General features: G+C 44.6%; 3 protein-coding genes and 1 pseudogene across 4 annotated transcripts in view; 2 read left to right on the top strand and 2 right to left on the bottom strand.

The window, feature by feature from the left end:
• Positions 1-9,438, top strand: part of sez6l (seizure related 6 homolog (mouse)-like) — a gene marked incomplete at its 5' end in the record, with an annotated part of 35,460 nt that extends 26,022 nt beyond the window's left edge. Inside the window, 5 exons of the mRNA XM_083638136.1 lie at positions 819-1,013; positions 1,695-1,730; positions 2,427-2,541; positions 5,119-5,224; positions 9,315-9,438. Of these exons, the coding sequence (XP_083494262.1) occupies positions 819-1,013; positions 1,695-1,730; positions 2,427-2,541; positions 5,119-5,224; positions 9,315-9,344 (482 nt within the window). The 3' untranslated portion in view covers positions 9,345-9,438. The remainder of the gene's footprint in view (positions 1-818; positions 1,014-1,694; positions 1,731-2,426; positions 2,542-5,118; positions 5,225-9,314) is intronic.
• A 17,748-nt stretch (positions 9,439-27,186) lies between these two features.
• On the bottom strand, positions 27,187-34,207 carry LOC310778218 (polyubiquitin-C). The gene is made up of 10 exons (XM_083638585.1): positions 34,102-34,207; positions 32,869-33,151; positions 32,223-32,483; positions 31,320-31,514; positions 30,727-30,987; positions 30,176-30,403; positions 28,925-29,119; positions 28,332-28,592; positions 27,831-28,025; positions 27,187-27,488 (listed from the first exon to the last, which is right to left on the bottom strand). The coding sequence occupies exons 2-10, from the start codon at positions 33,142-33,144 to the stop codon at positions 27,303-27,305; spliced, it is 2,058 nt and encodes a 685-aa protein (XP_083494711.1). The 5' UTR covers positions 33,145-33,151; positions 34,102-34,207; the 3' UTR covers positions 27,187-27,302.
• Positions 34,208-36,822: 2,615 nt separating this feature from the next.
• On the top strand, positions 36,823-38,478 carry LOC310777776 (E3 ubiquitin/ISG15 ligase TRIM25-like; annotated as a pseudogene). Its single transcript has one exon. The product of its transcript is annotated as an E3 ubiquitin/ISG15 ligase TRIM25-like (transcript).
• A 79-nt stretch (positions 38,479-38,557) lies between these two features.
• LOC310778667 (uncharacterized protein) lies at positions 38,558-67,544 on the bottom strand. Its single transcript, XM_083639151.1, has 5 exons — positions 67,151-67,544; positions 64,087-64,250; positions 49,042-49,178; positions 48,549-48,650; positions 38,558-38,751 (listed from the first exon to the last, which is right to left on the bottom strand). Exons 3-5 carry the CDS (start codon positions 49,117-49,119, stop codon positions 38,680-38,682), a joined length of 252 nt encoding a protein of 83 aa, XP_083495277.1. The 5' UTR covers positions 49,120-49,178; positions 64,087-64,250; positions 67,151-67,544; the 3' UTR covers positions 38,558-38,679.
• Positions 67,545-72,089: the final 4,545 nt, after the last annotated feature.

Below are 72,089 nucleotides of genomic sequence, written 5' to 3'. Positions count from 1 at the left end.
AAAACGCTTCATGCATATCGATGCATACGGATGCGATGCGATTTCCGTTTCCCCAACGACTTATTCTCTGTTTTTCTCTGCCTTTCTGTTAACCTGGAGAGCACTGTCGCCACCTAAGGGTTCTGTAAAATAGGTTATAGACCTCCAATAGCTATAATAGTTGTACAGGAGATGCGGAAGGCTTTGATCGACGTCCCACCGTCAAAAAACGCATTGGACGTCGAAAGACGTCCGTGGCACTCTACGTCACTATTTAATTGGACGTCGAAAGACGTCCATGGCACTCAATGAGTTAAGTACAATTATGTCAGGTCTATGTGAGGTAACGGGTCTAATTATGAGGGTTGTTGTGTCCCACCTTGTATTATAGAGTCAACAGTCACGTGACTTTTCGTGACGTCATTGCCCCGGAAGTAAGTTCCCCATTCATTTTCTCCATAGACATTTTGAAAAATCTTTATATAACGAGTTTTAAGGCTGGAACCAAGCCAACCCGTGACCTACTGAATCATGTGACCTACTGAATCATGTGACCTACTGAATCAGGAGAGAGTGACCATAAAACATTCGGTTTGAGCAGGAACAAAAAACAACAGGGGGGGCGGGGGTGTTCCTGTCACGGCTCAGACAGCCCGCTGGAGACAGGGGGAGGAGCTTCGGTGTTCGGGAAATGAAATCTAGAAGACTAGTGCTTTTGTCCAGAGGGGCCGCTAAAATCAACACAAAATGAAAATTCCTTGTAGCAGCTTTAAATAAAGGAAACAATCGATCAAACAACCAAATACTTCCATCCTTTCCTTTTTCTCCCCTGCTTCTAGCCGAGGAGTCCGTTTCCTGCGAGAACCCCGGTCTCCCGGACAACGGCTACCAGATCCTGTCCAAGCGGCTTTACCTGCCCGCCGAGTCGCTCACCTTCGTCTGTTACCAAGGTTACGAGCTCATTGGAGAGGTTGCCATTAAATGCATCCTGGGGAAGCCGTCGTTTTGGAGCGGGCCACTCCCGCTCTGCAGGGGTGAGACTTTTGCAACATTAAGGTGCTTAAAGGGAACGTGTGCAATGGAACGCTCCCCGTTTCTGCACAGCTTGGGATTAACGCATGTAGACATGTAGTCTTATTCAAGGTATATTTTGCTCCATGCTTCTTGATACAGATCCAACTTGCACAGTGCATGCAATTCCAGGCAGCCATGTTCGGGTATAGAGAGGCAAAGTGGAATGTCACTTCCTGCTTCAGCACTGTACCAGAGATTTTCATCCGCCATTTATTTTCCCATAGACATATCGTAAAATGCTTATAAAATAGTTTTACTTCGTCGAACCAAAAGGTTCAGCTAACGCTATAATAGGGAGAGACCATAGAACATTTCACTCGGACTAAAACTTAAAAAAACAAGATCGAAACAATATTTTCTTTAAACCCGCATTTTTTTTACGTTTTGGTCCCAGTGAAATGTTATGCGATCTCTCCTGTTTCTAAATATATCTGTACTGTTGGGTTTGAACCAGTAAAACTATTTTTATACGCATTTTACGAAATGTGTATGGGAAAATAAATGGCAGATGAAAATCTCTGGTACAGTGCTGAAGCAGGAAGTAGGCGGTCACTTTGCCTCTCTATTACAAGTAGAAACCCCCACAGGAAGTGTGATGTAAATGTTCATAATGCACTGACTGACAGAATGATGTCTTGCAGCCAACCATGACTGCTTTGGCAACCATGCTTTGGAAGGTGAGTCTGTGGCCACACCACCATGTGTCTTCTAGTCTCACCAAACCCCAACAAACCACCATACATGCACCTCTCTGTCTATCTGCTCTGCCTGAATCAGCACACATCTCTGCCTGTTAGCCCGTTCCCACTGTCTCTATTTGTCCATTCATGTGTGATTTGACTCCAAGGTTCCCACACGTTAAACATCACATTCAATGCCCATCCAAGGCCCAATTCCGTAAAATCCAAGGACCCAACATGGCATAGTTTGAGACACACAGATGAAGGTTAATTACTGAGAATGTTCATGATGAGAACTAGCAGCTTTTCAGAAGCTCACAGACAATTAAAGAGAGAGAAAGGCTTGAATGTGTGAACACTTCTCAAGTGTGCTGTGTTACATGTTAAGTAAAAAGAAAACCAAAAGAACTTAAATTTCTATTCTTGCACAAAATATATAAATTCAAGCATTTTTAATGACGCATGTCTATTATCAAAAACGTTCAAGGCCTTGATTCCCCCCTTCAAATTCACAAACTTCATTACGTATTTCAAGGCCCCGTGGGAACCCTGAGATTCATCGTTTTCATGTAGCGTCCTTCAAACTTAGCTAAGGCACCCACTGTGTCCTTTACCGGCTTTTTCTGTGTTCCCTTGATAATATTCTGACTTTACTGTAATTAACCTTGATTCCATTTATGCACCGTCCGTCAGTTGCAGAGGCCACTGCAGGCTCCAGGCTGGATGGAGGGAACATCGCTCTGGCCATCTTCATCCTGGTCCTTTTGCTGTCTGTGCTGCTGGGAGGGGCTTATGTCTACGTCACACGGTAAGACTAGTGTCCTCTAGAGAGAGAGTGGTGTCAGTGGAGGACCAAAATGCGTGACTCATTAGCCAATGAACAGCCAGGAATGGGTCTCGCGCTACTTTTGAATGCTAAAATAAAGCTGATAATGTACAATTTGATTCAAGGGGGGAAAAACCCTTTCAGAGTACAACACAAACTGTCTATTTTGCTGCAACTCGACAGTGCTGCTTAATCCAGGACCTTACTTCCTGGAACTCTTGAGAGTAAAAAACTGGTCCATTGGAGTGAATGGAGATTTCGGGATTCTTCTATCTACACGGCTCTGGGTAAGACTACGTTATGCTGGGAGGGGCTTATGTCTACGCCACACGGTAAGACCGCATGTTGCTGGGAGGGGCTTATGTCTACGTCACACAGTAAGCCCAGAACCGTGTATATAGAAGAGTCGCGACATCTCCATTCACTCCAATGGACCAATTTTTTACTCTCAAGAGTTCCAGGAAGTAAGGTCCTGGATTAAGCAGCACTGTCGAGTTGCAGCAAAATGAACAGTTTGTGTTGTACTTTGAAAGTTTTTTTTTTCTTGAATCAAATTGCTTTATTTTAGCATTCAAAACTAGCGCGACCCTTTCCTGATAGATAACATTATTAGATTCCCTCAAATATGTCATCAAGCGAGTGTTATTTCTTTGTGACAAGCAACTGTTTTTTCAGCGTCAGAGTTAAGTTTGATGAGGAAATGCGCCACAGACCCTTGCACCCATAATCATTTTACAGCGGGGCATTCAAAAATAAGGTGGATATGAACAGCACTAAGACCTATATCACCAGGAGACATCGTCATCTTCATCTACCCATCATGGTTCACCTTAAAAGAGTTTTATTTACCGGTAAATAAAAGTTATATATAGTTATATATATATATTAAATATTCTGAAAGAATGAATACACCTATTAGGATATGACCCATATGACTTCAATAAACAATTACATCAATTCTAATAGAGTACCACAGGAATGAGTCTGGAAGACCTGGGTGTTCTTCCGGTTTCTACGTCTAAAATTAAATGGGATTTTGTTTGAAATAAGGTCTGTAGTTAACAAAAGTTTATGAAACAGTAAATTTTGTGTTCAGCAAGATAATTTTCCCAAATGAGGGCCACTTTTATGATATGCAAGGCGTAAATATGTTTTTTATGCGATTTTCAGAAAATGTCCTCATTTGTCAAGATTATCTTGAACACGAAGTTTGCTATTTCATGAACTTTTGTTGATTTCATGCATTTAACACATTGAGTGCCAGCCATTTTTTCAATCCTGTAGGTAAGTTGTGCCAGTTTTTTTTTTGAGGATTCTGGCTCATTTTACAACAGCCGAGGATTCTTTTCTGTTAAGACTTCGTGAACACCAATCATCTAAAAATAACTAATAGAATGTGTGCTTTCTCTGTCTAAAAGAGTTAGTTTGCAGAGTTAGTAGTTATGTAGATATTAGCCGTTGAGTACAGCATGGTTTTAGCGTATGAGACAGCAAGCTGAGATAATCGCAGTTTTGTGAAATTCAATCAAACAGCAGAACAGTCACCTGCCTGTGATTGTGGGTGCCATTGGGCGAGTCTGTATACTGTATTGTGTGTGTGTGTGTGTGTGTGTGTGTGTGTGTGTGTGTGTGTGTGTGTGTGTGTGTGTGTGTGTGTGTGTTCGCGCGTTGCTCCGCGGCTCTGGGGGGAGGGGATCTCTGTCCGTTCTTTGCCCCCGCGGCGTGTCTGTCTCCCGCTCTGTGTGTGCTCTCTCTCTCTCTCTCTCTCTCTCTCTCTCTCTCTCTCTCTCTCTCTCTCTCTCTCTCTCTCTCTCGGGACTGGGGGGAGGGGGAGAGAGAGGGAGAGAGTGTGTGTGTGTCTCCGGGCTCCTCCCTCCGTCTGTGCTGCGGGGGAAGGATTCTCCGCGGCCGTCTGGACTGTAAAACTGTTTCTTGAGGTTTGAGTAAGCTTTTGCGATTCTGGTCTTATTTATGCGCGGGGGTGCTCGAGTGTGTGTGTGTGCGCGCGCGCGCGCGCGTGTGTGTGTGTGTGTGTGTGTGTGTGTGTGTGTGTGTGTGTGGGATCGAGGGAGTTTTCGCCGAGCTGCTTCCTTGAAAATTACACTGTGGCTTTCTCCAGCGCGCTGGCTGGCTGCTCTGGCTGTGGCTGGCTGTGGCTTTCTCTGTCTTGGGAGAGAACTGTCGCCACTTAGTGGTCGGTAAAATAGATTATACACATTCTCTTCCTCCAATAGTGATATAGAAGACGTAAAAGGGGTGGATTGATGTCCCACCGTCAAAAAAAAAAAATGTTTATGTAAGACGAGATAGCTCGTCTATGGCACTTAACCGTTGGATTATGTAAGACGAGATATCTCGGCTATGGCACTCAACGTGTTAACTGAAATTCCCGTACAAAAATCACATTGACTTTTACACGTAGGAACCAGGAAGTGCTAAGACTTCTGGGTAAGCCCACAAAAATACATCATCCCTGCGGCACTCTAGTCCCTCTGCGAATTGAGTCACTGTGTGTTCTCTAATGGGGTTTTTTCTGCACCCCCTTATTCTGCCCATTAGGTGCCGCTATCACTCCAACTTGAGGCTGCCTCTCATCTACCCCCACCCTTACCGACAGATCACTGTGGAGACTGAATTTGACAACCCACTGTATGAGACAGGAGGGGTGAGTGGCTGATAACACTGCACTGAAACAACACAGGAGGGGTGAGTCTGATAACACTGCACTGAAACAACACAGGAGGGGTGAGTGTCTGATAACACTGCACTGAAACAACACAGGAGGGTGAGTGGCTGATAACACTGCACTGAAACAACACAGGAGGGTGAGTGTCTGATAACACTGCACTGAAACAACACAGGAGGGGTGAGTGTCTGATAACACTGCACTGAAACAACACAGGAGGGTGAGTGTCTGATAACACTGCACTGAAACAACACAGGAGGGTGAGTGTCTGATAACACTGCACTGAAACAACACAGGAGGGGTGAGTGTCTGATAACACTGCACTGAAACAACACAGGAGGGTGAGTGTCTGATAACACTGCACTGAAACAACACAGGAGGGTGAGTGTCTGATAACACTGCACTGAAACAACACAGGAGGGTGAGTGTCTGATAACACTGCACTGAAACAACACAGGAGGGGTGAGTCTGATAACACTGCACTGAAACAACACAGGAGGGGTGAGTCTCTGATAACACTGCACTGAAACAACACATGAGGGTGAGTGTCTGATAACACTGAAACAACACAGGAGGGTGAGTGTCTGATAACACTGCACTGAAACAACACAGGAGGGGTGAGTGTCTGATAACACTGCACTGAAACAACACATGAGGGTGAGTGTCTGATAACACTGAAACAACACAGGAGGGGTGAGTGTCTGATAACACTGCACTGAAACAACACAGGAGGGGTGAGTGTCTGATAACACTGCACTGAAACAACACAGGAGGGGTGAGTGTCTGATAACACTGCACTGAAACAACACAGGAGGGGTGAGTGTCTGATAACACTGCACTGAAACAACACAGGAGGGGTGAGTGTCTGATAACACTGCACTGAAACAACACAGGAGGGGTGAGTGTCTGATAACACTGCACTGAAACAACACAGGAGGGGTGAGTCTGATAACACTGCACTGAAACAACACAGGAGGGGTGAGTCTCTGATAACACTGCACTGAAACAACACATGAGGGTGAGTGTCTGATAACACTGAAACAACACAGGAGGGTGAGTGTCTGATAACACTGCACTGAAACAACACAGGAGGGGTGAGTGTCTGATAACACTGCACTGAAACAACACATGAGGGTGAGTGTCTGATAACACTGAAACAACACAGGAGGGGTGAGTGTCTGATAACACTGCACTGAAACAACACAGGAGGGGTGAGTGTCTGATAACACTGCACTGAAACAACACAGGAGGGGTGAGTGTCTGATAACACTGCACTGAAACAACACAGGAGGGGTGAGTGTCTGATAACACTGCACTGAAACAACACAGGAGGGGTGAGTCTGATAACACTGCACTGAAACAACACAGGAGGGTGAGTGTCTGATAACACTGCACTGAAACAACACAGGAGGGGTGAGTGTCTGATAACACTGCACTGAAACAACACAGGAGGGGTGAGTGTCTGATAACACTGCACTGAAACAACACAGGAGGGTGAGTCTGATAACACTGCACTGAAACAACACAGGAGGGGTGAGTGTCTGATAACACTGCACTGAAACAACACAGGAGGGGTGAGTGTCTGATAACACTGCACTGAAACAACACAGGAGGGTGAGTCTGATAACACTGCACTGAAACAACACAGGAGGGTGAGTCTGATAACACTGCACTGAAACAACACAGGAGGGTGAGTCTGATAACACTGCACTGAAACAACACAGGAGGGTGAGTGTCTGATAACACTGCACTGAAACAACACAGGAGGGTGAGTCTGATAACACTGCACTGAAACAACACAGGAGGGTGAGTGTCTGATAACACTGCACTGAAACAACACAGGAGGGGTGAGTCTGATAACACTGAAACAACACAGGAGGGTGAGTGTCTGATAACACTGAAACAACACAGGAGGGGTGAGTCTGATAACACTGCACTGAAACAACACAGGAGGGTGAGTGTCTGATAACACTGCACTGAAACAACACAGGAGGGGTGAGTGTCTGATAACACTGCACTGAAACAACACATGAGGGTGAGTGTCTGATAACACTGCACTGAAACAACACAGGAGGGTGAGTGTCTGATAACACTGCACTGAAACAACACAGGAGGGGTGAGTCTGATAACACTGCACTGAAACAACACAGGAGGGATGAGTGTCTGATAACACTGCACTGAAACAACACAGGAGGGTGAGTGTCTGATAACACTGCACTGAAACAACACAGGAGGGTGAGTGTCTGATAACACTGCACTGAAACAACACAGGAGGGTGAGTGTCTGATAACACTGCACTGAAACAACACAGGAGGGGTGAGTGTCTGATAACACTGAAACAACACATGAGGGTGAGTGTCTGATAACACTGAAACAACACAGGAGGGTGAGTGTCTGATAAGACTGAAACAACACATGAGGGTGAGTGTCTGATAACACTGCACTGAAACAACTGATGGCTATTGTCCAGCGCTTTGTTTGGATTCAATAGAAGGTAGAAGAAATAAACCCCTACAAACACAAACTTCAGAACAGAAAATCACATTTCAATATATAAAAATCACAGTTCATTAGATTCAAAACTCATACAAAAATGAAAGTGATGTACTTGTATTTGATGTACTGTATATAGTGTACAAAGGTCAATAAATATTTTCTTTTTAAATTTGTCACCAACCCGGTCTCACAGCAGGTTGTGTTGACAGTCATGTTGTTCAATCTATTGAATCGTGTAGAGTTGTTGCTCAATTAGTTTGGCCACTTTGCTGCGGTACTGCTGCAGTATTGCCACAGCAGTGAAAGTGGGGGCTTTTCTTTGTTCTTTACAGCAGACCCCCCTCACTGCTGCCACAGCAGCACATCAGACCCCCCTCACTGCTGCCACAGCAGCACAGCAGCCCCCCCTCACTGCTGCCACAGCAGCACATCAGACCCCCCTCACTGCTGCCACAGCAGCACAGCAGCCCCCCCTCACTGCTGCCACAGCAGCACAGCAGATCCCCCTCACTGCTGCCACAGCAGCACATCAGACCCCCTCACTGCTGCCACAGCAGCACATCAGACCCCCCTCACTGCTGCCACGGCAGCACATCAGACCCCCTCACTGCTGCCACAGCAGCACAGCAGATCCCCCTCACTGCTGCCACAGCAGCACATCAGACCCGCCCCTCACTGCTGCCACAGCAGCACAGCAGATCCCCCCTCACTGCTGCCACAGCAGCACACCAGACCCGCCCCTCACTGCTGCCACAGCAGCACATCAGCCCCCCCCCTCACTGCTGCCACAGCAGCACAGCAGACCCCCTCACTGCTGCCACAGCAGCACAGCAGACCCCCCTCACTGCTGCCAAAGCAGCACAGCAGCCCCCCCTCACTGCTGCCACAGCAGCACATCAGCCCCCCCTCACTGCTGCCACAGCAGCACATCAGCCCCCCCTCACTGCTGCCACAGCAGCACATCAGCCCCCCCTCACTGCTGCCACAGCAGCACAGCAGACCCCCCCTCACTGCTGCCACAGCAGCACATCAGCCCCCCCTCACTGCTGCCACAGCAGCACAGCAGACCCCCCCTCACTGCTGCCAAAGCAGCACAGCAGCCCCCCCTCACTGCTGCCACAGCAGCACATCAGCCCCCCCTCACTGCTGCCACAGCAGCACAGCAGCCCCCCCCCTCACTGCTGCCACAGCAGCACAGCAGATCCCCCTCACTGCTGCCACAGCAGCACATCAGACCCCCCTCATTGCTGCCACAGCAGCACAGCAGACCCCCCTCATTGCTGCCACAGCAGCACAGCAAGCCCCCAAAGTCTGCATTCCAACCATAAGTCACATTTAACGTTTTTGTTATTTAAACCATACCCCTAACATTAGCCAAGGTGTTTTAGGTGACTACACACAACCGCAACACAAGTTGTTAACGTTTTTAGATGGTGTTCATTTCACGTTTTAAAATTTGTGGTGGAGGCACATTTGCTAACAACGACAACACAACACAACCTGTCGTGAGACCATGTTATTTTCACAGTTGTCCAAACTGATATCTTATAAATCTCTCTCTCTTTCTCAGCAGGACACTCGTGAATATGAGGTATCGATATGAGAAGTCCTGCGCCAAGACATCTCTGAACTGAGACCGACCGCCCGTCCCCCGACCGCCCGTCCGCCCGTCCCAACCCTTCACCCCCCCCCCCCCCCCGCTCCTCCCAGGAGGAGGTGATGTAAATACAAACAGATGATGTCCAGACCCTTTCTGCCACATGACAGGAAACAGGAGAGAATGCGGAGCGCAGAGGAAGGGAGGAGAGAAGAGAAACCAGGTGGAGAGAGGTGGATGATGAGTAGATCAGAGGAAGGGAGGAGAGAAGAGAAACCAGGTGGAGAGAGGTGGATGATGAGTAGATCAGAGGAAGGGAGGAGAGAAGAGAAACCAGGTGGAGAGAGGTGGATGATGAGTAGATCAGAGGAAGGGAGGAGAGAAGAGGTGGACGATGTCGCCGGGGACCGGAGGGATAGCACAGTCTGGACTTTCATCCGTCCACATTGATTTCAGTGGGCGGGAGTACTTGCCTTGAAAAAAACATTCAGCCAATCAGCGTCGCCAAATCCAATCCAACTCCACTCGGAAGAACGGCCAAAATGACTTTTTCCCCGCTGAGAAACTCTGCTGCTGCATACTCTTGTTCTTGTTTAATTGTTGTTATTGAGTCTATTTCTGCACTTACGGCTGTGTTTACGTTAGCGCTCGTTGCTTCGGGAGACACCATTGCTGTTTTGCCAGCGGCGGCCCTGAGTGGCCCGGTCACATCATCAACTACGACGCAGTCCCTGATTGGCCCGGGTACAGGAAATCACTGTGGGCGGCTGGAAGTCCAGACTGATACGTGGAGCAAAACAGAATGTGAGACAAGACATAACCTGGGCGATGTGGGATGGGGGGACAGGACATAAGCTGAGCGATGTGGGATGGGGGGACAGGACATAAGCTGAGGGATGGGGGGACAGGACATAAGCTGGGGGATGGGGGGACAGGACATAAGCTGAGGGATGGGGGGACAGGACATAAGCTGAGGGATGGGGGGACAGGACATAAGCTGAGCGATGTGGGATGGGGGGACAGGACATAAGCTGAGGGATGGGGGGACAGGACATAAGCTGGGGGATGGGGGGACAGGACATAAGCTGAGGGATGGGGGGACAGGACATAAGCTGAGGGATGGGGGGACAGGACATAAGCTGAGGGATGGGGGGACAGGACATAAGCTGGGGGATGTGGGGACAGGACATAAGCTGAGGGATGGGGGGACAGGACATAAGCTGAGGGATGGGGGGACAGGACATAACCTGGGCGATGTGGGATGGGGGGACAGGACATAAGCTGAGGGATGGGGGGACAGGACATAAGCTGAGGGATGGGGGGACAGGACATAAGCTGAGGGATGGGGGGACAGGACATAAGCTGAGGGATGGGGGGACAGGACATAAGCTGAGGGATGGGGGGACAGGACATAAGCTGGGGGATGGGGGGACAGGACATAAGCTGGGGGATGGGGGGACAGGACATAAGCTGAGGGATGGGGGGACAGGACATAAGCTGAGGGATGGGGGGACAGGACATAAGCTGAGGGATGGGGGGACAGGACATAAGCTGAGCGATGTGGGATGGGGGGACAGGACATAAGCTGAGGGATGGGGGGACAGGACATAAGCTGGGGGATGGGGGGACAGGACATAAGCTGGGGGATGGGGGGACAGGACATAAGCTGAGGGATGGGGGGACAGGACATAAGCTGAGGGATGGGGGGACAGGACATAAGCTGAGCGATGTGGGACAGGGGCGTAGGCAGAAATTCAATTATGGGTGGGCCTTGATAAAATTGGTGGGGCAAGTGCATGACGAAATTTTGCGCGTGAAGCGCGCAAAATTCCTAGATGTCATGAAGTCGTCATGCATTAGACTCTGGAGATGATGTGCCCTGCGTTTTTAAGCTACAAAACCATTAGCTAGCAAGGCAGCAGCAAGTTTGCCTCTAGAAAACAACCAATAAAAAAAAAAAAAAATGGGGGTGGGCCAGGGCAAGAAGTAGGTGGGCCTGTGCCTACCCAGGCCCACCCGTAGAAACGCCCCTGATGTGGGATGGGGGGACAGGACATAAGCTGAGCGATGGGGGATGGAGGGACAGGACATAAGCTGAGCGATGGGGGATGGAGGGACAGGACATAAGCTGAGGGATGGGGGGACAGGACATAAACTGAGCGATGGGGGACAGGGTGACAGGACATTAGCTGAGTGATGTGAGATGGGGGACAGGACATAAGCTGAGCGATGGAGGATGGGGTGACAGGACATTAGCTGAGGGATGTGGGACAGGACATAAGCTGAGCGATGGGGGATGGGGGACAGGACATAAGCTGAGGGATGTGGGATGGAGGGACAGGACATAAGCTGAGGGATGGGGGATGGGGGACAGGACATAAGCTGAGCGATGGGGGATGGGGGACAGGACATAAGCTGAGGGATGGGGGATGGGGGACAGGACATAAGCTGAGCGATGGGGGATGGGGGACAGGACATAAGCTGAGGGATGGGGGACAGGACATAAGCTGAGGGATGGGGGACAGGACATAAGCTGAGGGATGTGGGACGGGGGGATTGATGCACTTGTAACTTTGTCTCACTTGCCAGTCGTTTAGCGGGAAAAGAATATTGGGATGAAATAAAGTTGAGGAAAAGAGAGGAGAGAGAAGAGAAGGGAAAGAATGATGAGGTCATTGTTTAGGGGCTAAACTGGCAGGTAGAGACGTGATTTATTTATCTTTTTTTTTTTACATCCACACTCTATCACGGAGTCGCTCTATCATGTCACTAAACGGTAATGACAGGGAGGACAGAGGAGGTCAATGGTTTACTTCATTCGTTTCCTTGTCAGTCAGACACAGGGATGGAAGCTGCCCCCCCCTCCCCTCCCCGCCTGCACATCATTTTCAAGGCTTTGTACTCCAGCCGGTCCAGTTCTGGTTTTAGCTGTAGTCCAGTGGTATTCAAATCTATGACTTAGGGGTCAGTGCACTGCTGGTTTCTGATTTCTCATGTGCAGTCCCAGAGGTTGCCATATTTGAATAGTGTAGCTGTAGTAACTGACCTACCTTCAAGTGCAAGCTCAGTCAACCCACCAGATGATGTCTTTATTTTATGGTACATGTGATGTTTTATGCAGATTGATAAACGTACATTTTCATTATGAGAAGAAGAATGTTACAAATTTCCCTAAATAAATGGCAAAACTTGAATAAAAAGTATAAAACAATCTTTCTAAATCTCTGCCCGACGGTACCTTCTTACACTGCACCGACACAGTGACTGTGTACACGGGCTATGGAGTGGAGCTGCAGGTACGCTTCACAAACACACACACACACGCAGGCACACACACACACACACACACACACACACACACAGCTGCCTGTCACTAACTGGCTGTTAACTCACTCACTTGTAAGTGTCAGCTGTAGTAAGATGGTGCTGAGGCTGTCGGGTGCTGTGTTGTAACTACATTATGTATATAGGCATTATCACACCTCAGAATCATGACGTGTGATGAACATGTGACCTGGTCTTGTTTCATAGATCACGCACTCCAATGCAACAAGTAAAGCTTACATGTAGAGGCACTATCATAGGGTGACTGATATCAATCAAAATGACAAAGCCCTAAAGTTAGTGACAGTCTCATCACTTATCAGGCTCTGACTCAGGGGCCCCTGAGTTCTTGGGGTTGGGGTGTGTGTGTGTGTGTGTGTGTGTGTGTGTGTGTGTGTTAGGGCATTCGCAGACTAGTCGACTAGTAAAACCACTAGTCGACACTGTGCTTAGTAGTCGACTAGTCGTTTTTTTTGTTTTTTTTTATCTTTAAGAAAGAACATGAGGTATTTACACGACATACATGGACTATCATATCCCATATCCCATATCCCCCACAAAGAACATCAAAACACAACAAAACAAAACAAGAAAACTGCATAAGATACACAATAATCCAAGAACAAACAAGACTATTGGACAAACAACCAAACAAAAACAATGCATTCAAAGTAAATACATACATAGATCTTGCCCTGTTGGCAGCTAGGAAATGCATAGCTTTAAATTGGAAAGCATCCAATTCCCCAGCTGTAGTTCACTGGTGGAATGAACTCTCAAGCTACCACACGTTGGATAACATTTACTACAAGAGCAAAGGCAGATTCTTAGACATCCCCAAAATATGGCAACCACATACAGAGTTTGACTTTAAGAACTTTTTACCCCAGTGTCATTAGGCTTATCAGGATAGGATCCTGAGCTAAAGCCGCCCCCCAGCCGCGTGAATGCCCTAGTGTGTGCGTGCATGGGAGTGTGTGTGTGTGTGTGTGTGTGTGTGTGTGTGTGTGTCACGCGAAGAACAGACAGAGAGAGAGAGAGACAGAGAGAGAGACAGACGATAGTCAAATTATAGTAGCCTATAGATGGGCCTTTTTCACTTCACACCCAATTCAACCATGTTGTGTCTAAAAGGCAGGAAGTAACACAGGTGCAAGCAAAACATTGGTCTTGAGTCAGACTTCACATCACTTCACTAGTACTGACACCTCGTGTTGGTGGACATTCCCCCAGAGATAAAGTGCTAATCTAAATATGATGATTATATATTCCATGCTAAGGTAAGCTTACTGAATGACACTAAAATACAACAGGACAAATAGAAACTGCAAACGCGGTAGTGAATGTGATTAACGTGGAAGCGGGAGGTTGCGGGCGGCTTGCAGCTTGCACGTCAGGTGGAAACCTGGATCGAAACATGGAAGTGAACCGGGGAAAGCGACCAGAACACAACTGAAAAACAACTAGAACTGAACTGAACTGAAACCTCAGCTGACACGGGCTTTTCAGCCTCAACCTCACTCAGCAGCTCAATCTGACTGGTTTGTCTCTCCATGCACAATAGGCGAGACTTGAGAAGGTGGAAAATATATTACAGAAAAAAAATGATATGGAAAAAAAAATCCAATACAATTTCCTATAGAAGTGAATATGTTGGTTCAACAAAAGACCTGTCAAAAGAGTGTTCAGTGAAAAAGGCTGGTGAACAGTGAGATCAAAATGACACAATGTCTGCATGGAGTTGAAGAAAGATTAAATCTTTTTATCAGTTTGTCTTTACAAAAGAATCAAAAGAGAAAGACTTGACTATGATTATTTTGCCTAATACTCATAACCATGTGAAGATGGTTCAATCAAGCACTGGCCTATCTGCAAGTGAAACTGTTTACTGCATTATGCAAACCAGTGTATCCTATTAGAGAGAGACACAACTAATATACTGTAGCAATCTGGTGACTCGATGTATAAAGCGAGCACGTGTGTCCTTGGCCAACGGGATTGTCCCTTTGGTCTGATGGTCATCCTGTTATACGCTTGTAAATGACCAGTGTTGGGGGTAACTCATTACAAAAGTAATATATTACATGTAATATATTACTTTTAGCAGTAACTCAGTAATACAACTTATTACTTATAGGATTTCAGTAATATTATACCAGTTACTTTGACAAGTAACTCAAGTTACAAATTGAGTTACTTTTTTTTAAATCAAAGCACATATTAAAAAAAGATACAATCATTTCCTAATCAAACTGTGTGTTTTTATGCAAATAACCACTATAGATGACAATAACAAAGGAAAAGGATAATATTTAGAATTTTGGATTGTTCACACTGACTTCAAGGCGGTTGAAATTATTTTTAGGGATGGTTCTGGGGCGGCGATGTCATTCTGCTGCTGCTGTTGTTTTGGTAAAAGTAATGCAAAAGTAGTGTAATAAGTAACCAGTTACTCTACACAGACAGTAATATTGTAAAGTAACTTATTACTTTCAAATGAAAGTAACTAGTAATATGTAGTATATTACATTTTGAAAGTAACTTGCCCAACACTGTAAATGACAGACCCGGGTTTGATACCAGCCTCGCCTGTGCCATTGATGTCAGAAGTGGGATGGGATGGCCGCACGGTCATCGGAGGTGCACGTCCCCCGGGTTGCGACAACATCACAAAATAAAGCAGGTCCAGTACCAACTTTCTGAAAGGTGGAGAGCTGAAGAGGCGGTGAGACTCAAACTGAACCAAACTGGTTTCCGAGAGGAAATGGGGTGTTTTTGGATTGAGGTTCTTGCAAAAGTATTTTTTGTCAATCTGGCTCCTGAGTAGGGCAAGGTTGAGTACCACTGTCACAACTCTGATCAGCACACGAGACTAAGGTTATGTATTTCCTATATATTTGTTATTTCATTAACAGAGCATGAGAACTTGGAATACACCATTTAATAATCCATCCACATACAAAGAAAATCTGCAAAATACCCAAAAGGCAGATTGCCAACATTTTCTCCCCCTTACTCATCAGACATATTTGCCTGCACAGGGGTTAAAGTGGGATTTGGCAGGTGATTTTCAAAAGAAAATGCATACGCATTTCACTTTAGTTTTGCATGCAGTTTTTTGCATGAATTATAAATGTGTTATTTTTGCCTATTTCTATTTGACTATTTCTGCATATCAGACCCCTAAACAATATTGGAATTGCAGAAATTGGGTGTGACTGGAAAGCTGAGACTCTTGTAAATTCAATTAGCTCAATTGTATTCATGTGTGATGATGTTTGTCCCCATATGGGGACAAACATCATCACACATGAATACTACTACATGTAGTAAAGGTATTTTAGAGACATCCTACATTGTGTCTTAAATGTGTGGTACAGTATGTGTGTGTTGAGGTTTAGCAATACAGTCATGTAAATCTGTGGTATTTATTGATTTAGTAAATTTCACTTTTTATGTTTGGGTCACCCAGGGGCATCACACTGGAGTCTGGGTCACCAGGGGCATCACACTGGAGTCTGGGTCACCCAGGGGCATCACACTGGATTAGAGAAAAGGATGGAAGCTTTCAAGAAATGTATTAGCGATTGTGAGAAACTAAATCGTTTTTCACAATCGCTAACACATAGGCTAGAATCCCGCCGGCGTATGACTCTATTGTAAGATGACGCTCCTCTTGTGGTGAGAGGAGGGGGCATCTGTATTCACCTTTGTAGCTCCGCCCACTTGACCCAGTCGTGTTATGATTTCCTGTTCAAAACACTGTCGGTTTTACCTGGTCACTAGTACTGTACGCAATATTTTTTTTGGGATGATGGCGAAGGCTATGTAAAGGCATAACCCGCCCCTCTCTGCCTCTGATTGGCGTCAAACTTCCATCCAAACACATTCACTTGGCTATATCCTGCATTACATCTCTTTCTACAGTCTGTGGTCAGACCGTCAGACTCAGTGGGTCAGACAGACATACAGCAGTTATGCTTGCTAGCCTGCATGAAACACGCCAGTGTGTTTATGTTTTTAATATAGTCATATATCTATGGTTTATAACGCTGCCGCTACTCTTGGCAGTGCACATATGTAGCCTATAGACAGAGAATTGTTCAAGGGTGATATAAAACAGGGTTATTTACAGGGAACTAGCAAGCGTAACTGCTGTCTGTCTGATTCTGACTCACTGAGTCTGACGGCCTGACCACAGTGTAGAAAGAGATGTAATGCAGGATAGCCAAGCGAATGTGTTTGGATGGAAGTTTGACGCTAGGCCAATCAGAGGTAGAGAGGGGCGGGTTATGCCTTTGCATAGCCTTCGCCATCATCCCAAAAAAAATGTTGCGTACTGTACTGTCACAATAGGAAGTAACTGGCTGAACTCTGTGTTGGAACATGAGGTGAATAGGCTAGGATAGAGAATCCCCTCTGCAGACCAAACTAGTATAGGAGAGCATTTGCTGCCGTTTTTCTTCAGATGGTGATAGTAAAACAACGTCGTCCGCAAACAGAAGTATATTTTCCTTTCCACACATTATCCCACAGTTTAAAGCACAAGTTAACAGGTTAAATTCCATTTGTTCTCACATGGATTCAGAACTGATTCACAGCCATGGTAATTTTGGCTAATTTGTTTTTGTAAAAGACCAGCTGTGAGCAAACTGAATGAAGGCAATCTGGTGCTAAAAACATTTTATTTCTTAATCCATATACAGAATAAATTGGCACAATACATTTTATTTATATAGCACATCTCTTCTTGTTCTCTTATAAAAGCAAAGTTTGCAATGTACTTTTATCATACGGCATAAAAGGGAGAATTGTAAAATATACAAAGGAGTTGCAAATTGTTAAAACATGTTAAAAATAAAACCACCACAATAAAATGTAAAACCTGCAAACCTACAGTCAGGGCCGGTTCCAGAACAAGATGACTAGGGATGCATCCTAGATAGGAAGGGGTGCAGATGCCCGGCCGAAGGCATGTTATTTTACTAAAAATAATACATTTTACCATCATTTCAAGTAGAATGATACCACCCAAGCAAGAATATTTCAAGTGTTTCAAGTGCTTTACTGAAATATTTGGACCATATAATGATAATACAATTATCTCAACCTTAAAAGGTTACATATAGGTGCCAAAAAGCCATAAATTCACATCAAAGAACAAGGAAAAACAACAATTATAATTCAAGTTTAAACAGTAAGTGTGCAGCTGCAGCATTTATTAAAAAAAAACACTTTTCAACTGAGCATGCAGACAATTAAAATAAGGGTGCAATGTGTGCTTTTGCACCTCCGTAGAACCGGGCCTGCCTACAGTAGGTCAATGTATTTTGAGGTGATTTCAAAGAGAATCAATCTAATGATAATCAATCTAATCTCTTATTTTATCTAAATTCCTCGGGCAGGATGTTGCATGATCTAATCTTGCTCACAAAAAATCACTTGAAGTCTTGAGTTGAGACTGTGGAAAAGAGGAGCTGGTAAATCTACACTTCTACTGGACGCTTCACAAATACTGATCCTGGTCCCAACAGACACTCATGTTCTGAAGCTCTGACAAAAATAGATGACAAAGTGCTTTACAAACAATCAAAGACAATCCCTTAAAAGGAGATGTCACCTCCTCTGTGTGAATGACAATGACAATCTTGGTGTGGGAGGTAAAGTCACAATATGTTTTCATTTGAGATGACACAATGTTAGAAGTCCATCACTTTTTCACAGACCCAGTTATGTGATGAGTCACAACTGACATCATTCCAGCTGTTTAGTTCTTTTTGCAAATTTGTGTTGACAACACAGTCCTGCTTCTCACCGTCGTAATGTCCACTGGGCTGACCTGCCTTCCAGAACCTGTTTAAAAAAAGAAACCAGTCAACTGTACTTTATGGAGAATAAGATGCACAATGCATTATCAGGCCAACCTGTTGACTGTTAAATAGGACTGAAGAATTAACGTCTTACCTGCTGCTCAGAGGTTTACCATCCACCCATTTCCAGACTCCCTCCTCATCTCTGTCACTCAAACCAATCCAAATTGTCTTGTTGAAGGAATTGATGAATTTCTGTTGAATTGTTTCAAATACAAATGACATCAACACACACGTGTGAAGCACTCAAATAAAGTGTGGAATGTAGGGGTGTCACAATATATCGTCCCACGAAATTTCGCGATAGTAAAACGTCACGATATGTATCGTTGAGATGAAATCTCATATCGTGAAAAAAAAAAAAAAAAAAAAAAATTTTTTTTTTCCCCCCCCCCTCCAAAAAATAGACTAAGAAACGTCTTTGTTTGTTAAAGTTCAATGTGTGGAAAGTAGTTCAGTTGAACAAGTCTCTGAAGAGACACATGAGAAGTTATACAGGAGAGAAACCATTCAATTGAGTTTCTGGCAAAACTGTTTACTTGACAGGAAAAACTGAAGATGCATAAAAAATAGATTAAGAAAAGTCTTGTTGTTTGAGTTTGAAGAAAAACTGAAGATGCATGAGAATTTATACTGCTGAGAAACCTTTTAGTTCAAAGTAAATCTAAGTGACGGTGTAACTCATTCTATTTCAAGATGAGCCTTATCTCCAATCTCATGTTTTTTCTAGTTGTTATTGTAATAACAATTTCCCACAACAGCATGTTTTGTATTTGTGCATTTCAAATAAAATACTACTTTTCCAGTCATATATTGTCATTATTCAAGTTTAAAAAAATATTGTTAAAATCGTATCGTATCGTATCGTTATCGTGAACCCAGTATCGTGATACGTATCGTATCGTGAACTGAGTGTATCGTGACACCCCTAGTGGAATGTCAAAGCTATAATCTAATTAATCCAATTCCTCTACAGAGATTTTTTTTTTTTTTTACAATTAAACAGAAACTGGGGTCATTTGACCACTTTTCTCTTTACCTGTTCTTCTTCAGTGTTTATGATGAGCAGGTCTGCTCCTCTCTTTATGCACTCCTGCCTGCTGTCCTCCCAGCTTCTTCCCTCAGTAGAAATGTAGTAAAAACTGCTGCTGAATAAGCTGCATCCTCCATCTTTACAGAGACGCTCTGCAAGAGGAGAGGATCTTTTAGCAATTAAAAGCATAATGCATATGCACACAAATGTACAGTACATGCAAGTTCGCCCCCCCCCCCCCCCCCCCCCCCCCCCCCCCACACACACACACACACAACTCACTGAGCTCAAACCAGGTCTTGTTGAGGGTCTTTGTGTTTTCAGCACAGGTCTTGTTGAGGGTCTGCAGTTCGTTGAGTGATTCTTCTTCTAGTCTTCCATCAGCCTTTGTATCTGCACAGGAAACAGGAAATAAAACTGGTTGAATTTTGGTAGAGACAAATATACCAAATGGATGCTGAAGAGGGCAAATCTAATGTGTGATAGAGGAAGTGAATGGCTCACAGTGGACCACAACGCCTATAAGAGCAGCCAGTAGGAGAAGACACATCAGCAGCAGACACACTACAGTCACCCTGCAGGCCTTCGTCACTGGCTGGATAACATCAGCTGGAAGAACAAGACAGACCGGCCATGGTTTATTAACAGATAGATACTTTATTGATCCCCTTGGGGAAAGTTGGGTGTCCACGCAGCTCATACAGTCTGATAAAAACATAAACACAGATTAAAATGACAAGACACATTAGAAGAGAGGAATAAAGTAAACACAGGCGTTAAAACCAGGGTTATCTTAAAATGAGTGTTACGTTCCTAAGTTTGACCAGGGGAGAAAGGATGTAACATATGAAACACAACAAACCAGGGGACAAAGGAGACGGATCATTTACAATAATCAGGTTTTATTACTAAAATAAGGTTAAATAAAAAAAAGGTACAAATTGGACCAACACAGGACTGCTTCCTGAAACAGAGGAAGAGTGGCTAATAACACAAAAGCTATGATTAAACAAATAGACTGACCACACTCTCGGAGAGAGTCACCAGGCACCCCACTCTCAATCTGAGAGTCACACTCTCTAGAAGAGTTGAGAAAGCTTTCTTTGACCGACACCGATCCACAAGTGCTAAGCACCACGCACACAGGGCGGCTTTAGCTCAGGAGGTAGAGCGGGTCGGCCAATGACGCAAGGGTTGGCGGTTCGATCCCCGCTCCCTCCCAGCTGCTGTCGCTGTGTCCTTGGGCAAGACACCTAACCCTCCTTGCTCCCGATGGTGTGTAGGCACCCTGCGTGGCAGCCTGCCGCCATCGGTGTATGAATGGGTGAATGTAGACTATCTACTGATTGTAAAGCGCTTTGGATAAAAGCGCTATATAAATGCAGGCCATTTACCATTTACAGTACACAATGCTGTGTGCAACACAGTTTTGGGAAGCCCCAACACACAGCTCGAGAGGAACAATCAAGGAACAATCAAGCACAGACACTCCCACGTAACAATGAGATAAAAACATAAAAACGACATGGAGTCATAGAGAAAAATAGTAAAAAAAATAATTAAATCTGATAAAAAAAAGTGCCAATAAAGAATTATATTAAAAAGTCCAATAGTGTAGTAAAAATTATGAAAATTGCACTAGTTCCAGGTCCCGTTATTGCACAGTCCACGCATGTAATGTAATGAATTGATTGCACCAGAGTCCAGTCTGATGGCTGTGGGGACAAAGGACCTCCTGAAGCGTTCCGTCCTGCAGCGCAGTGAGAGGAGCCGACCACTACCTCTGCTTCTCTGGCCTGTCAGTGAGAGGAGTCGACCACTACCTCTGCTTCTCTGGCCTGTCAGTGAGAGGAGTCGACCACTACCTCTGCTTCTCTGGCCTGTCAGTGAGAGGAGCCGACCACTACCTCTGCTTCTCTGGCCTGTCAGTGAGAGGAGCCGACCACTACCTCTGCTTCTCTGGCCTGTCAGTGAGAGGAGTCGACCACTACCTCTGCTTCTCTGGCCTGTCAGTGAGAGGAGTCGACCACTACCTCTGCTTCTCTGGCCTGTCAGTGAGAGGAGCCGACCACTACCTCTGCTTCTCTGGCCTGTCAGTGAGAGGAGTCGACCACTACCTCTGCTTCTCCGGCCTGTCAGGTGTGGAGAGGATGGCTGCCATGATCCATTATGGCCTGCACCTTGTGGTGTATGCCTCCCTCCACCACAGTCCCCAGGGAGTCCAGCCTTCTTCACAAGCTTATCCAGCCGACATAAGCACCGGAGGGACTGTTACACAGCTACTGAATATTGCTGTTCATCACAACATGACTGGCTATTTTCTGATTTTGATCTGCGTGTGTGTGTGTGTGTGTGTGTGTATTACTCACCTAGCTGCTGATCTGGTGTGTTCTCCGTATTTGATCTGGGGTCACGACCCCCATAGTTGTCTAAACTTTCATAGTCCACGACGTTACTTTCATAGTCCACGACGTTACTTTCATAGTCCACTACCCTCTCCTCCACCTCGTTGCTCCCTCCAGCTGTGACTAAGGCTCTCTCTTCTCTCTCTCTTAGACGCTCCTCTTTTTCCAGAGGATTGGCATAGATGTGAACGTGCTCAGACATCTCCATCTTCTGTCTCAATCATCAGCTACTCTGTGTGTGTCTGCGTGTGAGTGAGTCTGAAACCACTGAACAACACAGAGAAACAAAGAGCTGTGTTAAAATAGGATGAGGTTTCATAGAAGCATAAATATAGGCATTATCACACCTCCCAGAGAAACATGACGTGTTTCAAACATGTGACCTGCTGTTGTTTCACAGGCATTTCATAGAAGGAAGTACGGTAAGTACATTACATAGATACGAAGCGGGTGTGTGGGACGGGTCACGAGGAGCTGGATAGATGACTCAGCCCTTTGACAGCAGTATTATAGGGTGACTGATATAAATGATTAAGGACATAAGCTACATGTTAACTGTGACACTTATTTTGTTGTGAATATATCTCCCTGAACAGATCTCCTCACCAACCTATGTTGTTTGGTTAGCATAACTTCTATCTAGCTGAGCTGAGTACCCCCCCCCCCCCCCCCAAAAAAAGACAAAGACAAAATGTAAATGAGATGTGTTGAATAATTTGCTAGAAAATACCAAAAAATAGATCTGTAAACCTGTAAATGTAAATATCGACTGACCAGACACACACACACGCACGCACGCACACACTGTGGATGATTACAGACCCAGGGACCCGAGCTTGGGGAGTATGGAACTTCCTCTATCACACATTAACTAACTAACCCTAAGCCTAAATTTAACCAGTTTTACTTCCTGTTTCCTGTGCAGATACAGAGGCTGATGGCAGCCTCTCAAGGTGCAACTCCACATCCTGCAACCTGCAGACCCTCAACAAGACCTGTGCTGAAAACACAAAGACTTGGTTTGAGATCAGTGAGTCTTGACACACACACGCACGCGCACACACACACACACACACGCACGCACACACACACGCACGCACGCACGCACGCACGCACACGCACACACACACACACACACACACACACACACACACACACACACACACACACACAGACACACACACACAGGCATACAGTATTTGCATAGGCCTACACATGTGTACACACATTCAGATGTGTAAACAAGCTGTACAGTTTTGATACATTTGAATTCTTCACTGGGGCCTCAGGGGCTGTTTGTACTCTGCATACATGATAATTGCATAAACAGAAATCTTCTCATCTAATCACTTAGCTGCTGATTGGATCTGTCGTGTGAATTAGCTGATTAGAGCTCTCTGATTACTGTAATTGGTTCTCATCTCATTGGATATGGGAGTTTGTAGTGTGTGTGTGTGTGTGTGTGTGTGTGTGTGTGTGTGTGTGAGAGCGCGCGTGTGTGAGTGCCTTCATTGTGACACTTATTTGGATCAATTTGACAGCAACTGAAAGCAGTAGCCCCATCTGTCTCATTAATCCCACCCATCTAGTCCCTTTACATCAGGAAGACAGAATAGAATAGAACAGAATAGAATAGAACAGAATAGAATATATTAGAATATAATCCAGTTTCTTATTCATAGAATTTTGTTGACATCACACAACTGTTGCGGCGCCATCTTGAGGACCATTTTTAAACAAGATGCCCTCTGTTGCACAGTTGGAAATAGAGTGTAACATTAGTGTCAAACAAACGTTAATATCTCAAACATTATACATCGTATCACTTATATTTTGATGTTTTGGGTGAGAGTAGCAGTAGCTGAATGGTTTTATGTATCAAATATGCATGTAGTGTTAAAGTTGTGTGAACTGTCAAAAGTACAGCCTGAAAAGTCTGTTAGAGTGAATTGTGACATCACACACTCAAGGCTGGCTTCATAGGATCCCATTATAAAGGTTTAAAAACATAAACAAAAAAGTAAACAAACTGAGATTTCTCTAAAAATTACAGAAGATATCAAAAAGCTGAATAGGAGTAATAAAGTAATACAAGTGGTGACCAGTTTAAAGTTTGAACAGAGTTTGTAGTACAAACACATTTGCTAGAAAATACCAAAAAATAGATCTGTAAACCTGTAAATGTAAATATCGACTGACCAGACACACACACACGCACGCACGCACACACTGTGGATGATTACAGACCCAGGGACCCGAGCTTGGGGAGTATGGAACTTCCTCTATCACACATTAACTAACTAACCCTAAGCCTAAATTTAACCAGTTTTACTTCCTGTTTCCTGTGCAGATACAGAGGCTGATGGCAGCCTCTCAAGGTGCAACTCCACATCCTGCAACCTGCAGACCCTCAACAAGACCTGTGCTGAAAACACAAAGACTTGGTTTGAGATCAGTGAGTCTTGACACACACACGCACGCGCACACACACACACACACACGCACGCACACACACACGCACGCACGCACGCACGCACACGCACACACACACACACACACACACACACACACACACACACACACACACACACACACACACACACACACACACAGGCATACAGTATTTGCATAGGCCTACACATGTGTACACACATTCAGATGTGTAAACAAGCTGTACAGTTTTGATACATTTGAATTCTTCACTGGGGCCTCAGGGGCTGTTTGTACTCTGCATACATGATAATTGCATAAACAGAAATCTTCTCATCTAATCACTTAGCTGCTGATTGGATCTGTCGTGTGAATTAGCTGATTAGAGCTCTCTGATTACTGTAATTGGTTCTCATCTCATTGGATATGGGAGTTTGTAGTGTGTGTGTGTGTGTGTGTGTGTGTGTGTGTGTGTGAGAGCGCGCGTGTGTGAGTGCCTTCATTGTGACACTTATTTGGATCAATTTGACAGCAACTGAAAGCAGTAGCCCCATCTGTCTCATTAATCCCACCCATCTAGTCCCTTTACATCAGGAAGACAGAATAGAATAGAACAGAATAGAATAGAACAGAATAGAATATATTAGAATATAATCCAGTTTCTTATTCATAGAATTTTGTTGACATCACACAACTGTTGCGGCGCCATCTTGAGGACCATTTTTAAACAAGATGCCCTCTGTTGCACAGTTGGAAATAGAGTGTAACATTAGTGTCAAACAAACGTTAATATCTCAAACATTATACATCGTATCACTTATATTTTGATGTTTTGGGTGAGAGTAGCAGTAGCTGAATGGTTTTATGTATCAAATATGCATGTAGTGTTAAAGTTGTGTGAACTGTCAAAAGTACAGCCTGAAAAGTCTGTTAGAGTGAATTGTGACATCACACACTCAAGGCTGGCTTCATAGGATCCCATTATAAAGGTTTAAAAACATAAACAAAAAAGTAAACAAACTGAGATTTCTCTAAAAATTACAGAAGATATCAAAAAGCTGAATAGGAGTAATAAAGTAATACAAGTGGTGACCAGTTTAAAGTTTGAACAGAGTTTGTAGTACAAAGTATTAAAGAGTAGTTTGAGTTCAAAGAGGACATGGTTTGAATAGTCCTCCCATAAACTTACATTGTAAAACAGGTACTAAAAAGTTGTGTGCTGTTTCGGTCCTCAAAATGGTGGCCACAACAAAAATATCACATGAAACACATTGTTTGTTTTCATGGCATGTCTTTTATATTATGATTTTGTACAGTTTATTCCTATTATTAAGCTGTGGTACCTATTAATTAATTTGATACCTTTGTTTTGTAAAGTGCTGTTGAAATAGAAAGTTAAGTTTTTGTCCAAATGCTATAAAAATAACTACAGACCATCTTGGTGATGGGATCACACCAGCCACGACTTAAAAAACGAATGTGGGTCAGAGGTGTGTGTTTTTTTGGGGGGGGGGGGGCAATGTGGGAGGCCGGCCCCTTTGCTCACCATGCCTTCATTTGATGTCAACTACATACCTAAACCAGGGTAGCATTTCCAAACTTCTGTCAGACGATATTTGACATCTGATTACACAAGGACGTCACTGTGTTGAAAAGTGGCGGGGACATGTCCCCATTGTAAAGGACACGTATCATACGTGTCCCACCACAATTTGGAGGTTTAATGGTGTATTTAGGACTAGCCTATGTGTGTTCACATACCTGCTGGGCTCAGATCTCAGATCTTCTGTCCTTTTCCGTTCCGTTGACACAGGTGCTCTCCATGGTTCTGAATCTGCTAGGAGCGCCGCACTCAAATATCATACATTAATTTGTATTGTTCTGAGCCGTACTGCTGCAAATCTAGAATTTTTTCTGTTCTGCTGGGGGACCAGTTACTGGGCATCATTGAAAGACTTTATAGCTTATGGTTTGAATCCGTTCCTTCTAAATGCGTTTCAAAAGGTGGTTATTAGTTGTAGCAGCTGCATTTAATTCACATCTATGTTAGAGGTCTGGAGCAGAGAACAGCAAAGCTGCTCTATAGTGACAACATAAGGGCTGTCTCCTGTGGGGCCACATGAGAAACCCAGATTGTTGTGGGGGGGGTGGGTTAACATGCTGTAAACGCAAATTGTATCACTAGATTATAGGAAACATACTGTGCACTTGTTCTTCAGCATTTATTATATTGAAAATCACTTTAAACAGCCAAATTAGGTCATCTCATTTGACTTTTCTAGTGTCATCAGAAGTAAAATGGGTGTAGTTTATCTTATACCTCCCGGTCGTGTCCCCTGGGCCGTATAATGCTCAGTTCTGATCTATATTGTGAAGAGATTGACTGTTGAGAAAAAAATCCAGAATTTTAAGAGCAAACATTTGTACCCATCATAAGTGACAAATACCATGGAACTACAGTATGTACCCATCTCAAATACCATGGACCTTAACTGGGTGACAGCAAAAAGCCCTTTCATATATTAGAACTATTTAACTCCCAATATTTTCATAGGCGTGCTTTGAAGGTCCCGTTGAGACAACACCATCAAGATAGCCAACATGTTTTTCTCAATGGATTTTACAACTTTACGATCTAACCCAACCTCATGCTGTAGTTGAATCTCCTCAGATACAGAATGCACTACCATGACACTAGTTATCCAAAACTTATATTTAAATGTCAAGATAAAGTTTGGGGTAAAGTGAAATGACTAAAAACCCAATGAAAGAGACAAAAATCATCATCAGGAATGCTCAACATTTATTGGAGTTAACGAGTGAAAGCAGGGTAAAGGAGGAGGGAATTAAAAGTTAGAAGAGAACACATGATACACTGTTAGGAGCAGAAGGCAGAAGCTGCTCAGTTTCCACCGCGGAGACGCAGAACCAGGTGGAGGGTGGACTCCTTCTGGATGTTGTAGTCAGAGAGGGTGCGACCATCTTCCAGCTGCTTACCGGCGAAGATCAGACGCTGCTGGTCAGGAGGGATGCCTTCCTTGTCCTGGATCTTGGCCTTGACGTTCTCAATGGTGTCACTTGGCTCAACCTGTAGAGAGTTTGGTTGTGTATTAGCTTACATTAGCTTTAGGAAAATAGGCTGCTTTGGATAGCATGAGGGATTTCACACACGTACCACTTTATTCACCTACTTGTCAACCGTTCAATGCCTGATCTCTACAACACTATAATCTCTCATAGTTAAACAAGGTACCAAGTCGTTACTGAAGAGACAAGCTACTTGTCAGAGATTAGACTGGGAGTGGCAGTCAACCTGATGTTGTAACAGTCTTATTATAAACAAGAAGTGCCACCCAGCGACTTAAGTCTGTTACTGCAACCAAACAACGTTCCAAAAATAACAGTAGGCATATTTGCAACTGTTACAGACCTCCAGAGTGATGGTCTTGCCAGTCAGGGTCTTCACGAAGATCTGCATGCCTCCCCTCAGACGGAGCACAAGATGGAGGGTGGACTCCTTCTGGATGTTGTAGTCAGAGAGGGTGCGGCCATCTTCCAGCTGCTTACCAGCGAAGATCAGACGCTGCTGGTCAGGAGGGATGCCTTCCTTGTCCTGGATCTTGGCCTTGAGGTAAGGATGGACAATAAATTAATATTATTATTAATAATCTTTCAATAAATATTTACAGCATCAGTCACCGACCGACTGCAGTGCCCTTTCATTACAGGGTGCTGAGTTAGTGCAATGCATTTAAGCAGAATGCAATAGACTTCGCACATTCATTTTTCAGACATGTTTGTAGGTGCAGACGTCCATTGTAACAAAGGGCGTTCTTGGCAGTTTTCCCCTTGGCCCCCCTTGACTAATATCGTAATAATTATCCTATTGACTGATATGAAGTTTGATTTTGGCTACATCGTCCAGCCCTACCTTGACGTTCTCTATGGTGTCACTTGGCTCGACCTCCAGAGTGATGGTCTTGCCAGTCAGGGTCTTCACAAAGATCTGCATGCCTCCCCTCAGACGGAGCACCAGGTGGAGGGTGGACTCCTTCTGGATGTTGTAGTCTGAGAGGGTGCGGCCATCTTCCAGCTGCTTACCAGCGAAGATCAGACGCTGCTGGTCAGGAGGGATGCCTTCCTTGTCCTGGATCTTGGCCTTAACGTTCTCAATGGTGTCACTTGGTTCAACCTGTAACGAGTTTGGCTGCGTATTAGATTAGGGAAATGGGCTGCGCCTGGATAGCATAGCGATAGCATGAGGGATTTCACACTTTATTCACCTATAGTTGTCAACCATACAATGTCGGGTCTCTACGACACTATAATTTCTCATTATACAAGGTACCAAGTCGTTACTGAAGAGACAAGCTACTTGTCAGAGATTAGACTGGGAGTGGCACTCAACCTGATGTTGTAACTCCGCCTCAATATAAACAAGCGCCACCCAGCGACCTCGTCTGTTACTGCAACCAAACAATGTTCCGAAAACAACAGTAGGCATATTTGCGCCTTGTTACAGACCTCCAGAGTGATGGTCTTGCCAGTCAGGGTCTTCACAAAGATCTGCATGCCTCCCCTCAGACGGAGCACCAGGTGGAGGGTGGACTCCTTCTGGATGTTGTAGTCAGAGAGGGTGCGGCCATCTTCCAGCTGCTTACCAGCGAAGATCAGACGCTGCTGGTCAGGAGGGATGCCTTCCTTGTCCTGGATCTTGGCCTTGAGGTAAGGATGGACAATAAATCCAAATGATCAGTCACAATAAAATATGACTGAATTACAATATTTTTTCTACATGATATTTTCAACAATTATTTACAGCATCAGTCACTGACTCGGTGCAGTGCCCTTTCATTACAGGGTTGCTGAGTCAGTGCAATGCAAATGGTAAATGGTCTGCATTTATATAGCGCTTTTATCCAAAGCGCTTTACAATCAGTAGGTAGTCTACATTCACCCATTCATACACCGATGGCGGCAGGCTGCCACGCAGGGTGCCTACACACCATCGGGAGCAAGGAGGGTTAAGTGTCTTGCCCAAGGACACAACGACAGCAGCTAGGAGGGAGCGGGGATCGAACCGCCAACCCTTGTGGCATTGGCCGACCCGCTCTACGTCCTGAGCTAAAGCCGCCCCAAGCAATGCAAGACTTGTTTGTAGGTGCAGACATCAGTTTCAACAAATGGACATTCTTGACAGTTTTCTCCTCTCCATTCCAAGGTTCGTACAGCTTTTCAAGTCAAATTCAAGCACTTTCAGAGCAATGAGAGCAGATGGTCGCCCTCATGATGTGGAGTGGAGCGGAGCTGAACAGAAAAACTGCCCTTTTCATTTCGGGGCCCATGGTCAGTCCAGCTCCGGTCCACTCCTCTTGTGTGAGAATGCCAGGAGACAATGAATATCACGACAGCATCATCTCATTTCAGGTATTAAAAGATTTTTGGTTTACATGAGTGATTGTAATGTGTAGCTGAAACACCAGATTATGTTGAAAATCAAGCACTTTTCAAGGAGGATATTCAAATTCAAGCATATTCCTAACCTTGAAGATATGACTGTTAAAATCAAGCATATTCCTAACCTTGAAGATATGACTGTTAAAATCAAGCATATTCCTAACCTTGAAGATATGACTGTTAAAATCAAGCATTTTCCAAACTTTGTATGAACCCTGGTCTTGATAAGTGTTTGACTAATATCGTAATAATTACGGTATCTACTGATATGAAGAAGTATATTGTGATATAGATTTTGGCTATATCGTCCAGCCCTACCTTGACGTTCTCTATGGTGTCACTTGGCTCAACCTCCAGAGTGATGGTCTTGCCAGTCAGGGTCTTCACAAAGATCTGCATGCCTCCCCTCAGACGGAGCACCAGGTGGAGGGTGGACTCTTTCTGGATGTTGTAGTCAGAGAGGGTGCGGCCATCTTCCAGCTGCTTACCAGCGAAGATCAGACGCTGCTGGTCAGGAGGGATGCCTTCCTTGTCCTGGATCTTGGCCTTGAGGTAGGAATGGACAATAAATTAATATTATTAATAATCTTTTTTATACATCTCCGATATTTTCTATAAATATTTACAGCATCAGTCACCGACCGACTGCAGTGCCCTTTCATTACAGGGTGCTGAGTTAGTGCAATGCATTTAAGCAGAATGCAATAGACTTTGCACATTCATTTTTCAGACATGTTTGTAGGTGCAGACGTCCATTGTAACAAAGGGCGTTCTTGGCAGTTTTCCCCTTGGCCCCCTTGACTAATATCGTAATATTTATCCTATTGACCGATATGAAGTTTGATTTTGGCTACATCGTCCAGCCCTACCTTGACGTTCTCTATGGTGTCACTTGGCTCGACCTCCAGAGTGATGGTCTTGCCAGTCAGGGTCTTCACAAAGATCTGCATGCCTCCCCTCAGACGGAGCACCAGGTGGAGGGTGGACTCCTTCTGGATGTTGTAGTCTGAGAGGGTGCGACCATCTTCCAGCTGCTTACCAGCGAAGATCAGACGCTGCTGGTCAGGAGGGATGCCTTCCTTGTCCTGGATCTTGGCCTTAACGTTCTCAATGGTGTCACTTGGTTCAACCTGTAACGAGTTTGGCTGCGTATTAGATTAGGGAAATGGGCTGCGCCTGGATAGCATAGCGATAGCATGAGGGATTTCACACTTTATTCACCTATAGTTGTCAACCATACAATGTCGGGTCTCTACGACACTATAATCTCTCATTATACAAGGTACCAAGTCGTTACTGAAGAGACAAGCTACTTGTCAGAGATTAGACTGGGAGTGGCACTCAACCTGATGTTGTAACTCAGCCTCAATATAAACAAGCGCCACCCAGCGACCTCGTCTGTTACTGCAACCAAACAATGTTCCGAAAACAACAGTAGGCATATTTGCGACTTGTTACAGACCTCCAGAGTGATGGTCTTGCCAGTCAGGGTCTTCACAAAGATCTGCATGCCTCCCCTCAGACGGAGCACCAGGTGGAGGGTGGACTCCTTCTGGATGTTGTAGTCAGAGAGGGTGCGGCCATCTTCCAGCTGCTTACCAGCGAAGATCAGACGCTGCTGGTCAGGAGGGATGCCTTCCTTGTCCTGGATCTTGGCCTTGATGTAGGTAGGGGTGGACAATAAATCCAAATGATCAGTCACAATAAAATATGACTCAATTACAATATTTTTTCTACATGATATTTTCAACAATTATTTACAGCATCAGTCACTGACTCGGTGCAGTGCTCTTTCATTACAGGGTTGCTGAGTCAGTGCAATGCAAGACTTGTTTGTAGGTGCAGACATCCGTTTCAACAAATGGACATTCTTGACAGTTTTCTCCTCTGCATTCCAGGGTTCGTACAGCTTTTCAAGTCAAATTCAAGCACTTTCAGAGCAATGAGAGCAGATGGTCGCCCTCATGATGTGGAGCGGAGCTGAACAGAAAAACTGCCCTTTTCATTTCGGGGCCCATGGTCAGTCCAGCTCCGGTCCACTCCTCTTGTGTGAGAATGCCAGGAGACAATGAATATCACGACAGCATCATCTCATTTCAGGTATTAAAAGATTTTTGGTTTACATGAGTGATTGTAATGTGTAGCTGAAACACCAGATTATGTTGAAAATCAAGCACTTTTCAAGGAGGACATTCAAATTCAAGCATATTCCTAACCTTGAAGATATGACTGTTAAAATCAAGCATTTTCCAAACTTTGTATGAACCCTGGTCTTGATAAGTGTTTGACTAATATCGTAATAATTATCTACTGATATGAAGAAGTATATTGTGATATAGATTTTGGCTATATCGTCCAGCCCTACCTTGACATTCTCTATGGTGTCACTTGGCTCGACCTCCAGAGTGATGGTCTTGCCAGTCAGGGTCTTCACAAAGATCTGCATGCCTCCCCTCAGACGGAGCACCAGGTGGAGGGTAGACTCCTTCTGGATGTTGTAATCTGAGAGGGTGCGGCCATCTTCCAGCTGCTTACCAGCGAAGATCAGACGCTGCTGGTCAGGAGGGATGCCTTCCTTGTCTTGGATCTTGGCCTTGACGTTCTCAATGGTGTCACTTGGCTCAACCTGTAAAGAGTTTGGTTGTGTATTAGCTTACATTAGCTTTAGACAAATAGCCTGCTCTGGATAGCATAGGGGATGAATAAAGTGGTACGTGTGGGAAATCCCTCATGATGAGGGATTTCCCACACATACCACTTTATTCACCTACTTGTCAAATCATACAATGTCTAGTCTCTATGACACTATAATCTCCCATTATAGTTTAACAGGTACCATTACTGAAGAGACAAGCTACTTGTTGGAGATTAGATTGGCACGCAACCTGTTGCTGTAACTTAGTTTTATAAACAACTAGCCCCACCCACCCAGCCCCACCCAGCTTAATCTGTTACTGCAACCAAACAATGTTCCGAAAAGCACAGTATGCATACTTGCGACTGTTACAGACCTCCAGAGTGATGGTCTTGCCAGTCAGGGTCTTCACGAAGATCTGCATGCCTCCCCTCAGACGGAGCACAAGATGGAGGGTGGACTCCTTCTGGATGTTGTAATCTGAGAGGGTGCGGCCATCTTCCAGCTGCTTACCGGCGAAGATCAGACGCTGCTGGTCAGGAGGGATGCCTTCCTTGTCCTGGATCTTGGCCTTGACATTTTCAATAGTGTCACTTGGCTCAACCTCCAAAGTGATGGTCTTGCCAGTCAGGGTCTTCACAAAGATCTGCATGGTGACACTGCGGGATGAAACCACAATTAAATGAATGGTGGACAGCACATGAAATGCTCCTTTAAACTAAAAAAAACAGAATATTGCTATTGAAATGGCATAACTCGTGGCAACAATGGCAGTCAACTGTAATATAGGCTAGGCTAGCACATATAAGCTATTTCTGGCAACTTATCAAATGATGTCAAGGTTCGTGACAACATAGCTCCTCCTCCTAGAAAGGGCAGTGGTGTGCTGACGTCCATTATGTCAATCATTTAACCTAAGGGGCCTCACATTCCAACGTTTTGTAAGTTAGGTAGGTAGGTTATTTAACTATCCCCCAGTATCCCCAACTATCAAGCGGCCGGTGCTTTGGTTAACGTTAACGTTAGCACCGGCGGCCGCTTGATAGTTAACGCTTGCTAACCGTTTAATTTGATAAGTCATCCCCGACTAACGTTAGCTATCTTTACTCAAGCGGTCACATCACATTCAATAAATTAAAACAAAAGCCGGGGTAAATGTTAACATTATTAACCCAACAAGCGTTATTATTACTAGCTAGCCTGGTATCTATCCAGCACATTACTGGCAGATGTAGCTACAAATTGGCCTGGTGCTGGCTGGATAGATGGCAGGCTAGCCAGTAATAACTGCGCAAGAAATGTTGGGTAGCTAACATTACATTTATCGTCGCATATCCGGCTTATCGTTCGAAAATAACGTACTTGTATGTCCAGTTTAACATTGGATTTTTGTTTCCCCTTACCAAGTTAACCGGTTTAGTTAGCCTTTTTGGCAGAGGCTAGCGTTAGCTAGACGTTAGCTCGCGTAGCTAACGTTATCGATGGGGCCTGTCAAAGAACGCAACACGTTAGCTGCGTTCGTACATTACCAACAGCATAAGAATAATTTATCATAAACAGGAATGAAACCGTGTATTGTGATGACTGCTCTTTAAAAAGCGGTACTTACAAAGTTTCTCTATCGGTTTACTATTGCGTCCGTATCGTCTCTTCCGGAAAAAAAAGCGAGCCTGATTTGTTTTCGCAAACAAAGACCAGTGGCTTTTATAACTAGCGTTACCCAACAACGCCCATATCATTCCGCAGCTAAATCCTATGGAACTATAAAATGCGGATATCAGCGAACAGCCCATAAATAAAACAATTTATGAAACATATTGCATATATAGAAGACAGTTGATTAATACGATTGATTAATATGTATTACTTTCACACAAATTACTTTAGGGAGGACAAGTGATGACGCGGATGTAGACGTGAAATGATGTGAAACCTTGCTTGGGCAAAAAGCAAGTCGTCCTTCAGCTGAGTTGGGTTACACTGCCATCTACTGATGTGATAGCACAATGAAAAACAGACTGGTACAGCCCATGGACCTATTAATGGTACAGCCCCACATAGCTGTACTGGTGCTTGGCCAACAAATAAAAATCAAATATCAAGTTTAATATATATCAAAGCAAGTAGGGTAAAACAAGACGGCATCACAAGATGAAAGGCAAAGAAATGACTATGATCTGCAGCTAGGCAAATAGAGCAGCTGATTGGACTAATTATCACATTGTCATCCAGAGGGGGAGGCACTATTCACTGGAAATTAACTGCTGTTTTGTGTGGAAGGAAAAGCTGCTGAGTCATGGCCCTGCATGCACTGTGGCCAAGGCTAGCATCCTTAGCACAATCAGCATGTACTTTCAAATACCTTCTGGACATGAAAACTAAAGGAGACTATATTAAAATAGCTGTAGCCAAATGAAGAAAAGCTGGATTATTTAAATTTGAACTCACCACAAGTGATGAATCATGGAGATGTCTTCCAAGCTTTATTGGGGCAAACAGGCTGAGGTAAGGGAGCCGATCAAGTACTTAGCAGTCGAACAACACAGCCAAGAACAGACAAAAACATTGCTTATTTTGTGGCATGTATGACATCACCGATGACATCACAACTGCACTTATGACATCACCGATGACCTCACGGTTACAGTGACATCATCGATGACCTCACAGCTGCAGTGACATCATCAATGAAATCACAGTTGAGGGACACCGATGACGGTGGTCCAGTCCATGCCATCAGCTCGTTAGGTCGCCGGTTCGAATCCAGCCCGTGGGTGTTCCAATGTGTATGGTCTCATCAGTCAGTATGGGGCCTTTTCGACACACAAGGAAAGTAAACGTGTGGTGGGGGAGAGAGCGAGAGAGTTTGTGTGTGTGTGTGTGTGTGTGTGAGAGAGAGAAAATGCAGGATATGCAGGTCAGGTGGATAGGTATGAGTTTATGTAGTATGGTATACGATGTATGTAATCTAGTAAAACGGTGTATATACAGTATGACAGTATATATAATGACATACATAGATAGTATATGTATATGATGTGTAGCATAGTAGCTGTAGTATGACATGTACTGCTTATGATGCTATGTAAAACCCTTGAAACATGCTTGTGATAGCGGGCTGTGTAACTCATAGACATAAATAATAAATAAACAAAACAAGACTAGAGTATATAGGCATATAAAGTATTGAAATTCAATATCTCACAAGGAATACATTAATATGCATATTTATGTTCAGGACATTTTGGAGAATAAATGCATACAATGGGAATGATATATAATTATTTCCAATAAAGTAAATATTCTGAAGGCATTGTTTTTTCTTCTAAAAGTAGGCTATTACTTTAGTATTTTAAACACATTTTTTAGGTACTATTATTTGGATCCAAAAGTAGGGCAAATATGAGAGATTCCAATACTTTGGAAGATTACAGTACAGTACATTACAGTTTATGATAAAACACACACACACACACACACACACACACACACACACACACACACACACACACACACACACACACACACACACACACACACACACACACACACACACACACACTGCCTACCTAAACCTCACCACAAAATAGCACATTCTCATTCAAACATATTTTCCACAGTTAACCTGTCTTGACAAAAACTTTATTCTACCTTACACCAATTTTCCTATTTTCCTCAGACTCAGGTGTGGACTGAGTACGGGCCTGGGACTGGTACTTGGCTCGGGAACATTCTAACTAGTTTTACTGTTCAATTTTCCACAAGCCACTTAGAAGGGTTTGGATTTTTTTTTTAAATGTTGCATTTAGAGGAATGGGGGGGGGGGGGGGGGGGGGGTAAAGAGATAGGGAGGTTGATCCCAAGTGTAACTATTCATTTTTTATTCGTGATCATCACTTCATAACGAGAGCTAAACACTCCTCTTCCAGCCTGACTCCCCCCTCTTCCTGGGCTCAAACCATAGAGGCTCAAACAGCTAGTTCAAACTGTTCCTTTCTATTCTAGACTGTCACAGATCTGCCAGTTTAAAGATGGGTGTAAAGTTTACAACAAGTTGTGAAGTGCAAGAACTGACAAGCCAATTCACTGCCGATCAGCAAATCAACATGAACAAAAGGAACAGATTGTGGGTTTGGTTCACTGATCTTTATACAGTCAATGGATTGGTTTGGAGTGAAGCACAACTTGTTTCTTTTGATAGAAAGTGAAACTACCTGACACAGCTATTACTGAGAAGTGAAACTATATGACACTGTGTTACTGAGAAGTGAAACTATCGGACACACTGTTATTGACTGAGAGGTGAAACCTTCTGACAGTGTCACTGAGAAGTGAAATGGCGCAACAAGGAATTCAGCTGGACGGGGCAAAACTCTGCTGTTCCATCTGTCTGGATCTACTGAAGGATCCGGTGACTATTCCCTGTGGGCACAGCTACTGCATGAGCTGTATTAAAAGGTGCTGGGATGGAGAGGATCAGAAGAAAATCCACAGCTGCCCCCAGTGCAGACAGACCTTCACACCGAGGCCTGTCCTGGGAAAAAACACCATGTTAGCAGAGTTGGTGGAGGAACTGAAGAAGACTGGACTCCAAGCTGCTCCTCCTGATCACTGCTATGCTGGACCTGGAGATGTGGGCTGTGATGTCTGCACTGGGAGAAAGCGGAAAGCCTTCAAGTCCTGTCTGGTGTGTCCGGCCTCTTAGTGCGAGCAGCACCTCCAGCCTCACTATGATGCAGCTCCATTAAAGAAACACAAGCTGGTTGAAGCCACCATGAAGCTTCAGGAGAACATCTGCTCTCTTCATGATGAGGTAATGAAGGTGTTCTGCCGTACTGATCAGCAGTGTATCTGTTATCTCTGCTCCATGGACGGACATAAAGGCGACGACACGGTCTCAGCTGCAGCAGAATGGACTGAGAGGCAGAAAGAGCTCGGGGTGAGTCGGCAAAAAATCCAGCAGAGAATCCAGGACAGAGAGAAAGATGTGAAGGTGCTTCAACAGGATGTGGAAGCTACCAATCTCTCTGCTGATAAAGCAGTAGAGGACAGTTAGAAGATCTTCACTGAGTTGGTCCATCTCATTGAGAAAAGAAGCTCTGATGTGAAGGAGCAGATCAGATCCCAGCAGAAAACGGAAGTACGTCGGGTCGAAAAACTTCAGGAGAAGCTGAAGCAGGAGATCTCTGAGCTGAGGAGGACAGACGCTGAACTGGAGCAGCTCCCACACACAGAGGATCACACCCATTTTCTACACAGTTACCCCTCACTGTCACGTCTCAGTCAATCTACAGACGTACCCAGGACTGATACCCGTCCTCTACGCTACTTTGAAGATGTGACTGTGGCTGTGTCAGAGCCCAGATATAAACTACAGGACATTCTGACAGAGGAATGGACTGTGAAAGTGACTGACGTGAATGTTTTACTGTCACAACCAGAGCCGAAGACCAGAGCTGACTTCTTATATTCACGTCAGATCACACTGGATCCAAACACAGCACACAGACGTCTGTTATTATCTGAGGGGAACAGAAAAGCAACACGTGTGGGAGAAGATCAGTCATATTCTAGTCACCCAGAGAGATTCACTGACAGGTGGCAGGTCCTGAGTAGAGAGGGTCTGACTGGATGTTGTTACTGGGAGGTGGAGAGGAGCGGGAAGAGAGTTTCAATAGCAGTCGCATATAAGGATATTAGCAGAACAACGAAAGAAGGTGGATTTGGGAACAATGACAAGTCTTGGGCCTTAGATTGTAACCGCAATAATTATCAACTCTTCCATAACAGTATCAAAACTCCCATCTCAGGCCCTCAGTCCTCCAGAGTGGGAGTGTACCTGGATCACAGTGCAGGTATTCTGTCCTTCTACAGTGTCTCTGAAACCATGACTCTCCTCCACAGAGTCCAGACCACCTTCACTCAGCCTCTCTATGCTGGATTTTGGTTTGGTCATTATATTGGAGACACCGCTGAGTTGTGTTAGCTTGAGTAGACAGGAATGATTAAAGCAGTAATGTGTGAAATTACTTCTGTCTTTGTTGCTCAACTGTCATTGCTGTGTGTGCACACTGCCCTTCCCAGAGATCACCTGTGTGGGTGGAGCTTGGAGTTTGTGTTGATGCAGTTTGAGTTTCTGTTTCTCTCTGTTCAGCCATGGTGGCCAGCACTGCTCACTGCTCACTGCTCACACTAACCAGCCAGTTCTTCTTCTTCTGTTTATTCCAAACAAACCCGGAAATGTAAAACGCATCACTTCCTGTGGAGCAGAGGAAAAATACGATGTCATCAATTGGATATAGTTTGAATCACTTTTGTGTTATATCATAGTAAAGCAGACATTTATTCATATGAAAATGTATAAACTGTTGTGTGGTCGAAGCTGGCTGCAGTCTGCTAGCATAATACTATTATACAGTTATTTTTTTATTTATACTCTCCAATAACCAACTTTCACTTGTAACACACACACACACACACACACACACACACACACACACACACACACACACACACACACACACACACACACACACACACACACACACACACACACACACACACACACACACACACACACACACACACACACATTCATATATTCAGTTATAGCAGTGAAGTGACCTTATTTTTCCTCTCGGTCTCTTCAATCACAATTGAGTAGGCCTATTTAACAAAGGAGTTAAATCAAACGATTGATAATATGAAATATGATATGAAATATAAATAATCGATAAATATAAAACAAACAATTCTGCTGAGGGGCCCTCCTGACCCCCAGTGCTCCCACAACACTCTCTCCTTTAAAAACATTTGCTCCATCTGTCGAGTTGAGACCTCGTGATAAACAACAGGTGGCGTATTGGTTGATAAATGGAAAAATAGGAGCCTTGGGTACACAGCCTGCACTTCTGAATAACATTGTGAAGGTAGGCTACACGCCAACAGGACTGAATGTCCAGATTGGACACGCCTTTCGAAGCTCAAACAGCTAGGTGCGCTATCATCCATCTGCAGGGACTGGACGAAAATAGCCTACAAGCTAAAGGTAAGGTTAAACCATGCTATTTTATTAAATTGACAGCTGGAGGCTGGTTAATTTATGAGAAACATTAACTTTTCTAGGATTTGCCAGAGAGCTACTTGCTGCTTGTTGTGCCAGAACGCCGCACACGTGTGCAGTCGCGGAAAATCCGTACGAAATTTCGCATCGCATTTCGCGACGCATTCCGCACCGCATCTGTGTGAAACGGCCTTTCATCTCCTGTAAGAAAACACACATTTAAAGTAGGGTGACCAGACGTCCCCGATTTTCGGGGACAGTCCCCGATTTCGGTGCTCTGTCCCCGGCTGGAGCTGTCCCCGAAAATGTCCCCGATTTTGGCCACAAAGTCAAATAATAATACTGGCAAGAAACTTCGATAACAGAGCATTTGCGGCACCACAAAAGCCTGTCGTTGTGCACGTTGTGCAAAGTGCTGCCTGTGTGTGACAGAGTAGATCACAGAGTAGATGTTCTCCCTCTGCCCGTGCCGTGGTTTTCCCAGGACCCAGCCGCCCGCAACCGAAGCCCCAGAGGTGGCGAACGAGAGGCGGCGTCTGCTTGCTGCTTTTGCGAGATACATCTAATTGCCAACATCATCTAATTGCAGCGCCGCAGAGCCAGCTGGCTACGCCTCTTGACACGGTCTGGCTACGCCTCTTGACACGGTCTGGCTACGCCTCTTGACACGGTCTGGTATACACATCACCCTTCAAAATAAAATACTCGTTATTTTTCTCTTGATTTAAAGAATTACAAGAACAATTATGCTTTCTATTGTAGCGAATCAGCAGTACACATACAGGGGTGAGCATTGGTAGTGTCTCAACTGCAGATAGGAACTGATGTGTGGGAGTGTTGTATTGGGGAACACTATGCTGTGGGGATACTTCCGGAGTGAACTGAGCATGCGCGTCAGTCTACACACACTGCTAGAAGGGAAGGCTGCTAGCTTTGAGCGTGACAACCGCTGAGAGTTGTAATATGACTAACTGAGAATAAAGAACCTTGTACCATCAAGAAGCCTCTGCCTCATGAGATACCGGGAACGTTACACTGGCGTCAGAAGTTTAAACGGTGAATATTGCCTCCAGATTTGGCGAAATGGTTAACAAGTTCCTGAAGAAAGAGCGCAAACGACTCAATCGAGAGGCGGGAAAGGCAAGAGCCGGGGCAGACTACCAGCCGGCCGAGGAGGAAGATGTCTGGGTAGACGCAGCTGCTACCACAGAGAGCCAAGAGGGAAAAACAGCAGAAAGCCTGGGGTTGGTGAAAATAAAATCCGAACCAGACAGAGCTATCACCGTAGCCACGGAAGCTAGCCCACGGCCCAAGGGAGCTAGCAGGCAAGCTAGCGAAGCGGAAGAACCGGGACCGGTGAGAGTGAAGATCGAGCGGGTTGACATTGCCGCTGTAGCCATGGAGGCTGTGCCACAGCCCAGCGGAGCTAGCCTACGGCCCGAGGACAAAGACGGGGCACGGGTCGAGGCGACAAAGGACGGCGAGCGGCGAGGAAGAAAGGAAATCACCCCGCCAAAATTCAACGGTAAAGGCGAGTGGGAGGCATACTGCAAGCAGTTTGCAGAGGCTGCAGATTGGAATGGCTGGACGAGAAGGGAGAGAGCCAGCTACCTCGTGATGGCCCTTGAGGGCGAGGCTACGGCGTGCGTGTCGGCAATAGCTGATACAAAGGACTTGGATGTGGTGATGGGGGTCCTGCAGAGACGTTTCGGCCGATGTGAGGAGCAGGCCATCGTAGCCGCGGAACTGTGTAACAGACGCAGACGACAGGGTGAGTCGCTACGTGCACTGGCAACGGACATTGAGACTCTCAGCCGGCGCGCATACAGCCAGCTACCGACGGAGACGCTGGATGGGCTAGCCCTAAGCTACTTTGTCCAGGCCATCGAGCCACGGAGTCTAAGCCAGAAGGTAACGCTGGGACACCCGAAAACATTGGGAGCAGCGCTGGGGTTGGCACTGGAGATAGAGACAGTAGAAGGCTGGGACAAGAGCAGCGGCATAATGGAGGCCGCCCCAGTGGTGAGAATGGCAGCGGAGAGCCAGTTACAAGAAGAGCCAGTGTGGAAGACGGCCTTGGCAGAGCAAAGCAACACGGTGAAAGAGCAAGGCGACAGGGTGAAAGAACTGTCCGAGTCAGTACAACAGCTGACAGAACAACTGCTCCGCAGAGCGACCCTGCAGCCCAACCCCGATCGGCAGCCCACTCAGCGGAACAACAGCTGGGCCAGAGGGAACATGATCTGCTGGGGATGTGGACGCCCCGGGCATCGGGAAGCAGACTGCCGCCGGAGAGCGTGGAACCAGGGAAACGGCACAGGGCCCGTCAAGATGGGGCGAGACGGGTCTACGATGCCACAGTCCCCGTAGCCACGTCATCGCAGGAAGGAGCCCACCGACAGCAACGGGGAGGTGGGGCTCCGCCGGGCCCCGAAGTAGACGACATCGCCGGAGCTGTCAACATGCAGAGCGGGCCGCGCGCGATGAACGGCTGCCATGTTCCAGTCTACCTACAGGGGAGATACTGCGCCGCCCTGGTGGACACGGGGTGTACGGCAACGCTGGTGAACGTCAACATGATGCCCGAGGGGACGCGCCTGGAGCAGCCAGCAGCACAACTGCTAAGAACAGTATCCGGTGAGTTGATGCCAATGAGGGGGAGGGGACACGTAATGATAACAGTGGGGGGACAGACAGTGGACTTTCCGGTGTGGGTGGTAGAAATGACGGGACCCTGCATCCTGGGGGAAGACTACTTGACGCTAAACAAATGCACAGTAGACCTAGGAAAAAGCACATTGACATTTGCAGGGGGGCCAGTAGTCCAGATGGGCCACCCTCCCACCGTTCCAGAGGAGAGAGCTAATGTAAATAACATCACTGTATATCGCGTCACCGTAGTGCATGAGCCCCACCCAGCAGACCAAGCCCCTCCACAAAGCCCCGCCCCTAGCCCACCTCCAAACACTTGCCCTCAGCCAGCGCAACAGGCAGAGGGGGAGAGAGAGAGGTTAGAGATGCTCAGGGGATTGCACCAACGCCAGAGCGAGGGGTTAGAGACCCAGCAGAGCGATGAACTGTGGAGGGTACTAGAGGAATATAAAGACATTTTCGCCATGTCAGATGATGAGCTAGGCTGTACCCACCTGGTGGAACACGAAATAGACACTGAGGGGGCGCGACCCGTCAGGTCATATCCCCGTCGGGTCCCAGCAGCGAGGAGAGAAATAGCGAACGAAGCTGTAGAGAACATGCTGCGGGCGGGGATCATTGAGCCATCAGACAGCCCGTGGGCGTCAGGGGTAGTGCTGGTGAGAAAGAAAAATAGCCCCAAAATGCGATTTTGTGTAGACTATAGGGGGCTGAACAAAGTGACGAAAAAAGACGCATACCCGATGCCCATCATCGAGGAACTGTTAGACGCCGCGGGAGGGTCATCCTGGTTCTCATCCCTAGACCTCCGTAGCGAGTACTGGCAGGTGCCCCTCCGCGACGATGCCAAACAAAAGACCGCCTTCCGCACAGAGAAGGGGCTGTGGCAGTTTCGAGTACTCAGTTTCGGGCTGTGCAACGCACCAGCAACGTTCGAGAGGTTAATGGAGAAGCTGCTGGGAGACATTCCCCGATCCGAATGCGTCGTGTATTTAGATGACATCTTGACACACGGGGGCACGTTCCAGGCAGCAGTGGGGGCGTTACGAAAAGTCCTGCAGAAGATAGCAGAGGCGGGTCTAAAGTTACACCCAGACAAGTGCCACTTCCTGAAGAGGAGGGTGGAGTTCTTAGGGCATGGGATCGGCGCGGGGGGCATTCGCACCCTGGAAGAGAAGACTCAGGCGGTCATGGAGTGGCCCACCCCCAGAAACAAAGGCGAACTCGAGAGCTTCGTAGGGCTAGCCGCATACTACAGGAAATTCGTAAACGGGTTTTCTAAAATAGCGGAACCACTGTTCAGGTTAAAAGAGAAGAACGCAGACTTCCACTGGACGACAGAATGCCACCTAGCCTTCAAAGCCCTCAAGAAAGCGCTGACCGAGTCTCCGGTGCTTAGAGCACCAGACCCCGCCCTGCCGTTCCTACTAGACACTGATGCCAGCAATGGGGGTATGGGGGCCGTGCTGTCCCAGGCGGGGCCGGACGGGGAGTGGGTGGTGGCGTACTATAGCAAGACTTTCGATAAAGCAGAACGTAACTACTGCGTCACCCGCCGGGAGCTCCTCGCCGTAGTAGAAGCACTAAGACACTTTAGATATTACCTCCTGGGGCAGCCGCGGTTCACCATACGGACCGACCACTCGGCGCTGCAGTGGCTATGGTCCTTCCGAGAGCCGGAGGGACAAGTGTGCCGCTGGTTAGAGAAAATGGCAGACTACAACTTCACGATAGAACACAGGGCAGGGGCGCGCCACGTCAACGCAGACGCCCTGTCACGACGACCCTGTGCAGAGAGAGGGTGTACGTACTGCGAAAAGAGAGAAGGAAGAGAGAGAGAGCTCCAAGAGGAAGCTAGGATCTGCCCTAACCACACGGGGGATGGACCAGTGTGCAGGACGCTGCGGGTGGCAGAGGCAGCGGATTGGAGGGGCCACCAAGAAAACGACAGGGAGCTGTCACCAGTACTGCAATGGGTAGAAGAGGGCCAGAAGCCGCCCTGGGAAGAGGTGGCAGGGGCCACCGACACAACCAAAGGGCTGTGGGCGGGGTTCGACACCCTGAGATTGAGTAACGGAGTGCTGATGAAGTCCTGGAAGGAGCCAGCGACAGGAGAGCATAAGTGGCGGAAAGTAGTGCCGACGACGTTGAGGGAGGAGGTGTGCAGGAGCTGCCATGGAACTGTAGGGGCTGGGCACTTTGGGGTAAACAAAACCCTCCGCCGCATCAGACAAGGCTTTTATTGGGGGAGGATGGGGAGAGACGTACAGGACTTCTGTCGACGCTGCGACCTCTGCGCAGCGTACAAAGGCCCGTTAGACCAGTCTCGCGCCCCGCTCCAACAGCTAGCAGCAGGAGCCCCCATGGAGAGGGTAGCGGTAGACGTGATGGGACCTTTCCCCCGCTCAGACAGTGGAAATAAGTACGTCCTGGTCGCCATGGACTATTTCACAAAATGGCCAGAGGCGTACGCACTACCCGACCAGGAGGCGGGGACGGTGGTCGACGCACTAGTAACCGGCATGTTCAGTAGGTTCGGAGCACCAGAGACCCTACACAGTGACCAAGGGAGAAACTTTGAGTCACGAGTGTTCGCCACCATGTGCGAGAAACTGAACATTAAAAAGACACGGACCACAGCATTGCACCCCCAGAGCGATGGCCTTGTAGAAAGATTCAATCGAACGCTGAAAAAGCAGTTGGCCATCCTCACGGAGGAGCACCAGAAGGACTGGGACACGCACCTGCCTCTCATCCTCATGGCCTACAGATCTGCCACACAAGAGTCCACCTCCTGCACACCAGCTCTGCTCATGTTAGGTCGAGAACTGCGGACACCAGCAGAAATGGCGTTCGGCAAGCCACCAGATGCACTGGACGCTCCCCCAGGGCGAGAGTACGCCAGGAGGCTACAAGATCGCTTAGAGTCCGCTCACCACTTCGCTCGGGATCAGCTAGAGAAAGCAGAAAATAAATTATGATGTGAGGGCAAAGGGAAACCATTTCCAGGGGGGGGAGTTGGTCTGGGTGTACACACCCCGGAGAAAAAAAGGGCGTAGCCCTAAACTGGACTGTCACTGGACAGGCCCATGCAGGGTCATGGAGAGAATGGGGGAGGTGGTGTACCGAGTGCAGATGCCACTTGGTGGCAAGAAGGTACTCCACCGAGACAGGTTGGCCCCATACCGGGGGGGGTGCACCTTTCCCCCAGATCTCGGCCGCCCGGCGGTTTCACCTAGACCGGCTGAAAGAAGGACTCTGTTTCCACAGAGAGGGGCGTCCGGCTATGACCGGGCGGGCCCCACTCAGGGACGTGAAAGCCCAGAGACACTGCAGGTGGGATCAGCTCCGCAGACAGATTCACAGAGACTAACATGGCCACGGAGAGAGCCAAGGGCTCCAGGACGATTCAACAACTTTGAGTTGTATTAAAAAAAAAAAAAAAAAAAAAAAAGGAGAGGAGATGGTGGTTGGAGATGTTGAAATGTTGTAACAGAAAGTAAAGGATGTGCATGACATGAGATATTGTGGGGGAGGAGATGTGGGGAAGTCTGAGAGTGCAACATAAAATGTGGTTGGAAAGAAAAAAAACAAAGAAGCTGTTAAAAAAAGATGTTTTGGTACAAGGGGGTGTGTGATGTGTTATCAACGTGGGCGTTGACCTTATTGTTGGGCGGGGAGTATGTAGCGAATCAGCAGTACACATACAGGGGTGAGCATTGGTAGTGTCTCAACTGCAGATAGGAACTGATGTGTGGGAGTGTTGTATTGGGGAACACTATGCTGTGGGGATACTTCCGGAGTGAACTGAGCATGCGCGTCAGTCTACACACACTGCTAGAAGGGAAGGCTGCTAGCTTTGAGCGTGACAACCGCTGAGAGTTGTAATATGACTAACTGAGAATAAAGAACCTTGTACCATCAAGAAGCCTCTGCCTCATGAGATACCGGGAACGTTACACTATCTTCCACACTGAGCGTAGTTAGGCTCGTTTTCAACTCACCCAACACATTTTGTTTTTCATACTGTATATTTTATGGATTTGGAAAATGTTTCTAAATCATTTTTAAAGGTTGTAGACAGAGTAGAGTTTTGCTATACAGTATTTACATTTCTGTATAAAATATTTGGTCAAAATAATTACATTGTTCATTAAAAATAAAAAAAAATTACCTTCAATGAATATTCAAAATTTGACAGTTTCAAGTATAAATGGTGGTAGTGCATCAATGCTATATTTAATCCATAAATAAAAATAAATAATATAAAAATAAATAAATAAATACATACATGAATACAAAATAAATGAATAAATAAAAATAAATAAATAATAGGCTACAAAAAATAAAAAATAAAAATACATAGCTAAAAAAAAAAATCAATAAAGTCTCTGCCTTTATACACTGTTCTCAAACTTTTTCATGTCAAGGTCCCCTAAACTAAAACAAATTAGACCACATGGACCCTCATTCGATCATATTTGATCAGGGTCCCCCATCTGATATTAGATGTTTTATTAGGAGATAGTGTGTGGCACCCATGGCCAACATTCTGTCATTGTCAACACAAAAACAGCCCTATATTGCAGCAGACAGACAGACAGACAGACAGACAGACAGACGGGGATCACAGACAAAGCTGTCTGTAGCAGGGCTGAGCAAGTGGACCTGGCTGAAATATCAGTTCTGGAATGAAGGTGAGTAACGTTATTTCGGTATGTTTTATGTTTGTCATTTTTATGTTGTCCTCTCCATGTGGCCATGCTTGCAAACTTATATCAGCTATAACAGATGTGTATGTTACATTAATGTGCTTTCAACAGGTAGACAGACAGTCAATATCCTACTTTCTGACTTTCTGTCTGTCTGCTCGACTGTCTCACTGTCTGCCTGTCTACCTGACTGACTGTTGTCAGACTGACTGCCTGTCTACCTGTCTGTCTGTCTACCTGACTGTCTCACTGTCTGAATAACTCACTCATTCACTCACTCACTGGGTCAATCTATGGAAATAACTCACTCATTCACTCACTCACTGGGTCAATCTATGGAAATAACTCACTCATTCAGTCACTCACTGGGTCAATCTATGGAAATAACTCACTCATTCAGTCACTCACTGGGTCAATCTATGGAAATAACTCACTCATTCAGTCACTCACTGGGTCAATCTATGGAAATAACTCACTCATTCACTCACTCACTGGGTCACACTAGTTGAGTTTCCATCCAAATGGATCACAAATTTTACCCAAATTTCAGACAATCAGCAAAGGAAAATGTGAAATTATGCGTGTTTCCATCCACTACTGTTATGCGAGTTTTAACGAGGAAGCGCAACCAGTTATGCTGTATGCCTTTGTTAATTGCCCTGCTAATCATCAATGATGAGACACATGCCCTCCACCCTGAGTTTGAGCTGCTCCCCTCAGGGCAGCGCTATAGAGCACCCCTGGCAGGGAAGAAGATCTACAAGGCTTCCTTTATTCCTAATGCGATCAATGTAGTGGATAAAGTACAGTAATGTATAGAGGAGTGCAGGCTGTGCCAATATGAACGCACTATGTGATGTGATGTGATGTGATGTGATCTGATGTGATCTGATGTGATGTGATGTGATGTGATGTGATGTGATGTGATGTGATGTGATCTGATGTGATGTGATGTCATGTCATGAGGCTGTTGATGTTCCTCTCCTTTCCTGTAGGCATGTTTGTGTTTTTATGTAATTAAGTGAGACCAATGACACGTTTCCTTCCTTGGCTGGACAATAAAGTTCTATTCTATTCTATTCTATTCTATTCTATTCTATTCTATTCTATTCTATTCTATTCTCGCACACACACACACATGCAGACAGACAGACAGACAGACAGACAGACAGACAGACAGACACACACACACACACACACACACACACACACACACACACACACACACACACACACACACACACACACACACACACACACACACACGCATGCAGACAGACAGACAGACAGAGATTCCTGGAATCAGTAACCTAGATATGTGCATAAATAATGAATCCTTGTGAATTAATAATCAGGGGGGAAAATGGCATCGTTTCTGATTGCAGCAGCTGGAGCTAATGCTGGAGGTTTACTACACACAACATCTAAAACAAAGTATTTTCAGGGATTTAATGTACTTGAATAATAGTTGAATATTACTTCAAAAACACACTGAGACACACACACACACACACACACACACACACACACACACACACACACACACACACACACACACACACACACACACACACACACACACACACACACACACACACACACACATTAATTCACACACAAGAGATTCACCTTTTTCCCCAGACTGCATTTGTCCAAGGCGTGGTTTTCAGCCTTGAGGCACTTGGTTTTTCCCAGGACCGCCTCGATCTTATGGTTGATCATGCTGGTCACCTGACGAGACGACAGGACAGAAGACAGAGGCTCAGCGTTGGATATGAGTGTGTTGGTGTCATGGCCTAATTCAGTTTTGAGCTTCTTTACATGGCTCAAGAAAATCACTGATTTTCTATTTGAGCAGATTCGAGTTCTACAAACATTTCTCAGAGTCAGAGCTGCTCTGGAGGCAGAAATAACCTCATTGGCGGAGTGAGTCAAACCTCAGCGGGCGAAGCCAAGAGCTATTGTTTATCAGAGCGTATCAGAGTTTTTTGTCTATAACCAAACTTAATATTAGCTTCTAAAAATTCTAATTGAGTTAATGGAATATGCTGGCTATGGTACTGACAGAGGTAAATCCAAAGCAGATGAACAGTGGATCAGCCAGAGGAGACGTGGATCTAACCTGAGTCTGAACGGAGGTGATGGAGAGCAGTCTGAACAGCTTCTTGGTCTTGGAGTGGCTGTTGTACTGAGCTGCCATCTGAACCTCAGCTGACTCTGGACTGCTCTCAAACCAGCCGCCCAGCAGAGCGACATTTTCTGTGGGGACATCACACAGGAAGGTCAGACAAAAAACATACCATAGTTTCAATTCCACATAATTACATAAGGGCTAGATTGGCAGTACAACATGTATTACCGAGATGTAGAAAGGTGGCATGCAATCAAAAACATACTGTACCTTATACAAATGCATTCAAACAATAACACAAATTGTAAAGTTATAGACAGACACAAACAATAGTTTGGTGATCCTTCTTGTGTTTTTATGCAGCCCCAGCCTCATATTTTGCTGTGTCAGCTACATGTGAGTGAATCATAACACCAAACTCTAGATCCACCCAGTTACACCCAGTTACCCACTTACCCTCTCAACCAGTTACACCCAGTTACCCAGTTACCCTCTCAACCAGTTACGCACAGTTACCCAGTTACCCTCTCAACCAGTTACGCACAGTTACCCAGTTATCCTCTCAACCAGTTACACACAGTTACCCAGTTACCCTCTCAACCAGTTACGCACAGTTACCCAGTTACCCTCTCAACCAGTTACACACAGTTACCCAGTTACCCTCTCAACCAGTTACGCACAGTTACCCAGTTACCCTCTCAACCAGTTACACACAGTTACCCAGTTACCCTCTCAACCAGTTACGCACAGTTACCCAGTTACCCTCTCAACCAGTTACGCACAGTTACCCAGTTACCCTCTCAACCAGTTACACACAGTTACCCAGTTACCCTCTCAACCAGTTACGCACAGTTACCCAGTTACCCTCTCAACCAGTTACGCACAGTTACCCAGTTACCATCTCAACCAGTTACGCACAGTTACCCAGTTACCATCTCAACCAGTTACGCACAGTTACCCAGTTACCCTCTCAACCAGTTACACCCAGTTACCCTCTCAACCAGTTACGCACAGTTACCCAGTTACCCTCTCAACCAGTTACACCCAGTTACCCTCTCAACCAGTTACACCCAGTTACCCTCTCAACCAGTTACGCACAGTTACCCAGTTACCCTCTCAACCAGTTACACCCAGTTACCCTCTCAACCAGTTACACACAGTTACCCAGTTACCCTCTCAACCAGTTACGCACAGTTACCCAGTTACCCTCTCAACCAGTTACGCACAGTTACCCAGTTACCCTCTCAACCAGTTACGCACAGTTACCCAGTTACCCTCTCAACCAGTTACGCACAGTTACCCAGTTACCCTCTCGCCTTGTGCTGCCAAACCATCTGTCCCGCTCTGCCAAACCAAAGGCCTCTACCATCAGACCCAGGTTGGCTATAAAGCAGCTGCTTCTCTACCATCAGACCCAGGTTAGCTATAAAGCACGGTAGCAAAAAATGCTACCGTGGTAGCGCGGATTGATAGCAGAGTCTATCAATTTGTGCCATATGAGTTTCCATTTCCAGTTGTGTAGCCCAGGTATTACTCTCAGACTATTTATGCATTACAAACAGGGGTAGTCTAACTGTAAGAATACGGGGAGCACATTTTGTGCGCACTCCTTTCTAGCGTCGCTCCTTCCGTGCCTCGTCCTCATCATCCTCTTTCCCTCCTCCTCCTCATCATCCTCCTTTCCCTCCTCCTCCTCATCCTTATCATCCTCCTTTCCCTCCTCCTCCTCCTCCTCATCATCCTCCTTTCCCTCCTCCTCCTCATCGCTCATGTCTATCATACCTCGTTGGTTTGCCCTCGAGTCGCAGACGCAGCTAGCGAGCTCGCCCAGCCTCACCCGCTACGCAGGCTCGCATAGGCTATGCAGCTTGGCCTCGCCCGCATCGACTTCCTGGTTAAATAAATAAATAATAAAATGGCTTCCTCATTTTGTGCACAGGGCAAATGAGGACCAAGAAGAATGGCAAAGTGGAAAGACGGAACAGTTGACTCTATCCCGACCACTAATTGCTACCACATTGGTGGTGTGCTTTTGGTGCCGATGGGTCCGAGTTGGTAGATGCCCAGCAAGCAACAAGCAGAACCACTGGTGTGTGTCAAAGCAAACCTTGATCATCAGATGAAGGACTGATCTACAGCTGGGGAAACCTTTAGTGAAAGTGAGAGGTTTCAGAGAGGTTTCGTGGCCCATAACATCTAGGTGCTGATCACTGGAAGTACACTTGAGAGTACAGGAACAAAGTCTGTCTCCATGCATTTCTCTTTTATTTGATGACATTTGGGTCCTTAATTGTAAATCTTGTGCAAATTGTGCAGTATATTTTGCATCCAAACCAATATTCAACCAAGAGCCAATCTACCATGGGACTAGACTGGACTGGTGGTGTTTTCTATAATTGCATTGTATTCATTTTCAGGTCCTTTTCTATGCCAAGTATCTCTGAACCAACCAGAATCTGTGATACGCTAAGCGAACCTTCTACCATTGAAATTTGCACAATTGCAACTTGTGCAAATTTGCATTTGAAATGTGCATATATAATTTGCACAACTGCACTTGTGCAAATTTGGTTAGTGGAATTGAATGGGCCTCGTCGGATAAGCTTTCACTGCCAAACAAAACTGCAACCCAAACTCTGCTGTGCCAAATGAAATATCATCTGACCAATAACAACTCTCTCAGACCGCTGGCCAAACCAACTGTTCTGACTCACTCTACCCAACCACACCGCTGCATGAGCTCACTGGCTACAGCCCGACGATGGCAACACACTTTGTCATTTTCTCCCACAGGCACGCCCTGTGTGTGTGTGTGTGTGTGTGTGTGTGCGCGTGTGGCCACGCCCTGCGAGACAGCCAGTATGCGTTTAACAAAGTTTAACAAATAAAATAACATGAAGAAATGCTGAATAAAGAAAACTATACAGCACATAAAGTGGTCGACATGTAGGGTTTAAATTGATCAAGGGGATTGATAAAATGCTATTTTACACTACCAGTCAAAAGTTTGGACACAGATTTTTCTTTATTTTGATTATTTTCCACATTTTAGACTAATAACAAAGACATTAAAACTATCAAATGACACAGATGGAATAATGAAGTGACCATAAATCTTATATTTTAGATTATTTGAAGTAGCTGCCCTTTGACGAAGGCTTTGGAAAGAAATCCATACATAGGATCAACTTCACTATTTAAATGTGTCTAAGGGGCAAATGTCAAGCAGAAGCCTTTAGATCAAAATGAGTTTATGAGAATGAAAAACATACAATATTCAATCAGGTGTGTCCAAACGTTTGAGTGCGTAGAGATAAAATAATGTCGTACAAATGACCACGATTCCATCTTCAGCCTGTGTTTGCTAGGCTTTTAGACTTCTGATGCTAAAGCCTTTAAAATATCTAATAACTTTACATTAAACATTAGATATGCGTTTAACTGTCATCACATAATATAGGCTGACTCCCTGGTTAGAAATCCTATGCAAGTTCAGAGAGCTAAATGTGAAGCACTATCAAGTAGTTATTTACTTGTGCAAATTCTTGTTAATTGCTTCATAAATTATAATGTATGTATGTATGTATGTATGTATGTATGTACATATGTATGTATAAGATGCAAACAGCAATCAGTTGCCACAGGTGTTGACATGACAACTTTTCTGCTTAATGCACAAAGACTTTTTTTTTTTTTTTTTTTTTTTTTTTTTTTACACATTCTCAGGCTTTTCCTGTTTGTTTGCATTCCCAAGTGTGAGATCAGATGGTAATTTGTTGCCATGGTAACATACGAGCTGACCTTGGGTTGCCTCTGTGATTGTTACCTCATTTTCATTTTCATTCATTCTTTTATCTCCGTCATTTAAATTTAAACGTTGTGCACTTGTGATTTGGCCTCGGCTTGATGGCTCCTCTGTTCCAGTAAAGTGCTATACAAACAAAGGTGTATTATTTCTATAATTTCATTTGGAAATAATAGTGTGCACACTCAGTCACACACCCAGGATCTCTACTCCTCTCCTCTCCACTTCTTCTTGAAAAGAATACAGGCACAGAGCAGAACAAAATGGGCTGTGCTCCTCAACAAAGGAAGCGTTTTGCTTGGGAGGTTTCTAGATTGTTAGTCGGGACTCTGGCACAGCTGTCGGTGCTGCTGTCACCGTTGTCATATGTTCATTGTTGTCCTTTCGCTCTGCTCTGTTTCTGTGTGCCGCACGTCAGCCTGTCTGCTCTGTTTCTGTGTGCCGCACGCCAGCCTGTCTGCTCTGTTTCTGTGTGCCGCACGTCAGCCTGTCTGCTCTGTTTCTGTGTGCCGCACGTCAGCCTGTCTGCTCTGTTTCTGTGTGCTGCACGTCAGCCTGTCTGCTCTGTTTCTGGGTGCTGCACGTCAGCCTGTCTGCTCTGTTTCTGTGTGCTGCACGTCAGCCTGTCTGCTCTGTTTCTGGGTGCCGCACGTCAGCCTGTCTGCAGCTGAGTAGGCCTTGTCTTGTTACTGTTGTCTTTTCCTATTCATAGAACACAAACCAAACCTCTAAAATGTGTGTTACTGTATGCCATGCTGTGTGTTACTAATATACATAATATTCATATAGGCGACTCTTGAAATCACATAATGCTGCCCAGTGTCCTGCAGCACATTTACACAGAACATTTGATCCATATTGAGTTGCACTTCTCTGTTGATGTGTAGAATCCATTGTGTCACTTCAAGTGCTTAAGATTCCTTGTTTATCATGTCTCTTTTTCTTTTCATCTAGCTACTGTACTGCTGAGCATATTCAATCATGTGAAATAATGATTTGCTACTATCTATCTATCTATCTATCTATCTCTATCTGTTGTTGTTGTTGTTGTTGTTGTTGTTGTTGTTGTTGTTGTTGTTGTTGTTGTTGTTGTTGTTGGATTGATACTGTCCCATAGCACAAAAGGACTGAATATATCTGCAGGGGGGTTGATAGCGTTGTTAATCAATACCATTGATTCAGTTATTATTACTTATAGATGCTGAGATTTCTGGCTTTTCAGAACTCACTTTCTGGACTGTATTCTGTTTGGGAGAGTTGTCAACATTAGCCTACTGTTTGTTTCTATTTGACCTTACATTTTTTGCCCATGCTGAGACTCCATTCTCAATCAGAGTTCATACTTTTTAGGTTGTACTGTACAGGCTGTTCTCATAAATAAAATGTGAATTTGTTACCCTCAGGGAGAAGATACAGGGTCCCAAAAGCACGCACAAATCGCTTGAGGAACAGTTTCTTCCCGCAGGCCACGAGACTCCTTAACATACACAAATAGTGTAGTAGCCGTACTGTACCGTACTGTAGCTGCTGATTTCTGCATGAGGAATTGATTGAGAGGGTTGTTTTAATGATTTTAACAGGTTTAGTATAGTCAAACTCAAAAACATATGAAAAAAGTGTCTAATTTACTCTCAAAATCTTGCAAAAGAAATCTATCTACATATTAGTCCATGGGCCAGAAGGGTTGGGAATAATGCTCATATTGATTTTTGGCAAGGTATACATCTCTAGAGTTAGAAAATATGTGAGAGCATTGCACCAATGGTAGCTAAATGTGTGTTATCACTCGATTTATAACACCATGCAAAACATAATAGTTGCGGGACTTAGGGACATTTGAGGCTAAGTTCATGCAAATCAAGTCTAAAAGCACCAGAATTTGCCCAGAATTAGCCCAGGGCATGCTCTAACAATTGAGCCAGAGTGCCCGAGCTGGTGACCCCCGGGGTCACCATGGCGGCCAAATCCAATATGACCACTGTCCGAAAAAGATTTTGGCTATAACTTTTGAAGGAGATGAGCTAGAAATACAGACTTGGTGTCTATCTTATATTTTTTGACCATTAGAAAGGTGTTGGAATGCTTATCTTTACTAATGAAGATGTGTGTGGACCCCTAATCTGCATATTTCCAAGATGGCGGCTACCTGAATATGAGTTTTACCATAACTGTTGATGCTTTTAGTAAACTCGGTGTCCATTTTATGGTTTTTGAGTTTTAGAAACAGATTGTAATACTCAGATTTATGATTGAATCTATCTATAGCACTCTACTTTGCATAGTAAATAGGCTACCAATATGGCTGCTATCCCATTTCTTTTTTACATACACTTTTGTAGTTGTAAGAATGAGTTACCATCAAACTGGTGGAAACAAACAATCTACAGTATTTATCTTACATATTTTATTGAAACAATTAGTGAGTAACACTTAGGTATGTCCATGGGTTGGGGGGGTTAAGTTAGATTGAGAGTAAAGTGTTTTTTGTTTATATCCTTATATCCACAGCCAGATTAATCAAATATTGTTGTCTTGACCGCATTGTTGGTACAGACACTCTTGCATCCACATTGAGGTGCCACGGGCTCCAGCTTTACAGCATTCACAGCACCCACTACATGACTTTTTGCAGCTGCAGCAGAGAATGATGACTCAGGCTTTACTGGCATCTGAAAGATGGGTCCAGTAAGGTTCCCAAGTCTTGGTCATGGGAGTCCCAGTACTAGCCTGGGTAAACCCATCCCCCACGTGACCTGCTCTCAGACCTGTTCTCAGTCACTAGTCACTAGCTAGTGACTGGGAACTGAGAGAGCAGGTCACGTGGGGGCTGGGTTTACCTAGGCTATCCCAGTACCAGCCCCACGTACTGAACTCTGGATATTTTGCTGGACAGAGGTTGCCTGATTCCAGTAGAAGCTGGTCTGCAGCAGTCCCCATTTGACATGCTGAATCAGTGCATCTTGGATGGGAGGCAAGTTCTCAAGGGACTTGGTACCATTTGAGAAAAGCGGATGTCTGGCTTCATCTACTTGGCTGGAGACACAGCTCTTGCTGGACATGACAACAACCATAATGCTTCCAGTCTTTGGACATCGACATCTGAGTTGATCGGTTCAGGCTCCAAGGTGAAGGCATCCACGGTCTCAGTGAGATCCGCATGTTGCTTCCCAAGCTGCCCATCCACTCCTTTTCCCATAGCCCTGGAAGGCTGATGTAGTATCACATCATTTTAGCACATGGAAGAGATGTAATGCCAGTGATCTCTGGGGACCAAGAACATTGCAGATTTTGTGAACATAAATGTACTTTCCACATGTGAAGCCGATCCAGTGCTCTGTGAGGCCTAATGTGTAGAAGAAGCGTATTGCAAGTATTACAACGTCACTGTCGGACGTATGGATCCTGAGTTTCTATGGCTACTGGCCGCAGCATGTGCCAGGTGCTATAAATAATTCTACTGTAGTGTCTGCTTCAGGATGGTTACAAGGCTGAAGTGCAGATATGTCATATTCAGATCTGTTGGAAGGTATAACATCCTTCTTGGTAGAAAGGAGGAGTTCATCCCAAAACCCTGGTCGCCCTCACCTTGGGGTTGTCATGTACAGCAAAAGCTGTGGCTCCAGCCAAGTAGATGATGCTATACATTGGCTTTTTTCAAATGCATCAAGAGAACCTGCCTCCCACCCAAGATGCACTGATTCAGCATGTAAAATGGGGACTGCTGCAGGCCAGCTTCTACTGGAATCAGGCAAACTCTGTCCAGCAAAACATCCAGAGTTCAGTACGTGGGGCTGGTACTGGGACTCAATGACCAAGACTTTGGAACCTTACTGGACCCATCTTCCAGATGCCAGTAAAGCCTGAACCGTCATTCCTTGCTGCGTCTGCAAAAAGTCATGTAGTGTGTGCTGTGAATGTTGTAAAGCTGGAGCCTGTGGCACCTCAATGTGGATGCAAGAGTGCCTGTACCAACAATGAGGGTCGAGACAACAATATTTGAGTAATCTGGCTGTGGATATAAGGATATAAACAAAAACCACTTGTCATCTGAAGTCTTTTATGCAAAATCAGTCACCCTGGTAAATCAAAAGGACTGAGCACTTCTAACTCAATTCAATCTATGGACATAAGTAGGCTACTACTCATTTGTACATATAGGCACCAATATATGTTTTGTTCTGTTGTTTTTGTTTCTGATATTGTAATATTTTGTTCAAATTCTAAACACCTTTGATCAGTATTGATAGCATTTCACATTTATGGAGAGCATTGATGCACAGACTGGCTATTACCTGTATCAATGGGAATGGGTTCTACTCTATTTGTCTAATTGTTTCAATAAAATCTGTAAGATACATACTGTAGATTGTTTGTTTCCACCAGTTTGATGGTAACTTATTCTTACAAGTCTACACTCAATCTGGGTGAAAGTGTATGTAAAAAAAAAGTTGTTTAGCGGCCATATTGGTAGCCTACTTACTATGCAAAGTAGAATGCTATAGATAGATTAAATCATAAATCTGAGTATTACAATGTGTTTCTAAAACTCAAAAACCATAAAATGGACACCGAGTTTACTAAAAGCATCAACAGTTATGGTAAAACTCATATTCAGGTAGTCGCCATCTTGGAAATATGCAGATTAGGGGTCCACACACATCTTCATTAGTAAAGATAAGCATTCCAACACCTTTCTAATGGTCAAAAAACATAAGATAGACACCAAGTCTGTATTTCTAGCTCATCTCTTTCAAAAGTTATAGCCAAAATCTTTTTCGGACAGTGGTCATATTGGATCTGGCCGCCACCGGCTCGCGCACTCTGGCTCAATTGTTAGAGCATGCCCTGGGCTAATTCTGGGCAAAATCTGGTGCTTTTAGACTTGATTTGCATGAACTTAGCCTCAAATGTCCCTAAAAGTCCCGCAACTATTATGTTTTGCATGATGTTATAAATCAAGTGATAACACACATTTAGCTACCATTGGTGCAATGCTCTCACATATTTTCTAACTCTAGAGATGTATACCTTGCCAAAAATCAATATGAGCATTATTCCCAACCCTTCTGGCCCATGGACTAATATGTAGATAGATTTCTTTTGCAAGATTTTGAGAGTAAATTAGACACTTTTTTCAAATGTTTTTGAGTTTTACTATACCAAACCTGTTAAAATCATTAAAACAACCCTCTCAATCAATTCCTCATGCAGAAATCATACAGAAAAGTGGTGTCATTTGTCCTCTGTATGACGTCTAGTTCAAAAGTTATGACCTTATCCATTTTCATCAGACATCGCAATATGCCCGCAAAGATGGCCGCCAAACGGACCCATGGGACACTATTTCAACGGGGTAACAACAAAATTTGTTTATTAGACACCTTGAGGAGTACAAAAATCTATGTTAGAAAAATATATCTTTCGGGTGCGCGGGGACCCCCCGTTCCTACTAGACTAAAGTATCACAAGTGGCTCCAGTGGCTCAAAGAGAGAGGGAGGGACTCCTTTTTTATAACAGGGAAACACACACACACACACACACACGCACACGCACACGCACCCACACCCACACCACACACACACACACACACACACACACACACACACACACACACACACACACACACACACACACACACACACACACACACACACACACACACACACAGTATTTATCACTAACCACCTTCTTGATATTTGACAATAAGTCTTCATAGCTTCTGAATGAGTGCAAAATGAAAGGGAGCTACAGACAGAAACAATATTACTGATAGCTACGGTCCTGATATAAAAACAAGACTTTAATCTACTGAATGATTGAGCCAGGCAGTACCAAAATAAAAGAAACAAACAAACAAACAAACAAACAAACAAACAAACAAACAAACAAACAAACATTATTGATAGTTACCTTCCTGATACTGAAAAGTAGCAGCTCAGCTATTGGATGGTAGAGCGAGAGTGAGCCGGACTGCGATGTGTGTGAGAGAGGGAGGGAGAGAGAGGAGAGAGAGAGAAGAGGGAGGGGCAGAGTGATGTGGTCCTGAATGGCAGTGGCTGTTCAGTATTTAAGCCTTGGAATGTTTAACCAGCCAGTGAAGACCACACCCACCCACTGCCTGGCCACACCCACCCACTGCCTGGCAATGACGCCATGCAGGGCTTTAACAGCCATCAGTGGCTTTGTGTGCGTGTGTGTGTGCGTGTCTGTGTGTGTGTGTGTGTGTGTGTGTGTGTGCATGCATGTGTGTGTGTGTGTGTGTGTGTGTGTGTGTGTGTGTGTGTGTGTGTGTGTGTGTGTGTGTGTGAATAGGGTCAGTGGGCGTGGCTGCATGCACACTATTGTGTGTGCACTTGTGGTCTTTGTGTGTATGTGTTGCATTCCTGCATTTATGCGTTGGATGTGTGTATTCATGTGTGTGTGTGTGTGTGTGTGTGTGTGTGTGTGTGTGTGTGTCTGTGTGTCTGTGTGTGTCTGTGTGTGTGTGAGCATACCTTTGTAGACATCTGACTCAAGCTGGTCAATTCTGCTGTCAGACAGTGAGTCAAAATGCAAGCTAGCACACATAGTGCCCCGCCCCATCACGCGTCACTTGTACGTCAACACACCCTGCCTGCCCAGAAGGTTTGTTAGCACGCTGCATCACCTGAACTATTGTGATAGCAGTGAATTAATGCATAGACATCACCCAGTGCAAAGAAAAGTTGCTTATATGCTTTTGTCTGTTTTTATGTGTTTATGTGCTGTTGCTCTGGCATGTATTGTATAGAATATGCTAATGTCATCTTGCATGTTCTTTTTATATGTGCTCATGCATGTTCTTTTTATATGCTATTAATCTGCTTGTGCTTTTCTTCTTTTATATGCTTTTGTCTACTTATGTCTTCTGTACTATTGCATGTGTTTGTTAATGTTTCACATATAACATCAACCTGCCAGGGACTGCAGATGAAAATTAGCCTGTATGGCTAAATCTGGCACATTTACATGATGGACTCACATGCTCATGTTAATTAATGTGCATTGTCCCTTTTCTTAAATAAATAAACAAACAAACAAACATTTGAAAGTTTACAAAGCTTTCATGTCCAGGACCCCTAAATTGACACGAGGATGGAATTAGAGCCAACATAAAGGATTCCCCTTTTTGCTGGGGACCTCCTGGAACCCAATCAAGGCCCCCTGGGGTTTCCCAGACCCCAATTTGAGAACCACTGAAATCTACAGCATAACCTACCCTTTGACCTGAACAATGGGGAAGATTAGAATTTAATGACATAACTGCCTCCAAAAATTGTGCAAACTGGCCACCTAGAGAAAATGATTAACCAAAGACAAGGATTTTCCCTGTATATGAAACTCTATGCACTTATGAAAGGTTAAGGCTAATGTGAAAAATGATTTTGAGTCCTTAGATTAACCAAATGACTGTGTTAGTATTATGAGAGTAAAGACAGAATTCTGAGAATGACAGAGTACCTCCTCACCTGATGGAATGTGTAAAAAAAATCTCATTGGCATTGGTAGTAGCATGTCTAGTCGTGAATGTGTGTGTGTGTGTGTGTGTGTGTGTGTGTGTGTGTGTGTGTGTGTGTGTGTGTGTGTGTGTGTGTGTTGCGTCACAATCCGAGGCCGTCTCATTCTAATCCCTTAACCGTCTGACACCAGATGCCGTGCAAGCTAATAGGAAAACTGTGATCACCTTCACCCTGACTGACCAACCCCCTCTGTCTGTCTGTCTGTCTGTCTGTACTTGTACTTAAACTTGTGATTGAGATACACACAAGAAAAGTATAAATAAGTATTCTTGCCTTATACAGAAAGTATAAGTATACTTGGCTTGTAGTTGATTTGTTTTATTTGAAGTACGCTACAGCAGTTCTGCATATAAAATGGAAAAATCAGGATATCACAATAAATCCCAGAGGCTTATTTCCATGTGGTCCCTTATAGTCGATAGATTATAGCTGATTAAATACTTTTTCAGACATATCGGTTTCTTTGAGGTAGTATACACACCATACACATTTGGCTGATTTTATTGACAATTCTTCCATATATGAGAGTAGCAGACTTGATGTATACTGGCTGCTAAGGCTACCAGAATATATGGAGTCACTCAGCACACAATTGCTCAACTTCACATCACTGATGACATCACTCACTGATGACCACCACTGATGATGTCATAGATGTGATGATGTCATAGAGATTGTGACATCATCAGTGATGATGTCATAGACATTAATTCATGAATGAAATCATCAGAGGGACAATTGAAACAGAGAAACAAACAGACAAACAGAGCCCATGCTCCCTTTTATAGGCACAATTAAAGCAATACAACTGTGACTTTTGCCTCGCTGGAAATTATGGTGGTGTCCAGACATGGTTTCCAGAAGTACACAACCTGCCTATGACCATCCCCTGATCACAACCCACCGCCATGCAAATATTCAGTACAATGCCACCTGGGGTGTGGGTGTCAGGTGTTTTCCAGGACTTTCCAAGTGGTTCCAGGACTTGATGAAGTGCCCATGACCTTCTCCGGATCATAACCCCCTGCCATGCAATATTTCAGCCCAATCTGACCTGGGGTGTGGATGTGAAGTATTTTCCAGGTGGTTTCCAGGATTTTCCAGGACTTTCCAGGTGGTTCAAGGACTTGGTGATGGACCCATGACCTTCCCCAGATCCTAACACCCCGCCATGCAAAATTTCAGCCCAATCCGTCCTGGGGTGTGGGCGTAAGGTGTTTTCCAGGTGTTTTCCAGGATTTTCCAGGTCTTTCCCAGGTGGTCCCAGGACTTGATGACATGCCCATGACCTTCCCCAGATCACTACCCCCCTCCATGCAAAATTTCAGCCCAATCCGAACTGGGCTGTGGGCATGAGGTGTTTTCCAGGTCGTTTCCAGGATTTCCCAGGACTTTCCAGGTGATTCCAGGACTTTCTAATCTGCTCATGACCTTCCCCAGATCATAACCCACCTCCATGCAAATTTTCAGCCCAATCCGAGCTATAGTGTTAGAATAGAGACAGATACACATATAGTGGTATGGTCAACATTCACTCCGTTACTCAGCTGAATGGATGGTCGAGTGGATAAGACACAGGACATTGTGCTGAAAGGAAGGGGCCCTCAGTTCGAATCTCACATGGTTGTACTTTTTCCTTAAACTTAAAGTATACTAGTAGTATACTTACTTAGTATACTACTAGTATACTGAATTGGGCCGATTTAGTGCCAATTTAGTGTCAAGAAGTATTAGGCAAGTACACTTGGAGTATACTACTAGTATATTGATATTAGTATACTTGGTGCATAAAGTATACTTGAGTATATAAGTATACTTGCATAAAAGTACACTTGGTCTTTACTTAAAGCAGCTACGAGCAACTTTTTCGATTGTTATTAAACAGTATAAATTTAATATCAATGCATCACATCTTACCTCTAATAGTCGACGAGACCAAAGCCGTGTGTATCTGAGATTGCTCCCTTAGGTGATTATTAAGTCTATAGTCTGTCTAAACTCGCGTCAACAGGGGGCTCTCTAGAGCGACCGGACCGGGTAACCCGGAAGTGAAACGCGGAAGTGAAACCAGGAAGTGAAACGCAGCTGCCTTCCTACGCCGTTTGCGCTGCCTAGCAACATAACATAAACAATGTGAACGCCACGCATACTCTCGGGAACATCTCTCGTTATATTCTAACAGGTTTTTTGGAAGTTATTTTGTGGTTATGGCCGAAGTGGCTGCTGCAAACCGTTTCATTTCACTTCCTGATCTGCCCTGGCTACAGACACACTAACACTCGCCGATTCACTCGGGGTTAAGCGACACTACTCTGCGTTGGTCTCGTCGACTATTAGAGGTAAGATGTGATGCATTGATATTAAATTTATAGAAGGACAAAAAACCAGCACTCAAAATAAATCCTTTTGGGTTGTTTTAATACCTTCAAGCAGCAACAGCAGTGACAATGAACGTTTCGGCGTAAGCCTTCCTCAGCATTGTGACAATGCCATGGGTTATTGGAGTGGGTTACTGGATTTATACAATGGCTGTGAACCAATCAGATTGCTTGATTTGAGAGAGCCGTTTTATAATAAAGCTTAGCCAGATTTGTACAGATATATATCTACACTGGAGCAAACCATGGCTAATGTGTAATATGACATTTCACCCCTATTAAATGCTCAAGGTTTACTATCATTGTCTGTAAATAAGAGGTTTCAAGTCTTCACACTATTTGTCGTCTCGTTTGGATAGCTGTTTTGGATAGCTGTTTTTTTTCCACTGGTCTAGGAAAATACTGAAATATGACAACAAATATTGAGGGTAACTTGCTTTGCTTTTGTAGGCTACATAATATCTTTATTTTTGTATGTTGACACAAGATGTCACTACTACAGCTTTGACATTATTTACAGTGCAATGTTGTGCATGGCTCACTTGGCCAATGTGAGAGTACACATAGTGTTTTATATGTACAGGTAGCCGGTTGGAACATCTCACAATACAACATCAAATACCAAATGCAAATAAACCAATAACTGGGTTTAGTATTGCTGCCTCTCTGCCTCTTTATTTAATACTGTATCAGTAGACAGTGGCACCTCAAAAGTGACACGCACCTCCTGGAAGAGCTTCATGGGATTCACCACCATCGTCAGAAAGGGTCGTTGTCTTTTGCACTTGAAAAATAACTCACTGCCTCTCTCTAGTGGCCATTAGCAGGCATGGCATGCTTTTGGTGCCCTTATCCTGTAGTTTTATGGCAAACGTGGAGCCTGTCACATAGCCTGGGTAAACCCATCCCCCACGTGACCTGCTCTCAGACCTGTTGATAGTGACTGGGAACTGAGAGAGCAGGTCACGTGGTGGCTGGGTTTACCTAGGCTACTTCCACCCCATCATCCAGATCTCCTCCCCGACACGCCTAAGATGACAGCAGCCATTCAGATGAATGCAAAGTCAAATATACTGACACTAGAAACGATTCTGGGGGGGGGGGGGGGGGGACTATGGATCGGTCTCCGTCTGTTAGTTTGTTGGTAAGTGACACTGTAATGTTGACTTTGTGCCGCTAGGGGGCGGTGTTAGCAATAAATGGGGCTGACCCGAGGGTGGAACTATATCACTTGTTCTACTCTGTTTCATCGTTGACTGAATTTTGTGTGTGAAGGCAACCACAAAGACGAGGATGCTCCTGCGGCCTATTTACCTGTATCAAGAACAGCTTGGTCTTTTTCTCCATAAGCGTGTTGTCGAAACAGCTGAAGATATGAGACAGCCGGACGGGTCTCCCATCCGCTCCAAACACGCAGCCCTCTTCTCCATGAGACGACAACACAGCCAGGAAACAGTCCTTCACCGGCCGCCTGCTCTCTGCAGCACACACACACAGACACACACACACGCACGCACACGCACGCACGCACACACGCACACACACACACACACACACGCACGCACACACACACACACACACACACACATGCACACACACAGACACACACACACACACACACACACGCACGCACACGCACGCACACGCACGCACACACGCACACGCACACACACACACACACACACACACACACACACACACAGATGGAGACGTCATGTGGGTCTTTACATGCTAACTGAAGTGCACACCTTGCTCAATTATCAATATTAGTCACTTCTCGACAGGACCAGGCAAAGAAAGGAATGGCAAACTTGCACGTACAAACACACACACACACACACACACACACACACACACACACACACACACACACACACACATGCTCGGCTCTTGTGCAATATCTATTAAGCAGGAGTGTCTGTCTGCACAGGCAGGCCAAGGGGCCATTCTGTCCCCTCTCTGTATTTACATAATAAGGGTGTAAACAGGCATGCCATGGGTGGAGACTCTGGAGATGATGTGCCATGGCTGCCGTTATGGAAACTGCCCGTAGCTCTGCGGGCTCCAAAAATCGTGACCGACAGACACTGACAGACACCACAGAGCCCACTTAGCCAATTTGAACTAAGATGGTAACATTTATAATGTTCATGAACATTGAAATGTGCCCCTTTTATCAGTTTGTTTATCCAGCAAAGATAAGGACTTGATTACGAGGCCATAGCCAAAGGTGCAACTAGCTTATAATATATCAGTGATAAGAGTCTATTTGCACTTTCACATTGTCTGTTATCCAGTTGTTTACATGTATTCTGAGTGACTCCAAACACGACATGAAGTGCAGTTTGATCATCTGTAGAAGGGAACACAGAAAATCGGCGACACAAAACGCACTCAAAAGCTAACAATGAGGTGACTGCATGGATTGAGACGGGCAATTCCTTTTTCCCTCAATGCCTCGAACAATTATTCTATTAAAGTCAGTGACAACTCTAAAGGGGCGTTCACACCGACCTATTAAAGTTTTTCGCTGGCATCGAGTTTACATACAAAGTCAATGCAAACGAGCGATTGAGCGTATATTCGCCCGGGAGAAAAATCGCTGGGTGTCCGAGCGACAGAGACAGAGCGACAGCCCGAGATGAAATATCCCAACTCGAGCGAAATTACGCTGGCATCAGTCGCTCGCTCTTCAACGCTGATTGGCTGCCGTGTGAGAGTGAGTCAAGGATCACACTGGCTTGGAACAAACCACTGGTTTACTGTGTGGCAACAAACCGCATTGACAGCTGATTGACAGGCTGACAGCTGACATGAAGTGAAGTCTGTACTACCGGTATAGAGCTCGTGTTAGGAGCACGCTGATAGGCTTAGCTTGTAAACAACTACGGTGGCTCGTAGTGGACAAATATCATGACATTGCGTAACGTTATAGCCCCCAGATGTCCGTCAATTCTTGTGCCTATTGACGAGCGATTTAAACAGAGCCACAGAGCGATTCCAAAGTTCAGTCGAGCGACAGAGAGAAAAATAAATATCTCTGTGTGAACACAGCTTAAGACAAGATGCAAGAGACAGTCTGAGGATATTGCACAGAAACACTGCATTGCTTGTCTGAAACATTTATAAGTGAAGTTAAATTGTAAATACTCTACACATTGTATATTTAATATACAATATTAAATGTACTATATTTATTCCAGAGCACCAACACCCGCAGTCTGGCTGCCTCTGTTGAGGTGAGCTCAGGCTGTCAGAGGAGAAACCAGGAAGAAGGGAAAACGTGATTTTTTGAAATGCGTGTTTCACAAAACCGATTGCGGCAGTTCTTTATATGTACATCAAACACATTATGGTCATATTTCTGTATCTGTTGGGGAGCTATTTCAGATTAATTTTACAAGATTTATGGGGCTGGGGAACTGTCTGTCCGCGCTGGCCAGCCTAGCTGCAGATACAGTCCGGGTTGAACATTCAGAGAATGCAACATTTAAACTCGATACACTGCACGGGGTAATATCCCACTAGTTATAATAAAGATGTGTTTAAAGAAAACGATTAAAAGCATAACATGTTTAAAAGAAGATATTTGAAAAAGAAGGATAAAGAAGTTTTAAAATCTTAATATAGGATAAAGATGTTAATATAATTATAATATAATAATAATAATAATAATAATAATAATAATAATAATAATAATAATAATAATAATAATAATAATAATAATAATAATAATAATAATAATGGGGGTGGGGATTGGAGGCGTAGTTGTCTATATGTTAAGGCTTAAAACGTGGGATTTTTACCGTTACCCACCATTTACCCATGTTTGGTATAGGGACCAATTACATGTAGGCCTAATTTGTCCCTATGCCATACTGTATAGCCCTGATACTCAACTTACGGCCCAGGTGCCAGATGCGGCCGCCGATAGGGCGCCGAGTGGCCCCCCGACCATTCTCTAATTCACACTGAAAACTAACATTAAACAAAGTTTGACTGAGCTCCAGCTCAATTGTCAAATATCGCCACCTATTTGCTGTCCCATGCAGGCACACGTGTTCACATCGTCACTCGGATTATTGCTTTGACTATTTGTTTGCATTCTGCTCGGTGGTTCAAATTGATGCTATGTGGGTTCATGGCATCGGTTCATGGCAGAGTGTAAACATCTTAAAACATTAAAATGACCAGCCAACTACAGCTGCCAGCTGGCACCCCAAAAACCTACAATCTGCTACAGATTTTTTTATTATTATTATTAATGTTGTTTAGCGGCCCCTGCCTCCTGTCATTTTTGCAAAAGTGGCCCCTGGGCAAAGCAAGTTGAGTGTCCCCGCTGATTCTAGGCTACATCTTGTGTATACGTGTATGTTACCTTTCTCAAACAATGCGTAGATCTCATCACTGTCGAGGTCGTTGTGTATGTCGACTTTGAAGCCCAGTTTGCTGAGGGTGCGGTGGAGTCTTTTGGTGTCTCTCTCTGCCCCGGGCCGGTTCCCCAAGTTCACCCCATGGTGGAACTGAGCCACCGACACCAGCAGAGCCCTGTTACACTCCACACCGGGATCCCTCACGCCTTTCCGCCGCAGCATGCTTCTTGAATGGAGGTCCAAGTCAAGGAAAGTTGGGTTGTTGGGTCCTTTGGTTTTTTTCCCCTGTGGTTGGATCTTAGGTCTTACACTGTCTAAATCCTTTAGTCAAACCAACGGCCCAGTAATATGCAAATAGGCAGCAGTTAAATATGCTTTACAGAAAACACACCTGAGATATCTAACAGGTAATTTCACTGTATCCACATGTGTCTGTATCTGATATGCCTGTTAGTGTCGGTCTCACGCAGGCTTTAATTGTCTGCATCACAGAGCAGTAAAAACGCTACTTACTATGAGTCACACCTTCTGTCACACCTGTGCAACCATATTTGGAGCATTTCCTCTCAAGGCATTATGGTCACATGCCTTGATGATCACACAACGTTGCATAATGCTGTCCTTCCCACGTGTTTTTTTACACAGGTCTTTAGTTATGGGAAACGGTGCATGCATCACCTGGTTGGGATGTTGCCCACAGCATAATAGCCAAATGAGTTCAACAGTTCCCGCCTGCACCTTTTTGCAGCTCCGCTTCCAGGTAGTCAATTTCCCATTCATTTCTCCATTGGCGTTTCAGAAAATCCAAGAGTTTTAAGAGTTTTAAGCCTGGATGTGGAACCAAGAAGAGCGGCTATATGAGATACATTACATTACATTACATATGGCTATATGAGATGAACTGATGACTATAAAACATTTGATTACAGAAAAACAAAGCAAAACAGAGAAATAGCAAAACATAAAACTTTTGCTGTTTTTTAAACCCTTTTCCTCATTTTCCACTTTCAATGTTTTTGCTTTTTGCATTTCAAAAGAGAGCAAAAATATATAGCATATACTCTCTCTTTTCTCTCTCTCTCTCTCTCTCTCTCTCTCTCTCTCTCTCTCTCTCTCTCTCTCTCTATATATATATATATATATATATATATATATATATATATATATATATATATATCGGGCTCTGGTGACATGTGATGGGCATTTGTCATTATTTGTGACATAAATGATTAATCGAATAAAAAAAGAATGATCAGATATCGGTCGATAATGAAAATAATCTTGCAGCTAGGACCTCCGGAGGCATATGGGAAGGGGGGGGGGGGGGGGGGGGGATCACCCTGTCTCGAAATGAATGAGATAAGTTTTCTGTGAGAAAAATATTTTCTGCTCTTGTTTTTCTGAATTAACGAGATCGGTTTTTATTTAAAAAATAAATGTCATTAACAAAGTATATTCCATCTCCCATCCATTAGCTTCAAGATCATCTGCAGAATGTAGTCTTTATTGGCCTACAGATTACATTGTGAAAAGTAATCAACTATTGTTAATCAACTATCAATTTGAATTGTCTCTTGGAAAATACTGAGCAGCCTACATCCTGTTCATGAATTTTTTTCTTCTTCAGAGTTTAAGGAATCAAACCATGAATCTGTTGATTTCTTAACCCAAGTAATGCCTGGTTTCTACGAGAGTTGCTGCCGGTTGCTGGTATAGTCTATTTATTATATGTGTGCTCCACTGCTGCCTCTGTTTGGATCATTGGAGCAATACATATCACGTGCCATCAGCCAACACCCTATCCCCCTATAACATCAAGCAAACGAAAAGCTCATTTTCAGCCAGTTCATGCCTTGATCTGACTTCATAAGTGTCAGAAAATAAGTATAGATAATTCACTGTTTTTGATTGGAGAGATCTATCTTCTGAAATAGGTTGCAGTAGCTATAATAATAGCAACTCTAAACCATGCAGCTTCATCTTCCATGCTTTTCAATTTCACATGCTCAAAGACTTGATGAAACAAAACGATTCACTATAATTGCATTAAAAAGGAAAATCAATGCATTGACTATAGACTACTTTTATCTATTGGGTGCTTATTTAATCGTAGTGAGTTGTCTGGACTTCGACCCATTTTGGGGCTCTAGCCTCATAAATCAGTGCAAAGTGCCTGATAAAAGAAGACAATCCCTCAATCTCATCTATGATACAGGCAGTGACCTTTGTCATTATCATCAGTGTCATTATCATAATGAAAAAAAAAGTGCCTTACAGACAATAACAAATAAAAGCCAATATGATTAATGAATTTATTTGATGTGTCATAAAAAACCATCAAGGATAACACAAGAACACCTAGGGCTTATTTCCAGTGTGGTCCTTTGGTGTTTTAACACTAGAAAGACCACAGCGGTCACTGGTCATTTTGACCTTTTTGAAATGTATAATGTGCAATCGCTTTGTTGAATAAAAAACAAATACAATGCTGCTGGTACCTGCCTTTTCCTAAAAGTGTCTGCATTGTCATTTAAAGTAGTTTTTATTTGAATTACACAAAAGGCAAAGAAAATATTAGCATTTTTACCTAGAAAGACCATTTGGACCTCACTTAATTTCCCAGGGTTCTAGACCTATTTTGTAGTCTATATTTTCACATTTTGGTGTTGCTTTGTCTTTTTAAAATATATCTTAATATCTTAACACAATAAATGCATTAATCGCTCAATTGGGAATTTATCATGAGAGATTGAGAGAGTTTGGAATCTAGTGGTCAAAATGACCACTTACAGTCGTTCTAGTATGGAATTCTGGTCCTTCAAGTGTTAAAAGATGTAGAAAATGGAGAGATGAGAAAAGAAAATTTCCCATTCAATTTCAAGGCATTGCTTTAAAAAAAGTTTGCAAATTAATTTGTTTATCATTGTTTGAGTTCAATGGCAGCATGACACATTTCTGCAGGCACTAATCTCTTTTCATAATGTGACTGCTTTGATCAAGAGTACCTGCAGTACCACTATCAGCCTGTGAATTTAGTGTGGTGCTATTTGCTCTGCAGGTCCGCTGCATGATGGCAGTGCTCGATCCTCCTGGCAGAAGTTGGAAACCCCAGAGATAATCAGACAGCTGCTGGAAGTTGACAGTAACCCCAGGAAAACCCCAATACAGTTAGTAATGTGTGAGGGATTTTAACCAAAGAAACCACCAATGCTCCAACTGATGCTGTCTGGCGCATTGTGAAACCACGAGGAACACTGTGAACAGATTGCATCAGCATGAATTCTACATTGAACGTTTCCCTTCTTCTTCTCTCCAGCATGGCAGTAGACTGCCCCCTGCTGGTGCTGCATGGCTGCCACTTTGAAGGGCTGAGCTGGCAGCAGCAGCCTGAAGAGGTGAACCATGCCCTGGCTAGCCATGGGACCAGAAGCCTTGTCGATACTCCGGCTATGGGCAGAAACAGGCGGAAACACACCACGGTGTTCCGGGAAACGCTGGGAACCAGAGTGCTGGTGTTCTCCAGAAAACAATTCCGCTCTAATCTTGCGTTCTGCTCAGAAAACATGCGAGTATCTAGCAGGGGCGTAGCTACGGGTGGGCCTGGCTGGGCCTACGCCCACCCACTTCTTGCCTAGGCCCATCCAATCACGAGACTTTAAAACTTCCTAAATGGCCGACATTACTGTCTTTCAGAGGCTTTAATGGACTTATATTTAGAGATGGAGTGAGGGTCCTGCTATCATATGAGACTAGAAGACCTGAGGCATCCATTCCACTCTGTCATGTTAACTTGTTGGGAAGGGAGCTAAACAATGCTCTAAATTGAGGCTAGATTTTGGCAAGTCAAAAAGTGGCATGGCCATTTTCAAAGGGGTCCCCTTGACCTCTCACCTCAAGATATCTGAATCAGAATAAGAATGGGTTGTAGGGGTACCACGAGTCTCCCCTTTACAGTCATGGTCACGTTATACTAATCCCATGCAGTTTTGCAAAAAACCATGCAATTTTTTTGCATGCAGTATAAATGTGTTATTTGCACCTGTTCTATTTTAATATTTTTGCATACTGGGGTCCCTAAACAGTTTTGGAATTGCATAAATTGGGTATAACTCAAAAGTTGATACTCTTTAGAATATAGTATAAAATATGTGATGATGCTGCCATGCTACTGTAGCATCACTTATGACAGCATGCATTATGAGCTGACCTAAGTGCTGTTAGGATCCTCCAGTCTACCCACAAGGCTTGGTCAGTGTCAAAAGTGGGGTTTTGCTCTGTGTCAAACTGGTGTACATGCGGTTACACCCTTTTGACAGCAAACAAACCCTACTTGTACTGTCTTTGCAGTGAGCTATACAATGATTTGTACATAGGTATACAATTATTTCTTTATTTGACTCCTGCTTATATAGCTACATATTCATAGCGGACATTCTACATCACACTTCTTGTAGCCTATATAATGCAAATAGCAGTTCACTTGCTTTATATACCTTTGATCGCAGTCCTTGTTTGTTTTGGCTTGTATGCATACCTTTCATTTTCCTTTGAAAGCACATTAAGAACATTTACTGGAGTCAAATTCCCACTTTTATTCAGGCCCACCTGCAATTTCATTTCTGGCTATGCCACTGTTATCTAGCTACTCTAAAAGATTCAAGTACTTCTTTGAATACCTACTTCGTTTGGTATGTCCATGCGTCTTATTTTTTTCTAACTGGCGAGGTGAGGCTCGACTTGGTTGCATTTCTATGGGGGAACGAAAATGGCTGCGCCACACGGTCTCCTTTGAGAGAGAGTGACGTGAGGGTCGCCTGCACTGCAGCAGCAATGGACCCAGAGCGCAGTCAACACCCACATCTTCCATGGGATCCAGCGTTTGGGGGCCATAGGTAAAACGTTCAATCCCATTCAATAAGAAATGGAACATCTCGATATGTTGAA

This window comes from Poromitra crassiceps (assembly GCF_964638095.1).
Source record: "Poromitra crassiceps genome assembly, chromosome: 6".
Lineage (NCBI taxonomy): Eukaryota > Metazoa > Chordata > Actinopteri > Beryciformes > Melamphaidae > Poromitra > Poromitra crassiceps.
This window is presented reverse-complemented; position numbering and strand designations above follow the sequence as displayed.

What these genes read in the sequence shown, in the direction of transcription:
- LOC310778218 (XM_083638585.1), bottom strand. Translation starts at nt 33,144, where the DNA reads ATGCAGATCTTTGTGAAGACCCTGACTGGCAAGACCATCACTTTGGAG. An exon ending in ACACCATAGAGAATGTCAAG is followed by an intron (nt 31,515 to 32,222) that starts GTAGGGCTGGAC and finishes ACCTACATCAAG; the next exon opens with GCCAAGATCCAGGACAAGGA. An exon ending in ACACCATAGAGAACGTCAAG is followed by an intron (nt 28,026 to 28,331) that starts GTAGGGCTGGAC and finishes CCTTACCTCAAG; the next exon opens with GCCAAGATCCAGGACAAGGA.
- LOC310778667 (XM_083639151.1), bottom strand. Translation starts at nt 49,119, where the DNA reads ATGGCAGCTCAGTACAACAGCCACTCCAAGACCAAGAAGCTGTTCAGA. An exon ending in TCACCTCCGTTCAGACTCAG is followed by an intron (nt 48,651 to 49,041) that starts GTTAGATCCACG and finishes TCGTCTCGTCAG; the next exon opens with GTGACCAGCATGATCAACCA. An exon ending in AATGCAGTCTGGGGAAAAAG is followed by an intron (nt 38,752 to 48,548) that starts GTGAATCTCTTG and finishes TCTGCTCCACAG; the next exon opens with GAAGTGATGCGTTTTACATT.